Source organism: Spea bombifrons, chromosome 2 (assembly GCF_027358695.1).
Source record: "Spea bombifrons isolate aSpeBom1 chromosome 2, aSpeBom1.2.pri, whole genome shotgun sequence".
Classification (NCBI taxonomy): Eukaryota; Metazoa; Chordata; class Amphibia; order Anura; family Pelobatidae; genus Spea; species Spea bombifrons.
Window position 1 is genome coordinate 135,872,174 of NC_071088.1, and position 59,461 is coordinate 135,931,634.

The 59,461-nt window shown below is 41.4% G+C and overlaps 1 protein-coding gene across 2 annotated transcripts; it reads right to left on the reverse strand.

Annotated features, from left to right (window-relative positions):
- Nucleotides 1-2,324: 2,324 nt before the first annotated feature.
- On the reverse strand, nucleotides 2,325-44,435 carry SLCO2B1 (solute carrier organic anion transporter family member 2B1). Of its 2 annotated transcripts, none has more exons than XM_053456625.1 (15): nucleotides 44,226-44,435; nucleotides 35,570-35,700; nucleotides 33,547-33,684; nucleotides 31,470-31,632; nucleotides 31,130-31,351; nucleotides 27,864-27,962; nucleotides 25,383-25,513; nucleotides 21,249-21,333; nucleotides 20,226-20,390; nucleotides 10,044-10,242; nucleotides 8,767-8,926; nucleotides 6,799-6,968; nucleotides 6,489-6,553; nucleotides 4,122-4,242; nucleotides 2,325-3,032 (listed from the first exon to the last, which is right to left on the reverse strand). In XM_053456625.1, the coding sequence occupies exons 2-15, from the start codon at nucleotides 35,651-35,653 to the stop codon at nucleotides 2,885-2,887; spliced, it is 1,950 nt and encodes a 649-aa protein (XP_053312600.1). In that variant the 5' UTR covers nucleotides 35,654-35,700; nucleotides 44,226-44,435; the 3' UTR covers nucleotides 2,325-2,884. The 2 variants fall into 2 exon arrangements, with proteins under 2 accessions (XP_053312600.1, XP_053312599.1); XM_053456624.1 differs by lacking the exon at nucleotides 44,226-44,435 and adding an exon at nucleotides 38,276-38,348.
- Between the last annotated feature and the right edge of the window lie 15,026 nt (nucleotides 44,436-59,461).

Here is a 59,461-nt window from a genome sequence, read left to right on the forward strand (position 1 = left end):
TTTTGAGCCCGTACATGTACGGGCTTTGTCATTAAGGGGTTAAGTACAGTTAAAAATAAATGGCAAGACGCTTCTTTTAAGTTATGTCTTCTCCAAGCTATTGATACATTGTTCGTTTTTAACGCATGTATTATTAAAGGACTCTTAGTCTTGCTTGAAAGTAAGTTTTAACTTAATAGGATGACCTTGTTCTGTTACAGGGGTGTCCAACCTGTGGCCCTCCAGCTGCTGCAGGACTACATCTCCCATCCTCCTCAGCCAGCCCCTTAGCTGAAAGAGCATTGTGGGAGATTTAGTCCTGCAGCAGCTGGAGGGCCGCAGGTTGGAGACCCCTTATCTAGTACATTTGCCACTTTGCTTATCTCTGGGGTATCTACTCCTCTCTATCTACACCTTCTCTCTTGGGGGACTAGTCTTTTTTTGGACTCCAGTGCCACCTCTATCCTGATAAGTGAATCTTCTGATCTTTTGCCTCCTGACTCACTCACCTTTCCTATTTAAATGGCAGTTACTATAAAATGAACTTGCCTGGCCCTGCCGTCGCTTCGTTGAAACCTCCGATACGGGCAGCACCCGCTCCGGTCTGGATACTCCGATTTAGCTCAGCCTGTGCAGAGTATTTTAGCCTCTTGTCGGGTTTTTCTAAATAAAGCTTGACAAGGCATAAAGTCGCCAAAAGCGTGAATCGTTTTCACAGAGGCAAAGCAGATGAGCTCTTATATAGCCCTGTCTAGGAAGGTGAGATCTCGCATATTAATAACTACAGCCAAACACGGTGAAGAAATATGACAAACTATGTATGTGTGTGTGTGTGTGTGTATATATATATATATATATATATATATATATATATATATATATATATATATATATATATATATATATATATATATATATATATATATAACCAATTAATATCCCAGTTAGACAATTAAGTGGTTTTGTTAGCTGAAGCTATGAAAATATGATCACTCTGGATTTATATTCCCCAGAAAGATAGCGGGTTGGTCTCCATGTTTTCTTTTGATTGTGGAACCATTTCAGGGCTTATTTTACGGATAATGCTTGGCGTGATGGCTTTGGTCCTCAGTGGTAGAAGATACAGCTGGTAGAAGCTACGGTTACAACTGGTCTTCGCGTCCAATTACAAGAGAGTCTTGTAGAGGTCATATTGCAACCAAGAGTAGATCTAGAGTAGATCTACACACCAGCCACCTCCAACTATACAATCGATGATCGCTGTAGATGTTCTCCTTCTATAATAACAGATTGATCTTGTGTACAGGTAAATGGCTGCTTATTCCATTATTTGTAATCATGACGAAAAATCCACAAAAGAGATTACTGATTGGATACAGCTGGGCCTTTGACTTAAACAGAAATACAACCCTTGTCTTTTTAGAATGAGACATCTTCAATGTCCCACCACCATCCATCCAGCTGGTCCTCCATAGACCACTGTTGAATTCTAAAAAAAATGTATGTAGTATCTTGAAAATATACCATACCTCATCCCCTTCCCATTCTACCCTAAGTTAGAATGAACCAAACACTTTACTAGAGCAGATGGTTAACATAACATTTGGTGGCAGATAAGAACGATTCGGCGCATCTTGCCTGCCCATCGATATTTCACCTCTCCTCATGAGCGATGTAAACAGCTATATGTGTGTGATGTCCTTATAGAGCTTTTTGGGGGTGGAGGGTGGTGGTATCGTGACAATGCAACCTCAGTGTAACAAAAAATAGGTTGTTATAATTACGTAGCAAGACTACAGGTAGAAGACGGCATCAGATTCATCATCTCATCGTTTTATGAAAAGGTTCCATCACAAAAATTGTGCGTACGATCTGTATTTCAGAATTCTCTGCCAGTAAAATACCATAATACCTTACAGCTTTACATTTCATGTACAACGTAAACAAATTACCAGGACGAGAGTATGGAATATATATGGATATCCTGAAGCACAGTGTAATTAGAGCAGATATCGCATGATTTCATGGACAGAACGGTCCATCCACCAGTATTTTCTCTGACGTATTGGCCGACGTAATAACTGGATATCGGCAATTTAATATCTCAGTCAAATGAAATTGTAGACAAACATCTTCCGCGTAGCGCAATTATGCAAACGCAGAAGGCATTCAGGATGCCCTTTGAGGTCAGGGGAATTGCAGTACATTCCATGGTCTTTTTGCGACCGATATATTCCAAAACGTGATCCAATGGTGGGGAACACGGCTTCAGAGACTAATCTAATGCCAAAAGATAAGCAGCAATAAAGCCCATTACATGTAACATTTTAACAAATAGTATCTACTTTTATCCTGGAAAAAACATGTTATCAAGGTAGCAGCTCAAAGGATATGTTCGGCCTCTAACGTGATGCTCACATGACACAATTCACGAACAAAACGTTTGATCCTTTCGTTAAACCCATTGAAATGACAGAATTGGGATTTTCAGTAATATTATAGGAGGATCTTTTTTGGGGACAGGCGGCCAAGGGCGTCACTGGGTGCTTCTTGGACATCGGTGGTCAACTGGGCCAGTATGAAGTGAGCGGATATGTTTCGGGTTAAAAAGTAACCCCTGGTTTAATGTGGGCATGTTTAACTAAGTTATGTCTGTATTCTATAACGTTCAAGAGTTACGGCCTAAGCTTTCTCGCAGCTGGTGAATTTTAGATCGGTAAATCGGTCACTTTTGGTCCCAGACACCACAACTCCTTAACGTATCAAAAAAAAAGTAGTCTCTTCCATCAGCCTCCATCGATACGTGCCGTGAAAGCCCATCACGTGTTATCGCCCCGTGACCGTAACATGTAATATTGCATCTCCCCGTCTGAAGTCCCAGCATTCCGGCATCACGCTTCTCTTGTTATAGTTTTTCCACCAGCTTGTGTTCTTCTGGGCCTTCTGCCTCTCGTTTCTCCGGCTGCTTATTGTCCTTGTGACGTAGCACGCAATAAACGGCAATAAAAAATATCAGGGCTCCGATCTCAAAGAGGACCTGCAGCCCCATATACCTGAAGGGGAAAAAATAATAATTTCTAATGTTTGGGGCTTAAAGAATAATTAAAATCTAATACAAATGAATTAATTATAAAATGACAATGAATCTGTGCCTTTGATATGTACTTGTTACTAGGAAATACCGTAACTCCCTGATATTAATCTGCATTATAAAGGGCCAATCAGCTTCTAGTACACGAAGGGTTAAACTGGCCTTGCATAATGAAGAATTTACCCCACAAATATGTATTATACGGCCAGCTCCTTGTTGCAGGATAAGCTGATTCCGGTTGGCACTTAATAATCAGACGTGGGAACTCCTGATTCACAGGGTTTTTGCCCCAATCCCAGGGTCTGTGAGAGGGCAGATTCTCGGGGGTCACACAGTCTGGAGTTGACCCCTTCCTATTCTACGCCCCTATTATCGTATATGACTCAAAGTTGGTGCTTTTGCTACCAGTATGTTGAAGCTGATATCCCTGCTTGAATGCAGGTGACTCAATTAAGCGTATCTTTAATGACAAGCCAAAGCTTCCATGATCGGTATTTCAGCAATTTGGTTAAAGCTGTTTTAAAAAAAATATTACAGTATTTCTTTTCTTAAACATTTTTATGCTATGTTTTCAGGCAGCTCCATCTACATAAAACCCCTGATTCCTTATCATACTGCCTGTGCTAAACACTAGAACGGCTTGGTCTTAATCACCCAGGCAGACAACTCTGACTGATGAAAGTCAAGCCTATTTACATTGCTCAAAAACATGTAGAGAGACCGAGAGATAAAAAAAAAGTTATTTTAAATACTTTAGAAATCTTGTCTGAAACTTCGGAAATCAGAACAAGTTTGGACCTCACAGGTACCCCGAAAATCAGTGCCTGGGCTTAGTCTCCCCTACACCTCGGCTAACGCATGAATCTTGTAACAGAATGTTACTTTCGCTGTAAATGTATTATCATACATTGTTCTTTTAAATTAATTAAATTAATGCGTCTCGTGGGGTTCCCCGGGGGGTAGTTTAAGTGGAAAAAACATCATTTTATTCCCAGATTGTAACAGATGAACGCGTCAGTGTTTTGCAGCGAGAGTCTCGGACGGTGGTTACCTCTGTCGTAGAAGATTATTGTCGTAATATAGACAGGCGGCCTTCCTCCCGCACTTCTTACCCCAGAGAACACACGTGCTATCGATCATACTCCCGAACATCACTGGGCCCGGCAGCCACGCTGCAATGAGACATAAAATCAATTAATAGAAGACCACGATGACGTACTCTGGGAAGCCAACACTCAAAAACCCAAACTGCTCCCATCCGAGTATTTCTCATTGGGGAATTTCTGTTGATAAAGTGACAGATCCGCTTTTTTCTTTTTTGATTTTATTCTTGGTTTCCTAACACAAAATTGTGAATAGAATCTGATACAAAACATGTAACGCAGGGATTTTACGTGGCCCGAGGAGCTACGTCCTACATGTGCCATAAACCCTTTTTATATGCTATTATTTGGAAGCTGTAACTAAAAGCTCTCATTTTTCCGAGGCAGGACAGACTGACGGATTCGATGACCCGTCTAGTGTTTAAATGGTGTTAAGTGTTAACTGTCAGTCTGAAGACAATCCATCTGTTTACACTTAAAAAGTAAAAAAAAACAAAAAAAAACAAAACCCTACATCTGTCTTAAATTGATACTGTTTTCCAGATTTTCCAGGCTGTTATAGCCTACTTAATTATCTATGTATTTAGAATGTGATGTCATCAAAGTTCCTGTTGGTGTAATGCAGGGCTTGACAAATCCCAGTGGCCAGGTCGCCATGGCGCCTAGGTGTTTGTCAGCCTGTTACATTCACAAAAAATTGAGTAAGGGCAGACAGCACAGCCACTCCGACCCCGCCCCCGAGCCTGAGATCACTCCCACGGAGTGATCCTATAGGCTGAAAACGCGGTTGCGGGAAAACCAGCAATCGCGTTTTCAGCTGCCACAGGCAGCTTCAGGGAAGGGGGTGATGTGTTGATTGGGTCCCCACACAAGTGTGGGGACCTGACACAACATTCCCCTGCTGCCTGATCGCTCCACGAGAGCGACAGTGCAGCTTTAACCCCTTCAATGCCGTGGCATTTAGGGGTTAATTCCCGTTTTGTACGGGGCTCTGCTGCTGGTGGTCTGCCAGGCAGACCAGCAACAGCAAAAATGAGCCCCCACAAGCCCTTTGATGACTCCTGTAGGCATGGAAGCCTACAGCAGTCATCAAAGAGACCCCCCCCCCTGCAATGGCTGGTCTGTAGACCATAAATTGCGTCCCAGCTTCCAGAGGCAGCTTCAGGGACAGGGGGAGAGGGTTCTTTGGTCTCCCCATGAGTGTGGAGGCCAGCCCCAACCCTCCCCTGCTGCCATGAGAGCGACAGTGCAACGTTAACCCCTTCAATGCCACAATTGTGTATGACACATTTGTGGCATTGCAGGGGTTAACATTTGTCCCCACAAGCTTGTGGGGACTAAATATCAGGCAATGCTGTGCTCCAATGGAGTAAAAAAAAATAATAATAATAATATTTTTTTAAACAAAAAAACAGCACTGACCTGAAAGTCCAGGGTGTTTCCAGGTCAAACGCTGTGATTTTAGTAAGTGGGCTGATGATCAGATCACTCCTGACCAACTGTTAGTTTAAAAAAAAAAATCTTGCCTCCTAACTTTTTTAGCTGGCGCCGAGATTCACAACAAATTTGTCAAGCCCTGGTGTAATGGTCAGGCGTCCCAATATTTTTGTCCATATAGTGTGTGTATGTACACCGATCAGCCATAACATTGACCAAAATCCAAAGCAGTGGATTCCCTGGAAAGGGAAAACACATCGACAAGGTGCAGCTGGTGGGGTGGGTAGGCGCTGGGAGAGTCCCGTTTGGTGATATTGTATATAACATTATCACCACCTGACTAATATTATGTAGGTCCCCTTTTTGCCACCAAAACAGCCCTAAACCCTCGAGGCATGGACTCCACTAGACCTCTGAAGCTGTGCTGTGGTATCCGGCACCAAGACGTTAGCAGCAGATCCTTTAAGTCCTGTAAGCTGCGAGTTGCGGCCCCCATGGATGCGTCCGAGTGCCGCGTGTTCTCCAGGTAAGCGACGCACCCGGCCATCCACGTGATGTAAGAGAAAACGTGATTCATCAGACCGGCCACCTTCTTCCATTGCTCCATGGTCCGGTTCTTCTGCTCACGTGCCCATGGTAGGCGCTATCGGCAGCGGACGGGGTCAGCGTGGGCACCCTGACTTTGTATTTCTTTGAGATAGGTATCTCTGATAGAATCTTAACATTAACTGGCTGCTACGCAAGAGTTTCTGACATCCAGTGTCTTAACGAGCCTCAAAAAGACTACAACATCTACAGGAAAACATATGTTCGAAATGAAAAAAGGGCCAAAAACATCAATTATATTTCAAGGGCATCAACCGCCATGTCTTACTCACCAAGTATTCTGAGAAGCATAAACTGAATTCCAATTGCCAGGGACTTTTCTGTTGGATTTACGCTCCTTTAAGAAAAAATAAAAAAAATAAATAAAATCCTTAGGGAGGGCTATTATATAGAGGAATGTTGGCCCAGGGGCCATAGCGTATGAAACTGATGTGCCGCTTGGCAATTAAGTTTTCACAGAAAAAAATTTGGTTTTAAAAATCAGTTTTTAATCAATTTTTAATGCTTTTTTAGTAACCAAAGTGCTAAATTCCACAGGGTAGGTGGGACAGCACCTTTAGCCTCGCGTAACGTGAATATTACCTGAGTATTAGCATGAAGGACGGTGTCTGCGAGGTGCTGGCGAGAGCCCCAGCAAGACATGAAAGTACCATGAACGGCAGGAATAGATGGTAACACGCGGTCCCGCACGACCCCGGAGCGGCGGTACCATCCCCTCCGGGCGACGACACACAGCTGCACTTTGTGTAATTCTGCAACGAAAGCATGAAAAACAGTCAACATTTTCAAAAAAAAATCATAATTTTCAAAGAAAATGGAATGGCAAAAAACACTTATTTTATATTTCAAATATTTCACAAACCCGTGATCCAAATTAAAGTGAAAAATCATGCAAGAATGCTGTATAATACCGTCACAAATATATAGCAGATTTAATATTTTATTATTTATATATAATTTTATTGATCTGGCCCTGTATCAGCTGGAATTATAAATTGTCATTCTCCATCACTTGGCGCCACCCTTCGTTGAGGAGAAACTTACTGAGGCTGACCAATCAGAAGTAAAGTACGTTTTTTTTTTTCTTATTCGTATCTGATAAAATAATTTTTAATCAAAAATATTCCGTGGAACATCTCCTTTAAGCGAAATATAAGGTTTCGTTTCAACTCGACTCGACAAACATAACGTTTACTAAAGTACCGATTAACCTCGCAATATGTGAAACGCGTCGGCAAAAATATTACTGTATAATATTTAAATCCCACTCCGACCAAAAAGAAATAAAAAATTGATCTAAATTTGCATCTTTAGCACGATATCGAAATGACGCCTCTATTCCTGGCTAGCTTGTCAGTGGCCGAAGATCTCCGGAGAGCTTCACCGTATATTTAAAACACAAAAACGTTCTCCAAATGCAGCGTTAAGGACCGGAGTGTAATTAATCCTTTTTGCACATCTATCCTTTTTTTTTTTTTTTTTGTCCCCTGCGGTCTACATTATTTATAGCAAAATCTAATCTTTTCAGAAAATGTTGGAAACCAATTATTTCCAGTAATTGGAAACGTCTGTAGTCTGGAAAGGCTGGTTCTAAGTAATCTACTTTTACCTACTGCTCTTCGACTTAAATAAAGAGAGCGCCGGGAACGCCGTTGTTCCAGTTAAGAATGGCTGTCCAAGGAACATACATAGGATCTTTGTCGGGGGGGTGATATTAAAATGATTACAATTTTGAATTAGAATTAGAATTAAGGTACATTGTCTTCTATTTCAAAAGAAAATCACGTTGTCTCCTTAATATCTCTCCTTAAATTCTGCATACGCTTGACAGATCTGAGGCCCCTGATATGTATATAAAAATATGCTGGTTTATTCGAATTTCCAAATAATATTGATATTTAGAAATCATGGATGGATGATAGATGTATTTAGAAAAGGATCATACAGTCGTTGTGTCGGTACTTGGAAGAACCTTTAAAATTGGGCATAAATTTATAATATTTTTTTTTATTTTTTTTTTTAACTTTTATTTTATATGGTGTAGATATGTCCTATAAATATATTTGCACACGTCTGGACTTTATTAGCTCAACTGAGACTTTGTCATCTATTGATACAAGTTTTTTTTAAAAAATGGATATTGGGGATGGTTAACCCCTTAGCGAAAAAGTTTTTGCCGCAATCGGCGGCTTCGCAGCATCGTCGGAAGCCTCGCTTAAACATCTTAGGAAGCGCCTTGTCATTAAGGGGTTAAACTACTAAAAATTAACGCCTAATATATATATATATATATATATATATATATATATATATATATAACGATAATTCAAACAAAGGCATGGCAGTATGTGTTATAAAATATTTTAGTTTTTAATATATTTTAAAATGTCATCGGCTGGATTCAATTCCTAAGATAAATATATGAAAAGTAATTAAATAACAATCCTCACGTTCACTGCAATGCAAAAATCTAATAAAAAAAAACATATATGGATAAAACTTATACACGACGGGGAAGACGTTTTTGTAACGTCATTATTATTTACTTACCAGAACTTTATTCTCTTTGTAATCGAAATGCACCTGTTCGCAGCCAGCGTAGCACGGCGATATGTATTCGATTCCATCCGCCCCGCAAATTGGGTTGAAGGCGTTGTCTGAACAGCTACATCGGCTGCTGCATTCAGTGACGTTCTGCCATATCCCAGGACTGAAACGGGACAGAGCGAGATACGTGACCCCGGTTCCATGGACATCTTTTCTATCCAGACCCCCGCTATTTACTAATATACATGCCTGAGCACTCTCTGGGGTCTCCAGGTGAAATGCTCCTACCCCAGGTCTCCGGGTCATTTTCCGCGATCTCTGGGCAGGGGAGCATTTTTTGGCGATGCCCCCTCCTTGACCACTTCCCATTCTCCTTCTGCTTTTAACCCATTAATGGTTGTCTGAGGCTACTCTGGTCAACCTATGTACACTAGCCTCTTGCCCCCACCTCTTTGTACACTAACCTCTTGCCCCCACCTCTTTGTACACTAACCTCTTGCCCCCACCTCTTTGTACACTAGCCTCTTGCCCCCGCCTCTGTGTACACTAGCCTCTTGCCCCGCCTCTTTGTACACTAACCTCTTGCCCCCACCTCTTTGTACACTAACCTCTTGCCCCCCACCTCTATGTAAACTAGCCTCTTGCCCCGCCTCTTTGTACACTAGCCTCTTGCCCCCACCTCTGTGTACACTAGCCTCTTGCCCCCTCCTCTGTGTACACTAGCCTCTTGCCCCCCACCTCTGTGTACACTAGCCTCTTGCCCCCACCTCTATGTACACTAGTCTCTTGCCCCCACCTCTGTGTACACTAGTCTCTTGCCCCCACCTCTATGTACACTAGCCTCTTGCCCCCACCTCTATGTACACTAGCCTCTTGCCCCCTCACAAAGCCAGGTCTGCTTATATATTTGCTTACATTATGGAGTTAGGCATATAATATATAACTGGGTCACAGTGGTGCCCATCCAATGAAATTAGAAAGGAAGTGCACAGAAGGAGCAAAGAAAGGATCCAGTTGTGTTACAGAATGAAATCTAAAAAAAGTACGGGAAAAAATAGAAGGGAATAATAATAATAATGTCCCTATGTCAAGGATTTTGTTTTTCTTTCAAGCACCCACGTTTTCAGTCCTCAAATACCCCTAAAAGAGCATGCTTTCAGGATCTCCTGAGAGCTGCTGCAATTAGCCATCGGTCCTTGAGCCCAGAGAAGCCGAAAACCTGTGTTTTTCAAAAAGTGTGAGCTTAGGGTACAGGTGTAACCGAAAATAAAAATGCTTACCTCGCATGATGGGCATTGTGTGGACTTGCAAATTTTTGAGTCGAACATCCCAAGAAAATCAAAGGGAAGGCGATGGTAATGCACAACGCCAGGCCGACAACGCACATCGCTCCGCACTGCCGCGCGCTCAGGTGAAACCTCTTCATGACGATCCCACCCAACACGATCCCGGCCATCGCTCCGGGAATGTTAATGGAACCTGCGGAAAGATGAGAAAAAAACAAAACAACACCATTAGATGATTTTTATTCAATCTGAGACAATATATACTCCTGTTTAACACCCCAGTTAATGTGCTTTGCTGATTTATATTTAAATCTAAAAATATAAAGTCTTTAATAGCCTATCACAAATAATGTAGTCAGTTGATGAACCAGGTGGTTCTAATAACGGCCCTTCTACCCCAAAAGGTATTCTGTGTGACATCACCTGTATTCAAGCAGAATTATGTAGTGATAAAGCAGGGGGGAAGCACCAATTGGGATTCTATTTTGGTTTAATGGCTGAGATTAAAGCTCTGGTGTGCGCCCCAAAAGACCCCAACGACGGAGATGTCCTTGAACCGTTGCCGCTACTAACCTGTCCCTCAAACCCGTCATCAGACTGAACCTCCTGAAGGTGAGAACTGCCGTTATTTGCAAATTACTGTTTATTACGCTTCTGGCCTTGGAATGGATAGATAAAATTGCCTCTTTTTTGCGTTTTCCCACCTAAAGAAATCAATTCTACTGGAGCTGGACCTGGACAAGCACAACATTAATTCTGGGCAGACGACGTTCTGTCTACACAGAAGGTATTAGAAATAATTAGACTTGTGCATTCGTCTTCGGGCGAACATGAAAACGAGCACGAAGAGGCCGTTTTTTTGTTCGTTCCGAAGGAACGTAGAACAGAATACAGTGCCGGCAAACCGTAGGCGAAGACGAAGACTCACAATCACGAAGAATCGAAGATTCTTCGTGATCGTCTTCGTTTTTGCCGCGCAACCGCCAAAATTTCAAACAGGAGTGAGCTGATCCTCGTCTGTCCAATCAGCTCACTCTTGTGACGTAACGCTAAGGGTCTCGTCCAATGCCTGTGCTGCTGTTTTTTGAATTCTGAAGGCGCCTTTATAAGACCAGAGCTTGCCTGAGAGATCCATTCATTTTTCGCTGTGACTGCTTTGGCAACACTGCTGTGCTGCATCCGAGCGTTACAGAGAGAGATTGTTCTGTTCTGTGTGAGACTGGTAAGCCTTTCTCACAGTGTACTTCATCCTCACTTCAGTGCTACTTAATATAATTAATTTAATAATAATAATTTGATTAATTTAATTTTTTTAAAATTAATTTGTCATCAACTTTAGTGTAAGTGCTGTTGAGTTGACAGTGCACCCAGTGCCTCAGTGGCACTGGGGTGCCCTTGCCCTGGGCTGGCACTAGTGCCTATTGCCTGTCCTGCTTAAATAAATTAAATAGAATTTATAAATTACAATTTAATAGAATCTATAATTTAATAGTTCATTATAATATTATATATATATATATATTTGTCAGTCATATATATATATATACTATAGTATACTAGTGTAGAGTGTACTGTAGACATTCATCTACTAGTGTCTAATTTAAAATCAGTAATATTAATTAATATAATTAATAATTGAATTCATTATAAAATATATATATTTGTCAGTTATAGTTAGTAATAGTATACTAGTGTAGAGTGTACTGTAGACATTCAGAACATCTACTAGTGTCTAATCTAAAATCAGTAATATCAATAATTCTCTAATTCTTTCTTATCTTAATAGTTAATTAAATTAGCTATAAATAAAAGTAATAATATTAATTAATTACTACTAGCGTATAGTTCAGCTAATCTTATTAGTACTGGTGCTGCAGCTCTATAGTTTGTGCTTTGTTTTAGCAACAGTAAGAGACCAAGTCAATTTTTCTTAATTAATCTTTCATTTTATTTCATTTGTTTTGCTCACCTCAGTCCATCAGTGAAGTGAACTTGTTGGGCTAGTGAGTGCAGCCGCATAAGTGCTGTGTTTTTTTTTGATCAGCAAGCAGTGACGTTAACTGTTTTGCAAAGATTTTCTCATTTATTTTACATTTTATTTCAATTTTATTAAAAGTACCCTTAGTGTTTTGCTCACCTCAGTCCATCAGTGAAGTGAACTTGTTGGGCTAGTGAGTGCAGCAAGCAGTGAAGATAACTGTTTTGCTGTGACATTTTATTTTATTTCTAATTCTTTTCAAGAAAAATTGACTGTGACGAGCTGTACTAAGCAAAGCTTCAAGCTACTAGCTGTAGTACTAAAATAATTCTAATCTTCTTTAATCTTAATCTATAATATATTATAAATAATAATATTCTAATTCATAATCTATAATATAAGTAATTCTAATTCTAAATTCTAATTCATAATCTATATTCTTCTATCTATAATACATAATATATAAGTAAATTAGTTCTAATCTATTAATATTATATAACTTAATATTAATTAATAAATCATATACTGAATCTGATTTAACCTCACTTTAGCTTAGTGGGTTTGAGAGCGTCTGCCTAGAGGTAGACTTATAGTAAGGAAATATAGCTTTAGGCTAGCATAGTAGTAGGCTAAGCTCTTAGGCCCGTGTAAATTCAAATTAAAAATAAAATACTGCTAGTTATTAAATAGTTAATCTTGAGTTAATAATTTAAATAACTTTAGGATTTTGGCAGATTGCACACAGCACAGTGCAGTAGTGCATAGTTTTACTTTTTAAGCAGTAGCACTGAAGAGAACTTCCTCTAATTTTTTTGTCTTTAATTCGTTTTTCCTTTTTTTTATTTTTATTTTTTTATTTTTTTTTTATAGTTTTTTAAACACTACACTACACTACACTACACTACACTACACTACACACACAACACAACATTTGAAATGGATCCTCCTTTTGGGACTAAGGAGGGACAAGCTCCATCTACCACCACCACCACCACCACCACCAGCACCACCACCAGCACCACCACCAGTTCTAAGATGCAGCCTTTGCGTCAGTCTAGTCGGCCAAGTAGGCCAAGCTCTCGCTTATCATTTGGGGAAGCATTGCTTGAAGGATCATCAAGTAAAGGAAAGGCACCAAAAGCAGGCAGTAGTAGTGCGGCTAGGCCCACAAGCTCTATGGTTTTTTACGGAAAGCCTAAAGCACCAGAAGCACGTTCAAAGTTAAAGGGTAGCACAAGTAGTACCAGCCCAGTGACTAAAAAGAAGTGCCTTTTGCCCCAAGCAGCATCTTCCCCATCCACCAGCAGCATGCAAGGTACCAAGCAGAGCCAAATTAGCAGCAAGACTCAGAGGGGTCCCAAACCAAAGCGATCTCATTCCTTTGTAGGGAAAACCACCACCACCACCCCCACCTCTACCGCCTCTACCACCACTAGTGCTGCGCCTACTGTTCCCACTGGTACCGCCACGCCATGTCCTCCTAGTACCTCTAGCAAGCCACCAAGTCCTTACAAAATTTTTGTAAAGACAGTTAGAGAGAGGGCTACACATAGTGGAACTCCACCTAGCGAGGTAGCAGAGGAGCCTGAGACTGAGAGGCCAAGTGCAGAGTCTATTCTTCCTGCTCGCACTACTACTAGTCACGAGTCTCACGACGATATCAGTCTTAGCTCCAGCCTAGCAGGAATTCCATTCGATCTGGCTAATGAAGAGCTAGACTATGAGCCAGAGGAAGTAGAGGAGATGAGTGGTCAGGAATCAGATTCCTCAGGGAGCAGTGTCCAAATGACTAGTGCACAATTTTCCCCTGAGCCTCCACCTTCTCCGCTACGATCATCACCATCACCACCACCAGCAGCAGCAGCAAAACCTAGCAAATCTAAAGCAATTAGCAGTCCCACTATGGCCAGTACTGTTACCACCAGTCCCACCACCACTAGTTCTGCCTCTGTTCATCCACCCCGAGCAGTAAGAGCAGCACCCAAGGCACACTCCAAGGCTATGCGCGCCCCAATTTGGGAGCACTTTGAAAATGTTGAAGAAGGGCGCTATGGAAAGTGCAAACATTGTGGGAAGCTAATAAGCAGAGGGAAAGTGTCTGGCCATTTTACCAGTGCTAGCATGAAGCATCACCTCAGCACTCAACACAACGCTGTGCTATTGGGGAAAGATGCAGAGGTAAAACTTAGTGCAGGCAGCATAGCTGGTGGCCGTGGAAAAACCCCAACAGCTTCTTCTTCTGAGCCAATAGCAGCAGCAGCAGCAGCAGCAGCAACTAGTGCTGGCAGCCAGAGACCAAGGCAGGTTGGAGCACTGCATGCCCAGCCCACCCTGGAAGAATTTGGGGCATTCCACTCCAAGAGAACGATGCCCAAACAGCAGGCCAATAAAGTAACGCGACTTATTGGTCAGTTCATTGCTGTTGGAGGGGCATCCTTCTCCATGATTGAAGGGGAGCCTTTCAAACAATTGATGGCGGCTGTGGCTCCACAATACACAGTTCCGTCACGTTCCACTTTCAGCAGGAACATTGTCCCCTCGCTGTATCGGTCCTGTGTTGCAGCAGTGAAAGAGGAGCTTTCCAAGGCTGCTGGTCAGTGTGTTCATTTCACTACAGATTTGTGGAGTGCACCTAGCGCCCAGCATGCCTTTCTTTCTTTGACAGCACACTGGTGGCAGCCCGGTGTGTCTAAGGAAGTTGCTGCAGCAGGCTACCGATCATTCCTTCTCCATGCAGAAGTGATGGATGAAAAGCACACTTCCCAAAATATTCTGCATGCGATTAGGAAAATGTTTAGCCTTTGGGTGGGAGCAGAGGCGGGCACCAATGTTGAAGTTGGTTTTGTGGTAACTGACGGAGGTGCCAATATGGTGAAAGCGCTGCGAGATGGTCATATTGTTGGTGTGCGCTGTGCAGCCCACATCATCCATCTTGTAGTGAAGGCAGCAATGTCAGAAGGAACTAATGTGGCAGCAGTAGTTCTGTCCCGCTGCAGAAAGATCGCTGGGCACTTTCACCATAGTGTTAAGGCTAGCCAACTTTTGAGGGAAGAGCAAGAGAGGTCAGGTCTTCCCGTACACTGCCTACGTCAGGATGTCAGTACACGGTGGAACTCCACGTTAGACATGCTAGAGAGGATTTTGGAGCAGCAGAGGGCAATCCATAATCTTGCCTCAGAGCACAATATAGGGATTACCTCTCCATTGAATAGGGAGGATTGGACAGTGATCGCCCAGCTAGTGGCAGTCCTTAAACCATTCAGGGATGCCACAGAAAATTTAAGCTCAAACACTGCCAGTCTGGCCCAGGTAATCCCAGTGTTCTCCCATCTAGGCAGCAAGATGGATGTGTTCCTTGGAAACCGTGAGGCTGTTCAAGGTGGCACTCTACATCCTGACGTAGCAGCCATAGTCAGGAAGCTGAAGGATCTGCTAAAAGTACACCTTCGCAAGCGAATGGAAGAGAGTCCCGAAATGATGCTAGCGTGCCTTTGTGATCCAAGAATTAAGGGAAAGCTAGCTTTGAAATTCAATGTTCTCAGTAGCTACCGGGAGCAATTGGTCAACAAGGTGCGTGACTGGCAGCGTAAAATGGGAATGCTGTCCGAGGAGGGTGAGGTGCAGGAGGAGGAAGAGATGATGTGGTCTGCTACCCCTAGCAGCAGCATCAGCAGCAGTGCCACAAGCAGCACAACACAGCTGAGTGGAGCAGCTGCGTTTTGGGAAGAGGCACTTGGCAGTATAGTTGGACCATCTGACAGAGCTAGCAGCAGAAAGGAGAGTAGTGCTGCTGAAATGGTCAAACTTTACCTCTGTGAAGTTCCTTCTGCTCCTAATGTTGATCCTCTTAGCTACTGGGATGAAAAGAAGAGTGTGTGGCCTGCACTCTCATGGGTTGCGCAGCAGCTTCTATCATGTCCGCCAACCACTGTTCAAAGTGAGCGCGTGTTTTCTATGACTGGAAACATACTGAGTCCACAGCGCTCACGCATGGCACCTCATCTGATGGAGCAGATTGCCTTTCTTAAATTCAATCTGCCCAAATTGGGTTACCCAGCTCTTAGCTTGGAAAGTTAAATTTTTTCTCTCTAATGTTTAAGGTAGTTTCTCCCCCTGGTTGCACTTGCTGCGGTGTGGCAATGCCTGCTACCTCCGCTGGTGTAGCCAATTTACGCTAGGGCCTAGTGTCTGAGCTCTGTAAGTCCGCTCCCAAACGCCTAGGACTGACAGTCTTTGGATGCTTTGCCCTGGGGTGAAACAGGTGAGTGGGTCGTCAATTGCCCACTCATTCACCTTTTTCCGTTTCCAACGCTGCTGCTGGTGGTGGTGCCAGTATCTTTTGCCAGTTCGCTTCCTGGCTGAAATCATGCCTCAGATGTCCCTAATGGAAAGGGTAGTTTCTCCCCCCTGGTTGCACTTGCTGCGGTGTGGCAACGCCTGCTACCTCCGCCGGTGTAGCTAGCTTATGCTAGGGCCTTGTGTCTGAGTTCTGTAGGTCTGCTCCCAAACGCCAAGGACTGACAGTGCTTGGATGCTTTGCCCTGGGGTGAAACAGGTGAGCGGGTCGTCAATTGCCCACTCATTCGCCTTTCCCAATTCTGCTGCTGCTGGTGGTGGTGCCAGTGTCTCTCTTCAATGCCAGTTCGCTTCCTGGCTAGTGTCATGCCTCGAATGTCCCTGATGGTAAGGGTAGTTTCTCCCCCCTGGTTGCACTTGCTGCGGTGTGGCAACGCCTGCTACCTCCGCCGGTGTAGCCAGCTTACGCTAGGGCCTTGTGTCTGAGTTCTGTAGGTCTGCTCCCAAACGCCAAGGACTGACAGTGCTTGGATGCTTTGCCCTGGGGTGAAACAGGTGAGCGGGTCGTCAATTGCCCACTCATTTGCCTTTCCCAATTCTGCTGCTGCTGGTGGTGGTGCCAGTGTCTCTCTTCAATGCCAGTTCGCTTCCTGGCTAGTGTCATGCCTCGAATGTCCCTGATGGTAAGGGTAGTTTCTCCCCCCTGGTTGCACTTGCTGCGGTGTGGCAACGCCTGCTACCTCCGCCGGTGTAGCCAGCTTACGCTAGGGCCTTGTGTCTGAGCTCTGGAAGTCCGCTCCCAAACGCCAAGGACTGACAGTGTTTGGATGCTTTGCCCTGGGGTGAAACAGGTGAGTGGGTCGCCAATTGCCCACTCATTCGCCTTTTCAATGCTGCTGCTGGTGGTGGTGCCAGCATCTCTTCTCTGCCAGTTCGCTTCCTGGCTAGAGTCATGCCCAAAATGTCCCTAATTGTAAGGGTAGTTTCTCCCCCCTGGTTGCACTTGCTGCGGTGTGGCAACGCCTGCTACCTCCGCCGGTGTAGCCAGCTTACGCTAGGGCCTTGTGTCTGAGCTCTGGAAGTCCGCTCCCAAACGCCAAGGACTGACAGTGTTTGGATGCTTTGCCCTGGGGTGAAACAGGTGAGTGGGTCGCCAATTGCCCACTCATTCGCCTTTTCAATGCTGCTGCTGGTGGTGGTGCCAGCATCTCTTCTCTGCCAGTTCGCTTCCTGGCTAGAGTCATGCCCAAAATGTCCCTAATTGTAAGGGCAGTTTCTCCCCCCTGGCTGCCTCTGTCTGCGGTGTGGCAACGCCTGCTACCTCCGCCGGAGTGGCCAGCTTACGCTAGGGCCTTGTGTCTGAGCTCTGGAAGTCTGCTGCCAAACGTCTAAGACTGACAGTGTTTGGGTGCTTTGCCCTGGGGTGAAACAGGTGAGTGGGTCGCCAATTGCCCACTCATTCGCCTTTTCAATGCTGCTGCTGGTGGTGGTGCCAGCATCTCTTCTCTGCCAGTTCGCTTCCTGGCTAGAGTCATGCCCAAAATGTCCCTAATGGTAAGGGCAGTTTCTCCCCCCTGGCTGCCTCTGTTTGCGGTGTGGCAACGCCTGCTACCTCCGCCGGAGTGGCCAGCTTACGCTAGGGCCTTGTGTCTGAGCTCTGGAAGTCTGCTGCCAAACGTCTAAGACTGACAGTGTTTGGGTGCTTTGCCCTGGGGTGAAACAGGTGAGCGGGTCGCCAATTGCCCACTCATTTGCCTTTCCCATTTCCTTTTCCATTTCATTATTTTCCTTCTGATACACAACCAACCAAACATAACACACACAATAACACATATAACACATATAACACACAGTGACATCACACATAACACACATACACACACACTTACAATGCACAAAACACAAGGACGTTTTCCTTGTTATTTGCCCTGGCCTTCACTCACTAATAGCATTACATTAACACTATAACTCACACTTCACCCTATAACATTTTTCCATCCACATACCTGCCAACAGACCCAACTTTTTCAGGGACAGTCCTGCTTTTTTCCAGTCCTGTCCCATCTAATTTAGCTAAACTAGGTATGCAAAATGCAAATACACATAGGTAGTTATAGCTTGGTAGGTAACGCTACTATAAACATTTAATAAATATAATCAAGTACTAAATAATAAATCTAACTTTAAAATACATTTAAATAAACCCCTATTTTTTTTTTAAAAAAAAACATTAAAATTAAATTATTATTATTTAGACATAATCCATCTTTAACCAAACCAGTGCACTGCTACTAATCTTAAACATAACCGTACATTAACCCTAAGCTATTTTTTAGTTCTTGTCCAACATTTTTCCATCAGCATACCTGCCAACACACCCAAGATTTTGGTGGACAGTCCTGCTATTTTCCAGTCCTGTCCAATAAGTAAGTTGGGTTGTTGCAAAGTATGCCATTGTAAATAGGTAGCAAATGTTAGGCATGTAAAGTGGTCCAAAATCAATTTAAAAATGTAAAATATTCCCTATTCTTTTATTAAACATCTATGGACAGTACACCTCGGTATGTGTGTGCAACTCTATTGGTCGTTTCGGCAGGGGGCTCGCCTGCCATCAACGAATGAAGTGCATTCTGCAGTTCTGCAATTCACTCGTTGATGCCAGACCAGCCCCCTGCCGAAACGACCAATAGAGCTGCACACACGTACCTTCACGGCAGCTGCTGCTGCTGTGATGTGTTATTAACCCCGTATTAACCCCTGCTAGGCAACCAGGAGGAAAACGAAGATTAAACGAGCACGAAGAATGTCCACGAATATTCGCCCGAAGAGAAGACAGGAACGGGCGAATATTCGCGGAATACGAAGATTTTTTTTCCCCCGAAGACGAGCACGAAGACGAACACGAAGAGCCCCCTGGTGCCCAAGTCTAGAAATAATAGTGATTTTCGTTGAGTCTCGTTGTCCAGTACGAGCAGTCGTGTGTCTTGCTATAAATACACTGATTCCTCCTCGGTAATGCCTGTGCTAGATTAACCCTTTAGGTAGCATGTTGAGTGGGGTTGAAAACGTATGCTAAACGCAAGACTATGGTATCTGTGTCCCATGGACAGTGGAGACTTAAATAAAAAAGACCCAGGATTATAATATCCATGAGTTTTCCCAATACAAAATTTGTTGAAGGATCATTTATGACTCTATTTGTGCCATAAACACCATGTTACGTCGCCACACAAACTTTGCCTGGTGACAAACTATTTGCCCCTGAAGTTTTTTGTGGGGTCGGTTGAAGGTATATGTGATGCCCCAATTGCAATGTTTCAACGTGGAGAATATATACAAAAATGTGAGCTCTTAAGCGGTTCGATCGACCAGGAGTCCAACTAATCCTGTCCGCCGTCTCTGCACAATGGGACCACCAACCCAAAACCTCAGATGCCTTGACACTAAAGCGCGGTTGATATTCTTCTAGGTATGATGGGCAAGCAAGTCCACCTTTTGGACTCAACTTTTACTCTGAGACAGTCCATAGACTTTTCCAAACGAAATTTCAAACAAATACTGTAAGAGTCGCCCGGAAAGAAAACGCTGGGGGGGGTCAATGTTTCAGCTGTAGAAGACTCCAAGACAAGTGTGAACATCAACAAGCTCTTCATGAACTGATACCTCCAAGTTGCTATAAGTTCCTCAAAGCTTTGGCCATCAATGAACTTAAACCTAAACGTGGGACCTTGCACACCCTGAAAGTTTGAGATGAAGATGGCTTTCTGTAGAGCAAGTTCTTTGATTTTGGCCAGTGGACCATCATGTCTGTCTCCTCAACTTCAGTTTGTACATAAACTACTTTCCTATATCACAAAAACCCACATTCGGATTACGTATTATGACTTCGCAGCGGTGCTTACCGATGAGCAAATTGGCCAAGGAGGCAGTTATGGAGAATTGTCTCTCTAGGAATTTAGCCATGAATGTCGCCAGTCCGCATATCATAGCGGACAGATTCGCCTGAGCCAAAACCACAAGAATGTAGACGGGGTTCTTCAGCGTCCTGAGAAGAACTTTTGGAAACACTGGAAACGAAACAAAAATGGATCACGATTTTTGGCGCGTATCAATACCCACTGTGAATCGGCCAACATCTTCATAAAAGATCTCGACTATGGAATACCGAGTTGCTACTTTGTTTCAATGTAAATGGGACAATGTAACATAACTACAGCTCTAGTAACCTCTCCTTTAACTTAATTCATTTTTTTTGCAGGATTATGTTTTAACTTGGAGGAATTTTTTTTTTTTTTTTTTTTTTTTATAGCAAAGTCTTCATAGCAAAGGCTTCCGAAAATAAAAATACCATAATAGGTGCTATGTTATTGATCAGTTTGATCCTTTTTTTTACACCTCTGTTTCAGTAAAAGGATAGATGGACGGACGTGGTTAAATAAACCATCCAAGTGCTGTTAAAGCCTAAGGCTGTTTGCACATTTTTATTCACCGGGGATTTAATTCAAACACAACCTGTTTCCAAAGTGTCAAATCAAGATGTTCTTCACACATCAAGTGATCGCGGAATGGGAGCCAAGGACGTTTCTTGAAAGTTGAAGGAGCTGGGGGTGATGAGAATCCTTAAACTGTACTTTAGTGCTGACTATAGTATGCGTTAAAGAGGTTTATGGTTCCTCGAGGATAATGTTGGGTTGCTTTGTAAAAAGCCATAATTATTTAGAAGGTGCTACTGGATTTTGGAGGAAGCCCAAAATATTGGACTGGAAGCCAATCAAAGCTTTAGAAGAAAAAGACTCCTTGTTCTCACCAATAATGAACAGAAGGGCTTTAGCCAATAGCTTTGGCACACATACATGTTTAAGTGTTCTTCATAAATAGAACTTAATTACTTATAGCATATTTTTATATAATTAAGCCTATTTTACCTTTAATAAACTGTGACAACGTCAGGGACTCCTTCGAGTCATCAATCAGGCTGGGCTTGGCTTCTGGTGTAACCTCATTAGAGACCTGAAAAAAATATGGAAATGCCGAAAAACGATGATATTGAGATGATGTCCAACTAAATACAAATTAACTAAATACGAGACAATTTTTACCACAGTCTGCTGAAGCTTAAACGCTTTCAGAGCATCGTAAACAACCGGAAAGAGGGTGAAAAGGAGGAGAAAAAATACCAGAAGGTGTTAGAAACCAGGACAGAGATGGAAAGTCATCACTGATGGATAAAGAGGTCACCTTGTCAACACAAGGACACCCATCCTCGCCTAAGGATTGCAAGCTGTCACGGTAATGAGTAATGAGGTGGAAAAGAGTTTCAAGGTGGAGGTCATAAGGTCAACAGGAGAAAGTATGGACAATCCAGGATTAAGAAAGAACAGTTACACAGGTCTACGCAACAGATAATCGGGAATGAAAAAAATATATAATTAATATTAATTACTTTTAGATTTTAACAGTGCCATCAACTCTATTGGACAGAGTTCAGAGGAGGGAGCCTAAAATGGTGAAGGGTCTGCAGGACAGAAATAATCAGGAAAGGCTAAGCTTTATGGGATAGAAACCTTTAAATACATAAAGGGATTTAACGAAGTACAGGAGGGAAGTTTATTTTAAAGGCAAAATGTTACAAGACGGCATCATCTAAAAGTAGAGGGTCGGAAATTTTAGATGGAATGAAAGGAAGTTTTACTTTACTGAGAGGGTGGTAGGTAGGAGGAACGGACACCCAGCAAAAGTGGTAGAGGCCAATAGAGTGATGAATAAAATGTAAACATGCATGTATTTTAGAGCTCTGTAAATAGGTAAAGAGGACATATAAGTAGGGCATCACATAACAATTTGGAGTGACAGAAACGATAGGTAAGGAGGGTCCTGCTCACAGGATCTTAAAATCCAACTTGATAAAGACCTCATTGTGAGGTCGAAACGTTGTTGCTGTCTTCCTTTAATAAATCTGCCTGAGCTTGGGACCCTTGAGTGCCTGGAGCCTTTATTTATCTTAAAATCCATGAAGCATTTATTGACTTAAACCAAGACATCTACACATAAATGTATCCATGAATATAAACCGCATCATAAAATATGTATCTCTCGCTGATCTCCACTAGATGGCGGCATTTCACAGCGGTGCGCCGTACATCATTTATTGAGTAATAAATCACTGCAAGAGTTACTTTTTTTTTGTATCAATACATGTTTATTTAACTTTCTTTTACTTCAGTTACATTAAAGTATATTTGTTAAATCTATTAGTTCTGGTGATCTGAACAGTTTGGTAGACAAAACTATATAAACTTAAATATAGCTACAAATATTTGGAATTGTTCTAAATGTTTCCTTTTAACGAAAATAGGGTTTTCTATGGTTACAATGAAGCCTTTTCTGTACGTTCGTACCATAGAATGGAGGTGAGAGTTGGAAACTTCTGGCGCAGGGAGCAGGTGAAGTTGAGTGGCCCCCACCGGTCCCTTTTCCATTTCTGGCCATCACACAACACTCTCATCACACCTACCACATAAAACTCCCGACTCCCTCATATCTATCACACATTCGCCTCCCCGCCGCTGCCTGCTCCAGGTAGAATATAGGATCGCTCTCTGAGCGTTAAATCGCTTGCTTTGTTTTTTGTTACTGTTAAGGCCAGTAAAGGTTTAATCCGGCCAGGGTTTCTATGGGGGTCGGAGTCCAAGAGGATATGAATTCATCTGGCTGTGGGTATCAAACGTGTTTAGAAAGGGCTGAGTTAATAGCTTTAATGGCATTTTGGGACTTTTTTGGGACATTTAAAAAAGAAAAAAAAAAGAAAAGAAAAATAAACATTAAACACCCAGAGTGGGGAAAAAAAACTAATTTGCAAACGATCTTATACCATGAGACGTCTTTGTGTTTATGCGGCCCTTCTGCCCACAATGAAAACATTCCTGTATAAACATGTTTTTCCCGTTCTCTTGTCATTTTTTTTATGGTTTCGAGAATTGCCACATTTTAAATGAAATCACTTCCTGTGAATTTTCCTTTCTTTGCAAAAATCTAATTTTACCCGTAAAATAAGGAAGCGATGGACAGATGGGGCCTATGGCTTCCTCTTACATGTACGTAACGTGTGCCTAAACCGGCCATGTGCTGGAACCTGGATTGTAAATAAAGCTCCTCCAGTGGATCTGGTTTTCTGGAGTGGTTAGTGAACCTTGCGTGATGGAGGAGATTCTCCGGTACGATGACCCAGAACTCCCTCGCTCCTTGTAGGGGGTAGGAAGAGGCAAATCCAGGCATGAGAACCAAGTCTTATTGCCTATGGAGCCTTGGATAATCCTCAGAAGCTGTGAAAGGGAATAGCCAATAAATTCCCTCCCCAACCAGGAGATAGCGTAAACTATAAGCCCCTCTTTTCTCCCAACTGTCCCTTTTTAGAAGGACCATTCCCGTTTTGGATATCTTTGTCCCCCCGATGCCCCTCTTTTCTAGGAGCTCAGAATGTTTGCTGGGTATGAGGGTATCGCAGCGGGATGGTGGGGGACAGTTCCTGACAATTGAGACTGTGCAGTAGAAAACAGGTCTGTTGGGAGGTATGCTTAACCTTATTGTTAAATAAATATTACCGATATATTATCTCAATTGTTGTGTTCTACAAAGAAGGTCATTTTAGCTCAAAACAATCATAAATTCATGCAGTTTCTTTCAGTGGAAACAAATGTAGCTGCTTTGCGACCTTGGAATGTACAATAATGCAACAGTACGCCATCGTTCTGTGATCAGCAGCAGATTAAAGTGAACTTAAAAAAACAAAACAAAACAAAAAAAAAACTTTTTTAAAAAATGTAAAAATAGTTTAAAAACCTTTAAAATTAAATAAAATCAGTCATGAAATCATAAGGGGTGCCATCCAGTTTCAAGATAGATTAAAGACCTCAAAGGCATCTCCAGTCAAAGTGTAAAAAAAAGTAAATAAAAATAAAAAATAGGGGGAAAAAAGTTTCCAAACACCATGTGCCACTTCCACTAGAAATATGCATTGAAAATAACACCTTCTTTGCCCTCACTTCAAAGTTTAAAATTAGAAGTAATGTAGTATGTAAGGAAGCGTTTGGAATGGAGGTAGAGTTAGCTCCAGGCAGACTCTTGTGGGCAGTGAACTCCGTTGCTAACTGAAAGATGAAACCTACCCAGAGACCCCCGGAAGAAGCCCTTCACCCGGAGCAGGAAGCAGACGGGAATCGCCCCGCAGTTACCTATCGACGCGTTTCGCCGGTCATCCCTTTGATATGAGATAACATCCGTCCCGAGTCAAACGTTTGTCCTCTATCCTCGTGTCCTTAACTGCCCTAACGACAATAAGTCTTACGGACGAAGGCGATGGAATTAGAATTGTCTTTAATGGGTTATTTATCTGCTGAGTTTAGCTGCACCAGCGAAGACAAAAAGCCCTGATATTTGAGTTACTGAGTGATTTATTCCCCATTTACTAAGATTATTACGCATGCCATTGTTTGTCACGCTGCAGTCACTTCCCGTGTATTCGGTTTAAAAGAGACACTTTTATTTACCCCAGTTGCCCCAGTTGCTTTTGCAGCTCCTATCCACCTACCTTGTGTATGGAAAAGCTCATCCAGTAGGGCCCCGCCCTAACCCACCCCCCTGAACTCAGACCCTGCCCCTTACGGCCTCTGGCCACACCTCCCAACAAAGGGATGCATTATTTAAAGACAGACTTAATTGCGTCACCTACATTCAAGCAGGGATATCAGCCATAGCATACTGGTAGCAAAAGCACCAATTGTGAGTCTTATATATGATCACAGCGGGGGGGGGGGGCGGGTTACGGAACGGAATAGGAAGGAGTCATCTCCAGACTGTGAGACCCTATGATATAATATGACCCTATAAAGAATATGCCCCTTCACCCTGAGATTGGGGCAAGAAACCAGGGACTCTGGGGCAAACCATCAAAGTTGCCAAGGTATGGTAATATGGCTGCCCCCAAGAGGAAACATACAAAGGTGAATTAAAATAATCGGATTAGCTTGTTTTTATGGGGTAAGTTTATGGGGTATTCTTACCTCTTTAGGCATCTCTTTAGGGAAGAAGAAATATGGTACGGATGCTATAGCCACGACACTAGCCGCTACTATAAAACCAAGCCACCAAGCGCCTATCCATCGAGGATCTTTAGGAGTCAGAAGGATTTCATCTGTAAATAGAGTGAAAATGTAAATATACAGATTGATTATCACGGAAACATAGCGGAAAAGCTGTAGCTGTAGCCAAGCGAGCTGCACATACCTGCCCATTAATAAATAGGCACCAATTCCTGAGGCCACCGGTGATTTTAGTGGTTTTGTCCAGTCCTAGCAGAGAAGGGCTCAGAAGGGCAACTGACCCGTGACTTGCTCTTTTTTTTTTTAAAAGATTTTTCTACACAACAACTTTCTTTTCCTGTTTTGTTTTTTTACCTGCATTTCCACATACAGCCACTAGGGGAACAAAGTTCTTTAGGCATTTACAACATGGCTGGATCATTCCTGTGCTCTTTATGAGCCTTCCGTGTTCTCTTTGGTTAATAAATATTGGTCAGGGCTGAATATGGACCTGAAGTGTTTTTAGCTGCCAAAATGTGTTTCGGGCTGCTATATTAACCAGAGATTTTCTTAGGGTAGCCTGACGTGCTGAAAATCTGCACCCCTAAATCAGTCTACCTCCATTATACCAGTGAACATGTCTGAGAAACAAGCTGGATGGATACCGTTCTCACACCTCCAGACATGTCACATGATCAATAAGGGGCACTTCTGTTTTATGGCGTGGTTGGAGGTACAGCTGAACATGCCTGAACATTCCAGGTGCCCATAGAGTCCATGGGGACATGATCTGGTGTGCGGCCAGAGACGGAGAATTCGTTTACCAGAACCATGCAATCCATTTAAGTAGATTGCTGGTATATCCTGGCACTCCACTCGACAATAGGTCACCAGGTGGATGCTGCATTTATTTACATATTTTTTAATTAGAAATGCATTTTCTACAGGATACATTACTGTGACTTTTAGGGTTGTAGAACATTGTGATCCACCAAACATTCTGAGCTTCTAGAAAATAGACCTCGGGGGGGTCATCTGTATACAATAATAATACAGATAAAAGCTAAATGCATTTCACATCAGTTTAAAGTTGAAAGCACCCTAGTTTGGGTCTATTCACTAAGAAATCAAATTCTCAACGGAAATAGTTTACTCTAAGGTTTTTGTTAAAAAAAAAAAAAAAAAAAAGCATTTCACAAGTGTATAGGATATAAAAAGAAAATAAATATATTCCTGTGCACTAGTGACCCCAAGTGTATGGAGGATGAATAGCATCCTCTTGACTAATAGAGATCATAGACAGATGGTTTGGGTGAAGAGTGTAGGCATTCATCACGCTCCCTCCTCTTGGTTAATAGGGGGTCTAGGTGAAGATAGAAGATATTTTTTTTCTCATCCTCCTGGGGTGAACACTGTCCCAGATCCTAAGTCATTGCTTAATGCATCCGTCACTTGCTTGCTTTTTTCAACATCAACTCCACTCTCCAACTGAGTGTGTGTGAGTACTGGTAATTTATGCAAGAGCCACGTGAGTTTGCAATATTAAATTTCTCAAGTTAAAATCAATACAGCGAGGGGGATTTAAACATGTGTGGGGTAGACATACGGCTCCTGAATCTAAGACGAGACCAACGACTGATTAAGGTCTGAGTCTTTACAGCGGGAGAAACGGGCAGACTAGACGACTGGATGGTTCTGATCTACTGGCAGAATCTGTTTGCTGATGAAACTTATTCTCATGATTGTTGTATACGGACAGCGACCGCTTTTTCTCAGAAGTTTTCTTTTAAGGTACCATTTAATCAATCATTTTTATTGTTGGCACATTAGTCTGCTCACTACAATATGTTTCGCAAGCAATTGAGTTTAAGTTGCGTTGCTGCAATCATTTACAGTCATGCATTACAGGGGAAAGCCAAACACGCTGAGATGACAACATATGCTGAGTGATGACAGGAGGTTTCTGGGTAAGCAGAAGGTAGTGAAGCCTTCCAGAGCCTGGCTTCATTTAACAGACATCCGATATTAGGAATATCAGCAAAATCCTGCTTTGCTTGGCTAAAAAGCTGCATGTATTACATAGCATACTTCAGCAATAGAACGGAAAAGCGACCCGCATTTAAAGTGACAGTACAGACAGCGCCAGCCGACTCCGGAAAACACAAGAGAATACTCGTTCGTAAAGTAAACTAAATATATTCATTCCAGTCCTTGGACTGGATCAAAAGCAACAAGGAAAAAGGCATTAGGACACTTAAGGTCTCTGCGTGCTGTTGCTTTTTATTTAATCCACGGACTAGAATAAATCCTATTTTTACTTTACGGATGAGAATCTTTGTGTTGGCTGGTGCGTGTGTTTGGTTTGTGTTGGATCGTGGAGGGTTACACTGACCGAGGGTTACACTGACCGGCTACATGTTGTGTGGGGTTCAGAGCCAGCGTTCCTGTGGCTTTGGCGTTTACCTGCAGGAACCTTGTCAATGTCAACATAATATCGCAACATCGCAGATCCGAGAATGAAAGCCACGCCAGGTCCCATCACGGTTACGGCAAACAAGATCCCTGCAAAGAAAAAAAATATATATATAAATGTTTATAATTAAAAAAAGCAACATTTTCTAAAAAAAAAAAATGAAGCTATCAATGCCGTATTTGTTTCTGTAACAATCGTCTTCCCTTTATGTTGTACTAATTGATGCCAAAGTAAATGTTATTGTGTGTGGTTAGTTCCTCACTTTTCTAACAAAGTTCCTCTGTAGCTCAGTGTTAAAGATTTCTCCAAAATCTTAATAACCTTTTGTATTGGGTACCAACTCAAGTTTTTTTTTTTAATGCAAATAGGCCAGTTCAGAGATCTATATTAAAGCGTAGATCGAGTTATTTTGTTGAGAGTGCAGTGTGGAACCGTATTAACCTTACAGAAAGCAAGGCAATCATATTACCATAGATGAACTAACATGAGCAGCATGTCGCAACAGATAACAAGTGTTTCTAGAGCTCCATCTAGTGTTCAAAGCGCTACTTACACTTTAACATACATATATCGAATGCTTTTCCATTACTGCTACACTTTGTAGGGCGTTCCCGATTACCATTTAATATCTTTATAACTAACAGCTGCATTCGTTACATCATTCCTAATACCATTTGGATGTCTAAACCCTTGCTAGAAAAAATTATTTAATTGGAAGACTTTACGGAAAGGAGAGTATTTTTTTCAGGAGATGCTTAGTTGTAACGTGACACAAATACAGGCAGCGATAGACCGCTGTCCTATAAACGTCAGACTTCTCAAGTTTCCATGTTTTTTTTTTATGTGATTTAAATTGTTTTAATGTTTAAAAGATCTGTTGAGGATTATTTACTTTTTACCCTGTTGGGTGTAATTAATGTTTTTTCTTTAAATTCTTCTCCATGTCAAGTACTTATTGGTCGATAGAATTAAAACTATTTTATACAGTTGCAGATTGAGATTTTTTTTTTATCAGACATCATTACGAATGATGAGCTTCCTTGATGGAAATATTGTAATTAAGGTTAGGGGGGAAAAGTTAGGATCGGGCTTTAAAAAAGGTGAAAAGCTGTGCTAAACCCGCAGCTCTTCTTGTGGAGTACCTTCAGGTGAAGGCAGAGCTGACCTTGCATGGGGCAGGGCTACGGACCCACAAGGTTGGGCTACCGTTCTGTGGGACAGGGCTAGCTCAGGGCTGTCTTGAGAGATGACAGTAGAGTGTCTGGGAGTGGGTGAGGAGTGGTTGTAGTCTGCAGCAGGAGCGTTAGTTCACTAGAATATAATTTTCAGGAACTGTATCTTTCCTCCGTGCCAGCTGCCTTGATTATTTCATCATTACATAGTAATTACATAATAATTCAGGTTAAAAAAAATAAATAAAAAAAGATGTCTACAATGATCGCTGGAAATATTATTCCTTGTGACCACATTCACAACACTTGAAGTTGCGCAAGCATGCGCGAGATGCGGACAGACAGCTGAGCCAGCAGGCAAGTCAATCAGACAATATAATGCAAGAGGTTACTAGAGAGTATATTATAAAGTAACAGTTTAACAAGAATCAGATGTGATGGTCATCTCTGTGCGATGAGCTACCGTATGCTTAAAGAGCACCGATTAGTCTTAATTTAGAATTTAGAACTTGGTCCGATCCCTGTAATATATATATATATATATATATATATATATATACCGTATTTGATCGATTATAAGACGACCCTGATTATAAGACGACCCCCCAAAATCTGAATATTAACTTAGGAAAAAAAGAAAAAGCCTGAATATAAGACGACCCTAAAGGAAAAAAGTTTTACCAGTAAATGTTAATTCATGTAAACTATTTTTTTTAATAAAAGCTATGATTGAGAAAAATATTTTTTTTTTGTTTTTATTTCTTGTATTTTCCAACCTGTCCCCCAGTTACGCACATCTGCCCCCAGGCTTGCCACACCAATATGGCACTGTGGCCCATGATATGCCTTTTAACCCTCTATATGCCACTGTGCCCCATGGTATGCCTTTTGACCCCCTATGTGCCACTCTGCCTCCAGAAATGCCTTATACCCCTATATCCCATTCTGGCATTTAGGGGGTTAAAATGCATATTATGGGGCAGAGTGGCATATAGGGAGGTATAAGGCATTCCAGGAGGCAGAGTGGCATTAAGGGAGTTAAAAGGCATTATATAGAGCACTCTGCCTCCAGAAATGCCTTATACCCCTATATGCCACTCTGGCATTTAGGGGGTTAAAAGGCATATTATGGGGCAGAGTGGCATATAGGGAGGTATAAGGCATTTCAGGAGGCAGAGTGCTCTATTAAATGCCCCCTTAACGCCACTCTGCCTCCTGAAATGCCTTATACCTCCCTATATGCCACTCTGCCCCATAATATACCTTTTAACCCCCTAAGTGCCAGAGTGGCATATAGGGGTGTAAGGCATTCCAGAAATGCCCTACACACACACACACACACACACACACACACACACACACACTTACTTACTCACCGGTGCTTCCAATTTCCTGCTGTATTGCCGGGGCAGCGGGTTGACGTCTCATTCCGCGGCAGCCGGAAGGAGGTGGAGTTGGCAGCGGGGGTTTGTATGCGTCCGTCGCAAATACCTTCCCCGGCTGTCAGAGATCAGGAACTCTGGAACTCTGAACTCTGACAGTCGGGGAAGGTATTTGCGACGGACGCATACAAACCCCCGCTGCCAACTTCACCTCCGGAAGCACCGGTAAGTGTGTGGGGGGGGGGCGACGACAGGAGGATCCAGGTCCCCTGCAGCGGTGCGGGGGATCTGGATCTTAGTCTCCTAATCAGACCTCTATTTGAGGTCTGATTAGAAGACGACCCCGATTATAAGACGAGGGGTATTTTTCAGAGCATTTGCTCTGAAAAAAACCTCGTCTTATAATCGAGCAAATACGGTATATAATGAAAATATAATTCTCTTATATTTCAGACCATACAGTAAATGAAATCAAATATTTTCAAAACAATTGAACTGACGACAACCCAAAAGTTCTCTCCCTTCTTACAAAGGCTGCTTGAGCCAATCAAAATCAATCAGCAACTCAACAATCGGGCAGAGATAACTTAATTGGGAGGAAATTAAGATGGCTACCATTATACACACACACGGAAAGCTATTATTATTATGTATGTTTAGTGTTGATGTGACGCTTCCCGTTAAGTAATAATTATAGCTCACCTATATAGAGCGGAGAGTTTCTCTTGCTGGCATAGTCATCGATGTACGAAATGCCGAACGGTTGGATCGGGACACCCCCTATCCCCAGCAGAATCTGCCCCAGGAACAGTATGGAGAGAACATTCCAGTCTTCCTGCCCGGCGTTCACCATGCACTGCTCGTTAGTAAGGCTTTGGCTCGATCCGTTGGGCTGACAGATGTCTGTGTTGTTGGTGTAAACATCTGGAACCGAGAGAAGGAACATCATGTTTTAACCCGTTAAAGGAACATCATGTTTTACCCCGTTAAAGCACCGGGAATGTTTATTTATTTATTTTTTTTACACCCAAAACACACTTACTTGCGACGGATTTGTCGTACTCGTAGGGTCCCATGATAAAATGAGGCAGACACATGAGAAATCCGGCGGCGCTGACAATCAGAGCGCCGACGCCGATGAAGCGCGGCCTGTGGACACGACTTCCGAAATAACTGACAAACACGATGAGCACCGTGTTCCCGATCTGCGAACCAAAGAGATCAGCTTAGGTCCTTCTGTGTTGGGTGACCGCGCAACTACTTGAGCGTCCTCCCCATTGGTTTTTAATCGTTTAAGTAGCTCTACCACGTGTCGCAAGTATGACTACTCCATACAAGCTCACCATAAGCAAATGCATGGTCAAAGCAGCCAAGCACTGGTGGGAAAGCTCTCCATCGCTGGTGGGAAAGCTCTATATCACTGGTGGAAAAGCTCTCCATCGCTGGTGGAAAAGCTCTCCAAAACTGGTGGGAAAGCTCCCCATCGCTGGTGGGAAAGCTCTCCCAGCTCCCCTGCTTAATTCAAAGGGAGCACAAAGTGTGCCTGTATGTCAGACCACTTGGACATGTTGAGTAGCCATGAGTGTCCGTCCGTGCGTGCGCACTGCGGAGTGGAACATTGGTGTGATCGAAAATGTCGCCTTTTGGGCAAATAGCTGGGATGGTGGATGGACAGACCAAAGAGAGAAGATTTTTATGATTCTCTCTATTTTGGTTTAATAAGGAGGTAATTTCTAAGTTAACACTCAACCATCAATATGCGCTAAACTAGGGCCAGGGCAAACGGGGGAGCGTCTGGTGTAAATGGCTATATTTGGCGCACTGAGCATTAGAATAGAGCGCTTTACCCCAGAACTCTCCTGGTTTTGTCTCGGTAAGCATTAGTCTGATCGCGCATGTTCCATTAATAGATTTTTTTCCTTTTTCCTACTTCTCTTTTCCTTTTGTAAGTCACCCTAAGGAGTGATTCGTATTTTCTACCAACGTGGGGGGAAAAAAAAAACACGCATCCAGAGAGCTTAATAAAAAAAGCCGTGAATATTTTTTATGATAAATATTGTCAAGTTTGTTCTTATTTATTCTATAATCTTGGGAACCCAACGCGTGACTCTAGCCACGGATAAATAACCCTTCCAGAGTGTAAAAAAAAAAAATTCAGACAACGAAAGAATTTCAACAAAGTTCCTTTTTTTTTTTTTTTTTTTTTTTTTTTAAGGACATTTTACCCCAAATATTAGACAAAACAATTCTACTTCTTGACAAACTAAAAGCAAAGTCTCTCTGTAGCTTGAGTAAATGGTTAACCCATGATAAAGAGACAGAAATCAAACTTTATAAAAATCTATGTGTTTGGTACCTATTGTTAATAAAAACATGAAATATGAGATTTCTTTTTCTTCAAATAAGGCCATATAATATAAAATGTCAATAGAAGCATCAAATATGATCCGGGCGAGTATGTGGGTCCCCGCGGCACGATGCCTGGCACTGTCCTCGGCCTAGTATTTTGTTATTGATGGCCCTGTGTCAAACCCGTGGCTTTCGGGACTCTCTTTCTGAATTAGGCTCCGACGGCCCAGCTCGGCGGGGAAGCTGTTCGTGCGACCAGAGAGCGAAGCTGCAATTTAAACAATTCTATAGAGCCAGAAATGCTTCAGGGCCAACAAAACGCCTCGTTCACCTCTTATATTTCATGAACACATCATATAACTATGTATCACCAATTAGAGCGATGACACCCATGGTAAATATACAGTGAGCAGGGCCCTCTTTACACTTGGTTTCTAGGCATAACTGCTACAAGGACATACAACCCCTTGCAGGTAGAACCAAAGTGGTTCTTCTTACTTCCCATGAACGAAACCCCCCAAAAAATAAGTAGACCACCAGATTCCACCATCGTCATGAGGAGTGAAAGATTTAGGAATTTACCTGAGAAAATCCCTAAACGTTGGGCTGATGACGTGTCATGAAGACCAGATCTTGAACCAGTGACCTAGACGCCTACCCCATGTGCCGAATGGGGTACCTCATCATGGTTTCCACCACAGGCTTTAGCAAATAGTATTCATATGGACATGTGATGGGAAGGCCACGCAGACTAGGATATAACCCAATACCTCATTAAAAGAAGCGAGGATCCCAGAGGTCTGGCTGGAAAGTCCAAAACGCTTCTCGATTGTTGAGATGGAGCTTTTAAGATAACCAGACAGGAGGAGCTGCGAAAGCTGGAGAAGTCCGTGGCAGACTACAAACACCTAGGCGAAAAATTAGATGGAAAAAAAATTAATATTTTGCTCTAGAGTTGCAGACATTAATAAATATTATGGGTCAGAATATAAAAACATGGCGCATCAAACATAACTTGAAAATCAGGACTGTCCAGGACTGTTGGGAGGTATGGTAGTACCCAACAGCCTAACTTCCATAGGAAGCTGGAAAGATCCCATCTATTTAGAATGTTTTTCATTGATTTTATAGTATATGTAGCTTTTACTGCCAGTTTATTTTATTTTATTTGTTTTAAATTATTTTATTTTTTTTGCAGATACAATTTTTTTTTTTATGGCGCATTTATTTTTATTGTTTGTGTATATTTCTGTGTGTAAAATTAACTTTTTTTTTTACGTACAACTACAAACTACTCTATTTTGTGACCACATGATATCAATTCTTACTATCTGTATTTCTGAATGCGATAGTAAACACGCATTTTACCCGTCACCTGGTTACACAATTGCGATCTATTATATTTTTTTCATTCGCATGTACGCACCCAACGTTACAAGCCGACGCTGTTATTTAACGGTGAACTTTATCACATGCGACGATGTTTACCCGCGTTTCAACATTCTTTAAATATTCCGGATTTGTGCTGTTCATGTGAACACCTTACGGCATATTTATAAAGGTTCTCACCAAACCAAAAAACCACAGAATACAGTGCAGTGGTGTGTTTAGCGCTCTGTGTAGTTACACGTGTGTTCAATTCAGCAGAGCAGGTGGAACGGCACCTTTAATATGGAATGACAGCTTTGCGAAAAGGTCTATGGCTCTGAATTATATTAATTTATATTTACGTTCTGAAATGTTGAGCTCGGTAAGATGGCCATTGTGTTGACCCAGAGTCTCCGGGTGAAGCTCTGCTTCTCTGGGTCTCCGGGTCACTTTCTTCATTCTCCACTAAACGATGTCTGGGGCTAGCTCCAAAGCCACTTTTTCTAAAGAGTGCCATGTACCCCCTCTCTCTAGGAAATTCCCAGCTCCTTTTCTCCTTACCCTCCTTGTTATTATTGTACATTGCCAGTTTTAATGTTAATTTTTTATCCACATCTATTGTCATAATCTTACCGTATCAGCTGGCACACAATAAATATAACGAGAAAACATGACATTTGTCCTTGTTATCTCTCTCCTATTGTTTAGTTGCTGATTGTAGTATGTTGGTTCAGCCTTTGAAAGGGTGGCATATGGAGAACTGTTTTTAATAGCAGGGATAAAAGGGGCCCGGGGACTAGAAATTGATCAGATTGCCACTTTTAGCCACAGCCCAGATTTTCCTTGTAGACGTCATAAATTATTCAACACCAAGATAGATACCTTAATGGTTCCCCTGACATGCATGTGAATTTTGCACATATGGCACACATTATTACACTGTGACACATCTGTAAGGGATGACTCAGATTCGCTACTTGCCATATAACTGGGATTTATCCAGGGACGGTTTACTGGTTACGCCCCGTAGCGCCAGTATAAGCATTAAAGGACCGACCATTAAAATAATCAATAATAAATACTATGATCTCCCATTGGCCAGCCGTTTAACAGGTTTCATACTTATGCTAGTGACAGGGCGCCGTTGAGTTCGAGCAGGACCATGCGCATGTTTGGACACACGTAGACATCTCTGGCCTTCCAGAATGGTTGGGGTATCCGAATGCGAATGTCAGGGGGGGCTGTTGGGATGTACGTATCTGAGTAGCATTTCCTACTAAAAGAAACAATGAAATGATACACCTTTGCCTGCAAGATAAGGAGCAAGGGGACTGGGGGGGCACTGAAAACCTTGTGTTGCGGAATAGCAGAAAGTATCCCCGAGTAAAAGGTTTCCCAAGGTGACGTTTCGATTAGTTTTTTTACCTTGATGTTATAGAATGGATTTCTGCATCGTGTGGTCCCACGCGTTTCGCCCGCATGATTCGTTTGCGTACTGGTGGCCGTCATCTTGTGGATCCTGTTTGCACACCAGATAAAGGAAGGGGAAATATTATCTGTAAAAGAAAGTCATTTATTAATGGATGGATACATCAATTATTTAACTTTTTTTTTTTTTTTTGATCGAAGACACAGGTGACGTCCCCAATTTTCTTCTTCTGGGGTCACCCTACCCAAAGGGTTATGTGGCTTCTTCCTTCCTACCCTGGCCAAAGGATCTTAATAATCTTAGTAATGGTCACGGCTCTGAAGAGGGGAGTTGACAGCCGAAAAGTCCATCACCCCCCCCCCACCCCGCCTTTAGCTTTTGTAAGGGTGGGTTAGGAGAGGACAGAGATTGATTAGATTATGATGGCTCTGCCACAGGCTGCCACCTATCACCGATTCCGTAAGATACAAATTAACCCTAAATACCCCCCAAAACTAGATAAATTATCTTACGTGACAGACACAAAAAATCTATAGATTTAACTAATAAATGTAGTTATACTCAAAGCCATGATGGTGACCGTCCATCCTTAATGATTAAAAAGAATGAAGCGATAATAAGTAAAAATAGATTTAATGCAAAGAAATAGACCATTTTTAGGGGTTTATATTGGAAATGTTGGCAATTAATGTTGCAGTTAAGAAAATGACTGCCTCAATATCAACAACCTTATTATTTTTTAAAAAAAAATTAAAAAAAAAACATAATCTAGCTTGTTTACAGATTGGTGTAGAGATCATTTGAGAACAGGGTCTGATTATTAATTACGTGACAATTACTGCAAAATTTCCTAATTTAAGTTTTAAATAAAGCAAGTTTATTATGTTTAAAATTCCTCAACATATAAGTATACAAAATACTGTTCTTTAAGGCACAGGAAATCTAAAGATCTTTTTCTCCTTGAGCATAACCCCCCAGCCCCCCCAACACACACACACACATGCTGTATACAGTGATGTCGGTCGGTGACAAAAATCCAGTTTTATCTCATTTTGTCCCAATAATCTCCCTTTATCTGCAGATCTGGAGCCGCCGTTGCTGTCAGTCATGTGATATTTTGGGTGAGTTTCCCGGCTCAATCACCACACTGAGCTGATGCTTTATGGCAATGCTAATGAAGTCCGTCCCTCCATAGACTTTTATTAGTCAGTGAGTCCAGCTGGATGATTAAGACTGAGCCATTCTATTGTTTCCCACAGGACGTATGATAAGGAATCAGGGATGTTTGTCTAGTAGATTGGGGATCAGATAACCAAGCAAAAACTCTTACCAATGGTTAATATGCAGCTGCCTGAAAATATTGTATTATGGGGCAAAAACCCAAACGGTTTTCTTTAAAAAAAAATAATAAAAAAAAATAAATAAATAAATAAATAAAATAATAATAATAATAAAAAAAAATATATATATATATATAATAAAAAATAGTAGTGATAGCACTTATTTAACTAGACATATTCCGCAGTTATTTCAGATTCTGGACTAATGCTTTTCAGGGAAGGAGGAACACGGTGCGCTGTGACAGACGCGTGTATTTATTTTGGGAATGGCTAATGCTTTCACCCAATTGTTCTTTTTGAAGCAATAGATTGTAATGAGACTCGGAAACAATGGGGGTAAGTGAACACTTTGAAGATCGTAAAGCGGGAGTTCCCGGCTAACTTTGTTTTGACCAGAACTGCTGCCGATTAAAGTACAATCCCTAAGAATGTTTTATAATTGTAAAAAAAAAGGCTGACTTTGATAAGGATGAGATAAAGCTGTATAATGTTTTACCAAGTTCTATAAAATTCCGTGTATTCTGCTGCCAAAAAAAACAGTGTTTTGATTCTAACCCAAAAGTTTTTTATTTTTTTTTTTTGTTTTTTGCTGATTAAAGTGACATTTTTTGTTTAAGAGAGCAATTTTTTTTTTTTATTTTTTTTTATAGTTTTCAGTATAAAAGGAAAATGAAGCCATAAGGACTTTTTATAACTTTGTTATACGAGAAATACGTCGAATAAAATGTGGAATTACACCGGGGTCCAGAGGAACGTATTACTTTTAAACACAGGAATTGGGGAAAAATTAAGGAAAAAACCCCCAAAAGCTTTAAACTTAGTCCTTACCGAGCCGGCTAGAAGCCTTGGGGGATGCATTCATTCACAAAGGAATTTATGGGAGAATTTAATGTCTACCTGTCCGGTCCAGTCAGCTTAGATGGAATGGAAGGGAGTGTTACTTTACAAAGAGGGTGGTAGATAAGTGATGCAGCCACCCAGCAGAGGTGGTAGAGGCTAATACAATGAGGGAATTTAAACATGCATGGGATAGACATACGGCTCCTGAATCTAAGACGAGACCAACGACTGATTAAGGTCTGAGTCTTTACAGCGGGAGAAACGGGCAGACTCTGTGCCGCTGGCTATTTATACGATGGTTGGTCCTCTCTGCTAAGTTGAGCGACATATATAAAAAAAACTTTTTTTCCCCTAAAGCAGATGTTAAAGGCATGTTGAAATATATAAACCTTGTGTTGTCTGAGTCATACCCACGATGGACTTTGACCGTATGAAGGCTGTGTGAGTATTGTGCGTCCCAATCGCCTGGCACCCATAGAGTTAATGAGGTTGGCGATATAGGTGGATAAATCGAATTCTTACCCTTTAACGCTCGTGTCTTCTTCAGCTTTGCATCTCCAAGGGAAGGCACACAGGTGTAAGCCGCGCACGCACGGCTCCGGCGGCTTTAAAACGCTCCTGGACTCTGTTCTATGGTTTTATTTGAGGTTTTGTAACCTTTAGACGCAAACCGGAACGACAGCATTCATCCCAACAAAGCCACCCGAGGCTAGAGGACGGTATAAGCGGGGCAGGCTCACCACAGTCCACGCACGGTCAGGACTCCAAATTGTTTATAGGATTTTGGGATGCAAATATTGTACATTTTATTGCATAGAATGAAGAATCAAATTAAATAAACTATAGGTGGCTAAACCGGCCTGATCCAGACCCCCCGTTCAGCACGATGATCCCTTTGGAAGCCAAGGTCACTCGGACTCGCCCCAACAATGTCCGTACGGATCAAGATCGCTGTGTATACAGAACCCCAATGGTTGAAAATATTACCCAAAATATGATGATATTGCGTGTGTTCCGGAAGCTCGGCAGGGTTCCCAGACTGTTAGAATAACCATTAGTATGTATGTAGATCCGCTAGCTGGATACGTATATCTGATCATTGGCTTCACCATCCAGGACCCGATCTGCCACCGGACTGGGAGTAAGGATAAGTGTTGGGTGCTACCAGCCAGAGGTCCACTGGGCATGTGGCCAACTGGCCAGTCTAGGCCTGGTTACTCTATACAATGGGTATTTGTGTGATAAGTTGAAATACTGGGCACTCTGATAACATATACAGTAGAACGGGTCTAATAGTTACTTTTATTTCGTAAACCTCTTCTGTATCTTTGGAGATAACACAAGATGCTGGGTGACTTCTGCGGGCCGTTTTGAAGAGCTCTCCTCAATGCTTAGATCTAGATGTCTGTCTCCCGGGAACAGATCGTGGAATATATGAATTCTATACGAAATCCATACTCGTGGCTTGTGCCTGATGATAGTTGCAGAAATTACTAGCAAAAGGTTTCATTAGGAACATTTTCTGGTTCTTCGTCTGGTTGTTGTTGGCCCCTCTATAGACCTATGGGTACCGTGAACCACAGGGGATACAGGGACCTACGTTATGCCCCTTCTTGGAATTGCTTCACTGTAGAACTGTAGCTAAGTCCTGAAGACTGTCTTCAGCAAAAGCGGGATAGTGGGGCAGCTACCCAGAAAATCGGGACTGTTGGGAGGTATTAGGTTGGCAACATTTAGACTGGGGGGGTGGGGGGTTTGTCAAATCAAACCAATTGGCTCAGTAATAAAGCAGATCAAAATACATCTGTCAAAGAACATGCTCTGTGTTATAGTTCCTGTCCTATAGACATTATAGAGAATCCATGCAGTGATCCAGTCATCGAAGAACCGCCACCCAAAGCCCTTCTTACTGTACACAGCGTGGTGGCTCCTCTAGAATCGCCTTCCAGCAGAGGCTCAAAAATCTTTTGATAAGACCAGTCAGGGTGGGGGGGGGCTCTATTGCTCTCCTGCCCTTCTTGCCAGCCCCTTCCTGATAACAATCATCGAAAATCTGTTACTATTAGTTATCTGTTCTATGAAATATCACAACTTTTGCCCGTGTTCTATTAAAATACCGTGTGTTTTACATCAAAGTGACAGATCTGTTACTTTCACTGACAGAATGTGGTGTTAGGCGAGTCCGTCGCAGCTCCGCATGGGTTGACCTCTGTCCTCAGCGCCTCGGGCTGCCACGTTTGTTTCACAAAAGTAATTAATATAGCTTTTTAGTTGTGTATCACGCTAAATAAAGAAACACGGAGCTGTTCTGGAGTCTAAAGATGGAAAAATGGTATTATAACATGTATGTGACTAATCTATGTGTAATATGTGCCTAGTCTATGTGTGTAATATGCGCCTGGTCTGTGTGTAATATGTGCCTGGTCTGTGTGTAATATGTGCCTGGTCTGTGTGTAATATGTGCCTGGTCTGTGTAATATGCGGGTAGTCTGTGTGTAATATGCGGGTAGTCTGTGTGTAATATGTGCCTAGTCTGTGTGTAATATGCGGCTAGTCTGTGTGTAATATGCGGCTAGTCTGTGTGTAATATGCATCTAGTCTGTGTGTAATATTTGCCTAGTCTGTGTGTAATATGCGGCTACTCTGTGTGTAATATGTGCCTGGTCTGCGTGTAATATGTGCCTAGTCTGTGTGTAATATGTAGATATATATCCTTTATAGTACATCAATTATTATTTTTAATAACAAAAAAGTGTTGGTACTAAGTAATTACGGTCGTTAAGGTGGCACTGTTCAGAGCTTTAAGACAGAATGACTTAATATATAAATATCTGCTTATAAGAACAATAAAATATGCTGAGAAATACAAAAACCCATGTCCTCAAAAACCTTTCACATAAAAAACTGAACAAAATAAGAGGAACCCCCGAGTAAAGGAACGTAACAAACACTGCAACACTCATACAGCACGACATAAATATAAAATTAGAAGATCAGAGCCTTAGATGTAATGTAAGGAAGTTTTACTACGCTGAGGGGGTAGTGGATAAGGAGAGCAGCCTCCCAGCAGAAGTGGTAGAGATTATAAATGTATGTTATATATATATTAACAGCACATAATGATGTTCCTCTGTCGGGTTAAACATCCATCATACTGTTCAGATGACATCTTTGTCCTACTCTGGGTTCTTTATTCACAATAAATGGTTGTGGTATCACGACGGGTAATTCTTCCTAGGAAGTTTAAGACAAACTCACTTACCCCTGAAGCTTTCGCGGGTGGAATCTGGTTTGGCCGGGTAACATTCCGTCCCGACTCTTTTGTAATGATGATTCTGTGGTTTTTTTTTGTTGTTTCGCGTCACCTCTCACCCTTTTTGTCATGCCGAGCTCTAAATAGAGATTGTCTATCTATCAGACTTACACAAAACAAAAGGACAGCCCCGCTAAGTGGTGCGATCAATCGTTTGCACACAATGACACGTTACTGTCTGTGGACGCTGTAGATAAGATACAAGCAACTTCCAGTTAAATCGGCCCTTTTAGGGGTTAATGAGCTGACATGTTTAAGAAAGCTTACGCAATTAAAGGGACAGTGACACTTTTTTTTCTGATCAGCTGGCGCAATATGTAAAAATCAATTAAAAATCAATTAAAAATGTACTCTCATACACAGACATATTTATCTTTGGACCCCCCAACCGCCCCCTCTTTTTCTTGTATTCTCCCTATTAAGGGCACCTGGGAGACTATATGGACCCTATATCATTTCCCGTAGCCCACCCTAGCCTCAGTGGGCTGGTTTGGGAGATCTCCCTTGTAGTCATCTAAATAGACATTGAAGAGCTTGCAAACGTCGTGGGTTATATCATCAGAAGATATTCTTCTGGGACGGGCTCATGTGCTGACCAGCCTGGGTGGGTCTAGTTTATGTGTTTTTTGTTAGAATTGTCATCAGCTGACCACATTCATATTTTGAGGTTAGCTGTGTGTTCGGATAATAGTAAACCAAGGCTTTTGATGAAAGGGTGGTGGATATATGGAGCAGGCTCCCGGCAGATGTGGCAGAGTTTAATACAGTGAGGGACTTTAAACATAAGACGAGGCCAAGGACTGATCAGGGTCTGAGTGTTTATAGCAAGATAAACAGGCAGACCTTATGGGCCAAATGGGTCTGAACTGCCATCAGATTCTATTTCTATGACCTGTTTGGGGAAGACAACAAGTGCAGCCAATTGTTACCGATAAAGAAGGCAAGTTGCCATCATATATATTCAAGCCTAGATCTACTGTAGTCCTCCTGCAGGGTGGCCCACGTGATGCCATTAACAAGAGATCTGGGATCTGCACCCCTCCGCACCGCTGCATTCTACAGAGCGCTGGGAAATTGTCAAATTCCAGTGCGCCGCACTCTGCAGCCACTAGAGGGAGCCAGTCATAGATGAGCAGAGAGCTTTACTCCCCCCTACTGTGCACCGCCCTGGAGGAGCCGGCGAGTACAGGGTCTGTTTTCAGAGGTGCTCTCTCTGGTCAGGCCTAGAATGTCTACTGTAAGAAATCCAGAACTCTGAACAGAACCGGTCTCCATGAAATAACACCCAATGCCATAAGCCTGTTTTTTAAACCCCCCAACTCCATGTCAATACTTACATGTATAATGCCAACGTATGTATACATAGGGCATTTCTGGAGCCCCCTAACCCCTAATCAAGGTGCCCCAGGACTTGTCCCTGACTTTAGAAGACATCAAAGAGGCAAATGAAATACTTAGTGGATAGACTTTCTTGGAGACGCTATAAAGACCAATTGGTTGGGGAGCGATTAGTAGAGCTTGGTAAAGCATTCCCTCAGATGGAAACGACGTATATAAGTAGGTTAAGGTTTGTTTTCGAACGCCGTGCTTTTAATTGGCGATTGGATTAAGTGCTAATTCCCACAACACCTCTTCTATCGCTTTGGGAGTTATTTGGCTGAATGGCATCTCGTGATAACCAGACTGTGAATGCTTAACAAAATATACAGAGGCCCACGGCACTTAAACAGTTAACCAAAGTGTCCCAGCTGATGTGCCCCAGTTTTAGTTGCCTGTTATTGGCCATAAAGGCTGACCTTATATTTTCCAAGATTCTGGATTTAGCGTATATATGTGTAAGTGTGTGTGTGTGTATATATATCCGTGCATGAATGTACGTGTCACTGCTTAATGATGAAAAGTCAAGGTTTTCATGGAGACACAGGTAGAATTTGTAGGATGGGCTATTAAAGGGGTTAATATTTCAAGAATCTCAGGGTCCGCTCATTGAGACAGGTCCCAGGTACGGTTATATATTATGGGACAGTCGCTTTACCTTGCTGATTGTTGTTGGAGAGAACTTGAAGACGGGGAATTACTCCACTCATCCTACCAGTGCCACCCAAGTGTCCATTTGGCATACGTGGCAAACGCGACTGCAAACGACTGGCCGCATGCTTCGTGAGCAGAAAAAAGTAGCGGGTAGCCACACATATCCTGCTGTTGGCTGCATTGACAATATGGTAAACTCAGATTCAGAGTTGCCTGAAAAGCTTTACCCATGAAAATCGGGACAGTCGGCACCTATTCTAAATACTTGCTCTATATGTACCTGCACTTTAATACAATATTTGTGTGGTCCCTTTAAATGTTTAAGGGGTCTCCCTTGTGAATGCTAGAATCCCCCCATATGCATTTTCCCCTCCCCCCAGCTATTTACCATGCATATGATGTATTGCACATCATTTACTCACCTCCAGTCAACTTTCTAGCCACTGATTGGTTGGACCAAGCAGCCAATCAGTGGCAAATAGTGTCCGACTATGGAGGAGGAGGGCAGGTTCAGGGCTGCAGCTTGTACCGCTTGTATTTAATTCTTCTGCCCGTTTACGTATTTGAATAACAAAACTTTATTGTCCATCACTGTCACCATCGATCTCCATGTACACTGTCAGACCTCCACTTCCGACAGTGAGCCGCGTAAATTGCCTGCGCCCATACTGTCGGAAGGAGGGAACGGCCAGCAGAAACGGATAATAATGTAACTAATGCTGATTTCCTAAATACAACTTTAAAGATATGTGTTATTGAGATATTTGCTTCTATGGATCTTTGTTCTCCCTCTTTGAACAAAGAGTTAAAGTTAGTAATTCTCTAAATAGTTAAAAACAAAGTATGTATTTTCACATATTTGACAAAATTTCATTTGTCAGCCACATTATTGGGGCTTTTAGGGCTGTAGAACCCTGCGATCCCCTCATACCCAGCAAACATTCTGAGCTCCGAGGAAAGAGGGGCATCAGGTGAGGAAAAAGAGACATCAGGAGAGGAAAGAAGGCATCAAGAGAGGAAAGAGGGGCAGAGGGGTTTGGGCACCGAAGAGGGGGATCAGCCCTTCTACAGATGGACACTTGGGAGGTCTCGTATCACAAATATATGAAATAAAAGTGATTTACTTACCTATGCTCGTTTAGAACCGCACAAGGCTGCCCTGATCAGAGATCTCCGGACCTGGTCATTAAGATCTCTTTAAATCCCCCGGCTGTCATCCTCCCCCCATACACATGGAGAGCACCTCTTCCTGTAACAGAACACACTGACATCAGCTCGTCCCGCACGGACAGGCGTATAATGCACATATATAACATGCTGGAGCAAGCCGCTGATTTTAACCATTAAATACCAGTTTTCCCACATTTCAGTCCTGTGCACTAAATAAACCATTGACATGTAATGTGATCTTCCTATTCTCAGGACCTGCGTGATTATTCCTCCCCATTTCGCTACATTCTGCCCCATTTAAAGTTGAAGATTGTTGTTGAATGGTCCAGCTCTTATGTTGGGAGGAGGGGGTTATCGTAAGGACAGAAAACTGATCAGATAATGCAAATTATGCCCAATTTGCCACAGATCAAATAGTACAGGGGTGTCCAACCTGCGGCCCTCCAGCTGCTCCAGGACTACATCTCCCATACTCCTCAGCCAGCCCCTTAGCTGAAAGAGCATTGTGGGAGATATAGTCCTGCAGCATCTGGAGGGCCGCTGGTTGGACACCGCTGAAATAGTACCTTGTGAATTAATTGTATCTCCAAAAACCCTAAGTTTAGGTAACTTTGGCCAATATTTTTTTTAATGAAGGAATAATAACTATAATCTCTACTTATATTAACCACGAATAGGTTTAATTTATACCACTTTTCGGTTTTCGGTCAATTCGCTGTTTTCATGTAAAACAAGGACATTTCTGGCTGTAACATAATTACAAAAGGGTTTCTAACCATCAATTAGCCTTTTTAAACTTAAAAATTGGGACACAGGAGTGATGGGAGTGATAAAGGGTCATTGGGACACAGGAGTGATGGGAGTGATTAAGGGCCATTGGGACACAGGAGTGATGGGAGTGATAAAGGGCCATTGGGACACAGGAGTGATGGGAGTGATAAAGGGCCATTGGGACACGGGAGTGATGGGAGTGATAAAGGGCCATTGGGACACGGGAGTGATGGGAGTGATAAAGGGCCATTGGGACACAGGAGTGATGGGAGTGATAAAGGGCCGTTGGAACACGGGAGTGATGGAAGTGATAAAGGGCCATTGGGACACAGGAGTGATGGGAGTGATAAAGGGCCATTGGGACACAGGAGTGATGGAAGTGATAAAGGGCCATTGGAGCACAGGAGTGATGGGAGTGGTAAAGCCCATTGGAACACATGAGTGATGGGAGTGATAAAGGGTCTCTGTACGCCTATGAAGAGATTCCATTAAAAATCAGCCGTTTCCAGCTACAATAGTCATTTAGAACATTAACCCCGTCTGTGCTGGATTCCTGATCCATTTTGTGTTATTTTAATGGACAAAATTAGCTTTTCTTTCAAAACCAATGAGATTTCTAAGTCACCCAAAACTTTTGGATGGAAGTATTTTATTTAGAAGCAAAATGTAAAATGGGCGGTCAGTGGGGGTAGGAGGAGGAAATGGGCGGAGAGTAGGGCGTGTCTAAGTAGGGAGAACCATCCTTCCTCCAAAGCCTCCACGCGTAATCTGGAGAGTTCCTAGATGCGGTCTGGTAAGGAGCCATATGCCTATCCCATGCATGTTTAAATTCCCTTAATGTATTAGCCACTACCACTTCTGCTGGGAGTCAGTTCCCTTTATGTGCCACTCTTTTAGTAAAATACAATTCAACTATCCAATAAAGGTAGAATCTTTATCAAATGTGAATAGTTAATACAGCTAACAGAAAAAAAATTCTAAATGCCAATTTTCAGAATGGGAAATCGTTTCCGTTTCATAAAAAAATATAGGTGGACCTTTAACAGGAAAGTTGCATTTCCTGTAACCGCAGCTGCAACCGCTGCTTATTGTTCGGCAGACTAAACAAATCTCTCCTCGACCTCGTGCCGATATCTGGGTTGTAAACATAGTGTCGGCACGCTATAATCTGCCTGCTGAGATATTATTTTTGTCCTTTTTGTATTTTTCTTTTATTGTGTTCAGAAAAATTAAAAAAAATATAATTTTTTTTCCCCCTGTATTATTTTTCCTGAATCCCTTTATCCTCTTGAATTATACGGTGTTATTATAAATGGGAAGTGAACCGTAAGAAAAGTCTTTAATGAAGAAGGCTCGTCCATTGCACAACTCCAAATTCCACAATTCTACAAAAATAAATTAAAAAGCCAATGGCAGGATATCGCATTCCAAAAGTGCAGATATGTGTCTCCGTTAGTGAATAAGTGTTTTACTTAAATAGCCTGGTTCAAACCTTTAACGGTCTTTAATTCCTAAATATACATTGCTTTTGCAGGCAATGGGGAACATTGGCCAACAGTGGGGAACATGGGCCTACAGTGGGGAACATGGGCCTACAGTGGGGAACATGGGCCTACAGTGGGGAACATGGGCCTACAGTGGGGAACATGGGCCTACAGTGGGGAACATGGGCCAACAGTGGGGAACATGGGCCTACAGTGGGGAACATGGGCCTACAGTGGGGAACATGGGCCTACAGTGGGGAACATGGGCCTACAGTGGGGAACATGGGCCTACAGTGGGGAACATGGGCCAACAGTGGGGAACATGGGCCTACAGTGGGGAACATGGGCCTACAGTGGGGAACATGGGCCTACAGTGGGGAACATGGGCCTACAGTGGGGAACATGGGCCCACAGTGGGGAACATGGGCCAAAAGTGGGGAACATGGACCAACAGTGGGGAACATGGACCAACAGTGGGGAACATGGGCCAACAGTGGGGAACATGGACCAACAGTGGGGAACATGGGCCAACAGTGGGGAACATGGGCCAACAGTAGGGATCATGGGCCAGTTGGGAAGAGCACCAAATAAAAGCAGTAGCGGGAAATGGAACTACTGAAACTTCATCATGTGCTTTCGGAAGATATGAGAAAATCAATGCTATTTGTCTAGAAAGACAAATTTAGAAAAGACAAAAACACTACAAAGCTTTAAAATTTGGACTTAGGATCCAGGTTGCCCTCCCCGAGAGATCGTGACAAAAGACCTGGGAAGAGATCAACTCTCTAGGGCTGCAATGGGCCAACGTTTCAACTACATTTATAACTAGGCCTATAAATCAGAATTAATAATATTTTAGAGCTTCTTGATCCAAGGAGAAATCTGACTTTTGGAGTCAAGAAGGAATCCCCCCCCCCCCGATGGCAGAACTCGAAGTAGCTTAATTAGGGTTTTTTTGCCTTGTTTTTGATCAAGAATAGGAAGTTTAGGTAGAAGGGTTGAACTTGATGGACTTAGCCCTAATTATTCCTGATGCCTCTTTCTTCCTCTGATGTCCCTCGGAAGGTTTGCTGGGTATGAGGGTATCTCAGGGTTCTACAGCCCTAAAAGTCCTAATGAGAAAAGGTCCCAAACGAAGCATGTTTGCTTACTCTCCTAACGGGCTATGGAAGGTAGGCAGAGCATGACATAAAACCATGCCGCGTTCTCCAAGAACTGCTTCTCCAAGACCACCCATAAGTCCAAGTGGAAGTATTTTTAATATCTATCAAGTTATGATAATTGTGAACGTTCGTAAAAGTTGACTAGATGGCCCAAATGGCTTTTATGTAGCACCAAGTTTTTGTTCTTAGTCATTCCCAATAGTCTTACACAGGGCAGATGTCTTCAATAAGTCGCATGGTTCATAGAAAAAAACATTAGCTCATGGAAAAGGAAAGAAAAAGTAACAGATGCAGGATTTAGACCTCATAATAAATGACATATTTATTTTGGAAACTGCCTGTTCCTTCTTAGTTATGAGCCATGATTAGTCACAATTCTACATTAAATTAAAGAGAAACTCCCACCAAAAAAATGTTCTCAAAAATATAATTTCTTTAAAAATAAAAAACAGGTCTCATTTTTGCCCTGACTTCTTATCACACTACTGATAAAATAAAAGAATGTCTCGGTCTTAATCACCGGCACAGGCACTCTGACTACTAAGTCTAGGGAGTAATGGACTTCATTAGTATTACCATAAAGAATCAGATCACTGCGGTGACTTTCCTAGGTCGCAAGGAAAGACGTGAATGTGTCTCCAATACAATCCTTGCTACATTTTCCCTAAAAAAAAGAAAAAAAAATTTTTTTTAAATTACCATTTTGAAAATCAGCTCTTGTGTTATCTGGTGGAATTTTTTTTTTTTTTTTTTTAAATTACAGGTAATTTTTTTGGGTTTTTTTTAGATTGTATTGAATGATAATGCTGGATAGTATTAAAAGGTAAATTGTTTTCTAAACAACCTTTTTAAAAAAAGTATTTAGAGTTAGGAGGGATTGGAAGGGATTTTTAAAAATTATTTCTTTTGTTTGATGTTTGAACCCCTTCATCCCAAAGCGTGTAGATGAAAGTTGAGGCGTTGTGCGTTGGGTCAATATCTCCTCATATAGAGTTTTATTTTATTCTCTCGTTCCACTTGGCTTGGTATTGGGAATGAGTTGGGGAGACATGGATAGAAAATAAGTAGACCTCCCTCTCATCACACTCGGGGTGGAAGAAGGACAATCAGTGACCAGCCCCCAGTTAATGAGATTGCAGGAATCCCTATTATAGGATTTACTTAACTATCCTTCTAAGGGTAATTTTAGTTTTTTTTAGAGGAGTTTTTTGCCAGGTGCAGTCGAGGATATGCAAGTTTTAGGCAACTTGGCACAAACTCCTGCTTTACAACTTGTAACCCATCGGCTTCTATTTACCAAAAATAGCTCCATATAATTACTTTAAAAAAATTAATTTTTAAATAATACTTTTCATTAAAAATTATGGTTTTTAACATACCTATTAAAAATTACATGTTAAAAGGTTACAATTTGGCTAAAACATTGATAATGATAAATAACGATAACTTAACTTCTAATTCTTGTATCCAGAATTCTAAAACAATATAAAGGGGAAAAAAAAAAGATGTTGGCTTTCAGCTAGTTTTCCCAACATGGAACCAGCTATATCTTCACTTTCTAATGTTTTTATTAAAAAAAAAAAAAAGGAACGTGATGGCAACAGAGCATCAGGAGACAATAACTGGAGAAAACCGTATTCTTTTTATATATAGTTCTTGGAAATCCAAATTGAATCCAGACCGGAAGCTTGGATCCAGGACACACAACCTCAGGACGTTTTCTGTAAGCGTTAAAGCGATTGCGCGGAGAGGTACTCACGGTTATCGGATCTCTTCGCAGCCTCACCGAGCTCGGATCACGGCTTTTTAACTCCATTCCATTTAAACGGAAGTGAAAGTAAACTTTCCCTCTCTCTCTGGGAGGAGTTCTCAAAGTTTACTGAAATCATATAATTATGAGGCATGGTCAGGTCTGGGTGTTAACGCTAGAATGTTAGAAGCTGACCCCCTTTCATTGAGTTTATTTTTTGAGCGTGCGCGGTTCTGCTTTTAGACCGACTCGCAAATGAAAGGCCAGGGGGATAAAGGCTGGACTGTGATTTTAAAGACATGTTGTGTTTGCCGCTGCCAGGAAAAAGTCGACAGTGTGCACTGCGTGTGATTCATGTTTCCATTAAAAGTAACTAAAACCATGTTTGAGTTGGACACAAATAATAAAAGGGATCTCCCACCAGTTGTTTTATCACTAGTATCGGATTAAAATAAATTTTTGCAAATTATTGCGCAGGTTTCTTTTCTTTTTTTTTTAAATAACGCTAGTTTTTGCCCCAAAATAAAATATTTTCAGGCAGCTGCATACCAGCTATTTGTATGAGTTCTCGCTCTGTTATCTGAACCCCAATCTACTAGACAAACACCCCGACTCCTTATCATACCGCTCGTGGGAAATCGTAGAATGGCTTGGTCAGCTGGACACTGAGTAATGAAAGTCACCAAGGTCAGATTGAGGCGCTTTGGCCCCTGGAGGAATTTTACGGGAAGGGCCCCTTCTCTGGATATCCTGCTTTTAGATACCTGCTTTTTTCCCCTTTATCTCTGCTTTTTGCCTATCACAGTCTTTTTTCCTTCTGTACTATTCTTTCCTCCTTCTTTGACAATTATATTCTATTCTGGACCCCTACATACATCTCACGTACGTATACACACATATACAAGCGCACGGACATATACACACATATACAAGGCACATACATATACACACACATATACAAGGCACATACATATACAAGTGCACGTACATATACACACATATACAAGTGCACGTACATATACACACATATACAAGTGCACGTACATATACACACATATACAAGTGCACGTACATATACACACATATACAAGAGCACATAGATATACACACACATACAAGCGCACATACATATACACACATATACAAGCGCACATACATATACACACACATATACAAGGCACATACATATACACACACATACAAACACACATACATATGCACACATATACACACGTACATATACACACATATACAAGTGCACGTACATATACACACATATACAAGTGCACGTACATATACACACATATACAGGAGCACATAGATATACACACACATACAAGCGCACATACATATACACACATATACAAGCGCACATACATATACACACACATATACAAGGCACATACATATACACACACATACAAACACACCTACATATGCACACATATACACACGTACATATACACACATATACAAGTGCACGTACATATACACACATATACAAGCGCACGTACATATACACACACATATACAAGTGCACATAGATACACACACATATACAAGCGCACGTACGTATACACACATATACAAGTGCACGTACATATACACACACATATACAAGCGCACGTACGTATACACACATATACAAGCGCACGTACATATACACACATATACAAGCACACGTACGTATACACACACATATACAAGTGCACATACGAATACACACATATACAAGCGCACATACGAATACACACACATATACAAGCGCACGTACGTATACACACATATACAAGCACACATACATATACACACACATATACAAGTGCACATACGAATACACACATATACAAGCGCACATACGAATACACACACATATACAAGCGCACGTACATATACACACATATACAAGCGCACATACATATACACAATTCCCCCCCCAGTTTGTGTGAGAAGCTCCCCGTTCACAGAGAGATCCTGCGATTGGGGTAAAAAACCCTGAAGCTCTGGGGCAAATCTGACCATTGCAATTCACAAAACTGCGATTTTAAATTCCAGCGAGTGATTTATTAATCATAAAGCTGTAATTAGTGTGGAATTTTATTATAACAGCTCCATCTAGTGAGTTTAAATAGTAAGAAACCCACGGGGTGCTCTACGTGGAGGATAATCTGCTTCCTTTGTGACATACACCATATTTCCATCTCATTTATTTAGGAAACGTAATATTTCGCTGGGCGTTGAAGCAGTAATGCTTGACCTACTAAGCATGTGTAGAATCAGATTGTTAAAACGTGTTTATTTTTCCTTTAAATAAGCTGTTAACATTCTGTCCCACATAATGACCAGGTTTTTTTCCCTTTTACATACAAATTAACCTATTTTATTTTTTGCTGTGCTGCGAGAGCTGCCAACTTGCTGCCACGTCTCGTATTAAATTGCTGCCTTTCCATAACATTTTTGTAAAAATAGCTTTACAGAGAGTCATCTGTATACAATGTCTATCGCAAACCTGAAGTACAAGAAAGCGCTCTGTATTCATGTTCTTCTTTTTTGGGCCAAGCATGGAGTTGGCCTTGAGCCTCGATGGAGCCCACATGAGACCTCCAAGTTTTATGGAGGTCCATCCAAATTTCGTCTATTAACTCTCGATAAGGTCAAAAGTAATGTTTTCCACAAGGGAAACTGGGCTGTTACCAAGCTTTTTAGGACCCTTCATGTTGACTGTAGACCAGAGGTTTTGGTTTCCAGGCCTCTGTTCACACCATGCTTGGTCTGATTCTGATCCTCTGTCGTGACTTAGGGACCCTCATTTACAATACAGGGTTTCTTGGCATTGCAGTCTAGCTCTGCAAAATGAATGATCGACATGATATAAATGGTATGAAACTCATGAAACTTTGAAAAAAATTCTTTAATAAGACCCGACGTTTATATGGAAAGAAGGAATTAGTTGAGTATAGTATTAAATTCCCACCCCCCGTATAGCATTAAATTCTATAATACGCAATATTACTTTTGCCAGAAACTTTTTATTTTGTATTTAAGTGAGCGCCTCGATAAAACAAACGGATAGCGATACTAATTTCCACTTGCAGCCGTTTCCTGGATTTATACTCTGCTGATTTGTGCAGAAAAGTAGTAAGTTATTGGCCGAGCTCAGCATTATTTCTTTTTTACGGTGCAGTAAGTTGTAAGAGAGAGGATGAGTCCATCGCTTACAAAACAGTTCAGCGGCACTTTCACGCATATCTTTTTTTCCCCAAATAAAAAATGTCTATTTTGATATATTACATGTATACACAAAACAATGCATTGCAGGCACTCATAAAATAAAAAGAATACATTTACAGTTGCCTGTCATACATACCTGAAAACTTTTTTAAATGAGATGACCGAGATAAAATATTAACCCTTTAGTAGCCCATTGTGATGATTCTATGTAGGATCTCACCAAATGTGTTAACCTAATGTGGCTCTAATACCAGCCCTCCATGGAAATCTTGATTTGTCATTATTTAAAGATACATGTAATTTAGTCACCTGTTTTCAAGCAGGGGTTGTTAACCATAACATACTGGTAGCAAAACACCAATCGGGAGTCTTATAAATGATCACAGCAGGGGAGAATAGGAAGGAGTCAACGCCAGACTGTGTGACCCTGAGAATCTGCCCCTTCACCCTGAGACTCAGGGTCAGACCCTGAGAGTTCCCAGGTGTGGTCACATGCCCATTGCCATTCGATTTCACATGTCATTCTGATAAACCTGACTTTAATTGCCTTCAGATTTACTTTAACCCCTTTGCGACTGCAAAGATGGTCCTACAGGACCCATGACGTACCTGGTATGTCATTGGCTAAAATTGATCCCACGTCACCGGGATCGCAGGGGCCGCGCTGTTGCTGACTGCTCCATGACCACAGCAGTTGGTCTACAACAGATCCCCTACTTCTATAGCCAATCACAAGCACAGATACCATCAGTTGACAATCACGTGTACCATCAGTTGACAAAGGCAGTGCTTATAATCACTTTCTTTGTCTTTCTTCTCTGCCTCTCTTTTCTACTGACTGCGATCATGAGCTGGAGAGAGACAGAACAGTAAGAAATAGTGGGTCTGAAGCCACAGGCATAAAAAAAGCAACCTTTTTTTGTTATCTTTTTTTAAAATATATATATAATTTGCGTGGTTAGACCAAATGAGAAAGACAGAAATAAAGGTTGAAGAAACACAAAGCAAAAAAAAAAAAAGCATAAAAATGGCTCTGTTCCTGCAGCATAAAATAACCCTAGTACTTAAGAGGTTAAACCTTATCCCCCATATCCCCATTTTAGTAATCAAGTGATAAAGAGAAGTGCCCTACGATGAGTCCCGTTTGGAAGAGTCTCAAACCTTAGCTCACGTCTGCCGTCGAAGGGGAAAAGTCTCAATCCGGATTGTAGACTGATCTTGCCGGCCATGGCAGGCTAGAACTAAAGACAGCAATTGTTCCCTGCACAAGGAGTTAACAACCCCCCCCCCCCGATGTAATGTTTTGACCTTTGTGAGCTTCTTCAGTGATGTGCTTTTGGGATCTTTCTATACTATTAGTAAGGAGGTCCACATCGTGATTAATCTCTTTTCTCTAACTCTTAGAAAAAAGGCCCCTAGAGTCTTCTCTAACGGCAAAACACTAGTTTCGATGAGATGGACAATGCCAAAATACCTTGCCCTATGGTCTCTCGTGACATTATTCTGAATATGAATGTGTCAAACGGGAGATCGCAACAGTATTTTGACAAAACAGTATAAATTCCCATTATACGAATGCCCGTTGGGGATTCCCGTCAAGACGAACTCATCCATCATCTAACTCTTGTCCAGCTCTCTACAACCTTCATCCACCCTTTTTCCATCTCAATGACCTCTCGTAATTCCCATCCCCATTTTTTGTCCTTGCAATCTTCACATACTCATTTAATCTACGCGCAAAGAATATGCCGAAAAAATACTCACAAATAAAGTAAACAAAGCTAAAAAAAAATTGCTAAAATATTTCAATAAAGAAAGGCAAGCGACAGGAGAGCTGGTCTGTGGATATCCACCCAACGTTTCGGCTCAAGGTCGTTCTCAAGGGTGAGCATTCATGGGTTGTTATGCCGTTAAAGCTTTAGTGATGTTGATAGAGGGAACCCCAAAATGAGAGAGCACTTTTAACCAGAGACCCACTATCTTCTGCGCTCCTCTCTCCCCTAGATGTATTTCTCGCTCTTTTCCCCGTATCTTTAGTTTCAAATGAATCTATATAAAAAAAAAACACGTGATTTGCTATGGCTGTGAGTCACTTGGGCATGTCCAAAAACCCAGCGGGGTGTCACCCCTCTCATCATCCGAATTCTAACACGTTATTTCATGGACAATACATTTTACTCTGCTCTAGAACATGCCATACAGTACAGGAGATGACATCATACCTCGGCGCTCCACATTGAGTAGTCGGACCTAGAACAAGGACAACTCCCAGGGTAAGTACGCCTCTGATATACAGGTGGCCTAAATGGCCAATTTGTGACTTAATCTTATATAATTGGTTGCAAAATCTCATCTGCGGCATGCAAGGTTTCAATAAGTATCTTTAATAATTGGTCATTCTTTTTGTTTACCAGCAAACAGTCCATAATTAATCCCAACGGGACATTCTAATCCCAGTGCGACGTCTGTCCCTCTATTAATAATTAGCATCAAGAGAGAGAAAATATTTACTGTTTTAGTTAAATCCGGTTTGTGCAAACAAAGATAATTAGATTCACATTACCCCAGAAACGCTCGTTATTCTGGCAAGCTTTATTCTCCTTGCAGAACTAAAGCGTTTCGTGCGAGGACATGTTACACGCGCGTCACAAGCGGATGCTAAAAGGTCTGGATTACGTGCAAATTCTTGTGTCGTTGTTAGAATAAGTGTTTTAATTAGAGAATAATTTGATTTATTTGTGTACTATTACATTTGCTCAAAAAAAAAAAAAAAAATCTTGCGCAATTAATTTACTGTTTTTTCAAAAAACATAGTCGCTATGACATCACTGGCGTCGAGACTTGAGGGATTTGAGACAAAAAAATACAAGGGAAAAAACTAAAATAACAAAAACTATAAAACATTCTCCGATACCCTTTACCTCTACCATTAGAAGCAAAAAACGTAACAAAAAAAACTTTCTCTACCACCCTTTAAACCAGAGGCATTAAAAAATGGAAGGTAGTATATAAGTGATGTATGTGTCTCTCTAGAACATAAAAACTTTTATATTTAGATATTACTGTCATCAGGGGATGTCGCCAAACATAAACTGGGCCGTCGTTCAGCAGCGGCGCCTACTGTGTAGAAGAAATCCTAAGCAAAATTGCCCAAAAAAAACTTTTTTGTATTTTAGTACAGATTGTTTTTACATAATAACACTGATCATTATTACATTGTATCTGTTGCTATGGTTTCCAAAGATATCCCTACATCTCCTGGAAAAAAAAATATGATTTGCGTTTCAATGAAACATGGAAAAAAAGGAATCTTGAGTAAACCGACGCAAAGTAAAAAATGGCAAAAAAAAATAATAACGACAATAAAGTGTCTTCGGGCATGAAAAGCCCTCGGTAGTGAAGGGGTTAATCGCCCCTGTCTCTTTAATTCATCAGTCCGTATTAAACTAATTGGGCCGTGCTTGTGAAGACTATTAACGCTTCTAACACTTAATAATAATACACGGAGGTTGATTCGTCTGTTTTTCGTAACCTCGAGGGGTCGTTTTTCTTTAACCCCTTAAGGACAATGGGCGGTCCCTAAACCCATTGAAAACGATGCATTTTGAGCCCATACATGTACGGGCTTTGTCGTTAAGGGGTTAATGAATGGAACGATTGTAACGAGCTGCTTGAAATTCTTATTAATCAGAGTTCAAACGTTATTAGAAAGTCGCTCGGCCGCGTCTTGTTGCTCTGTGGTTATTCAATCAGCGGAATGACGCCCGCTCGATGGAACGATATATCGTAACATCTGATCTGAAATGAACGAAATGAGGCTGATAATCACGTGTAGAACACGACGGAACAATCCAATAGAAACCTGATTTCTGCTCATTTCCAATTAAAAGTTTTTTTTTTTATTACCGTACATTTATACAGAAGACCGTTTACTGTCGGTATATCATTAGGAAATTTATATATCGGATTTATAAAACTAGATAAAATTTTGCATTAAAAAAAGAGAAAAAAAGTTTGGATTCTACTTTGTGTTTTTATTTTATGTAGAAATCATATAGAATCATTTAAAAAGCAAATTAAAGAGAAAATAAAATGATATATTTTGGAAAGCTAGATCTATGTGCTCGGATATATTTATATCATTTACTTTTCTTAAATCCTATACGGTTCTGCTCACTAAATAAATGAATAAAATGGTTAAAATAATCGATAAATATTAGAAATCCGTCTTGTATATCGTAGGAGCCGCCTTTTCACATGATCCGCATAAATATTCCTGCTCCTGTGCCAGCAGCGTAGGAAATAATGCCCTTGGCTCGCATCTTAGCGATATTGGCCGAGGTATAACTCATCTCCTCGATCTCCCGTATCCTGTGCATAAAATAGATATAGTAACGTATGAAAGCATAATAAATATATTAACAAGGTCATTTGCATACCACGCAAGAAATATGATCTAACAAACATAATGAGCTCTCTTACCACTCGTTAATAATCTCACGGCAGTACAGAAAGAGTCTGCTCTGCTATATTATTGGGTATTACTCAGACAGGTAGACTGCAATACACGTTAATGGCCGGGGAGATACTTTCCAGCCGCCGTCGTCGTCGTCCTTGGGTAATGTCTTGGCGTCCTCCACACTGGTTTTCTGCAACCATCTGCACTTTCTGTTTAACGGATGTGAGCAAAGTTAGTAATATTTGCATAACGTCATAACGTTACCCGCACCCCTAGAATTTTGGTTCTTTTAGACTATTTTGGCCAGATGCTAATTACCTTCTTTGCCCGTATAACCTTTTTCTTCTTTGTCTGTGAATCTTTGAATTTGCCTGTAGCTGTCTTCAGCTTATTCTTGACCTCCCATGACCTTTGCCTTGTGTTTAAACAATATTATCTTCTGCCTGCCCTGATTCTTGGTCCGTGTTTCATTTCTATTATCTTCTGCCTGCCCTGATCATTCGCCTTGTTTTTTTACCTCTATTATCTTCTGCCTGCCCTGATCATTTGCCTTGTTTTTTTACTTCTATTATCTTCTGCCTGCCCTGATTCTTGGCCCCGTGTTTCATTTCTATTATCTTCTGCCTGCCCTGATCATTTGCCTTGTTTTTTTTACTTCTATTATCTTCTGCCTGCCCTGATTCTTTGCCCCATGTTTCATTTCTATTATCTTCTGCCTGCCCTGATTCTTTGCCCCATGTTTCATTTCTATTATCTTCTGCCTGCCCTGATCATTTGCCTTGTTTTTTTTACTTCTATTATCTTCTGCCTGCCCTGATTCTTTGCCCCATGTTTCATTTCTATTATCTTCTGCCTGCCCTGATCATTTGCCTTGTTTTTTTTACTTCTATTATCTTCTGCCTGCCCTGATTCTTTTCCCCGTGTTTCATTTCTATTATCTTCTGCCTGCCCTGATCATTTGCCTTGTTTTTTACTTCTATTATCTTCTGCCTGCCCTGATCATTTGCCTTGTTTTTGTTTTTTACTTCTATTATCTTCTGCCTGCCCTGATCATTTGCCTTGTTTTTTACTTCTATTATCTTCTGCCCGCCCTTCTTCTTTGCCCCGTGTTTCATTTATATCATATTCTGCCTGCCCTGATCATTTGCTTTATGTTTCACTTCTCTTAGAAAACAATTACTTTATATTGATTGATAAATTGATCCACCTAAATAGATTTAAGACGTAAAAACGTCAAACTCCTTATAGATGTCCCAGCCGTAAGATGCTGTCAAATATGATATCAGAAGTCTACTTCCATACACACGTAAATTAAGTAATGGCGCTTTAACTTAACGATAGTAAATATTGTTTTCTGTTCCCCACATGGGCCTGTCACATTGATGGCCATGACATTTTTTAAGCTTATACCTACAGATGTGTCAATCAATCTCAAATTATCGTTTTTGGGGTAATATATGAAAAATAACACACAACTGTCGCCTTTTAAACATTGAATTTAATTCAGAACTTTGATTTTATGTTGTATACGTATTTCTTTTGGCGTGGTATTCAATAACAATATATATTTAATAAAAAAAATAGTCCTTTCCATAGTAGCAAAAACAAGCAGTAAGTATGTTTATATAGGCATGATGACACTGGGCGTCCCTTCCTCCACCCTGTTGGGATCTATAGAACTGTCCACAGCTACAGAGTTGAACATTGGGTTGTTTTCCAAGGTGGCAATATGAATACGAGAAGGAAGAGTAGGTGCTTTCCTAATGATATTTTGAATGCAAACAACAATATAATAATCTTATAACTTCTGGCATTAGAACAATAACCTTGACTTCAGTAAATTATATACCATGGAATGTTGCCATTGAGATTTATTATCCATGCGGGAAAATAAATGGTACAAGTTAAATGTAGAAAAAATAAATACATTTTTAATGTTTAGTGTAAGGTTAACTGAAAGTTGAATTTACAAATACCAAGGTGGAAACTTTTAGATTTCCTCTAAAATAAATAAATAATAATAATAAAAAAAACAGGAGTAAATAATTGGGACCTAGCCATAATAAATAATTAAAATAACATTACAAAATATCTTATACTATTCTCCTAGTTATATTACAATATTATTATTATTATTATAAAACATCAGATGATCTGAAATTTGAAATGGCAGAAAAAAAGCAAAAAATCCATCTGTTGTTCAAATGATCTTCGAATGATGAATGCGTTTTAGAAAAATACAAAATAAAAATAGGTAATTTTGGAAATAAGATGTTTTTTTTTATTAATTAAATAGACATCTTTTGCAGAAATTCTATTTACCTTTTTAGTTTATA

Bases quoted from the DNA above. Each gene is read 5' to 3' on its own strand.
- SLCO2B1 (XM_053456625.1), bottom strand. From the start codon at position 35,653: ATGACGGCCACCAGTACGCAAACGAATCATGCGGGCGAAACGCGTGGG. The intron at 8,927-10,043 runs GTAAGCATTTTT...GTCCCGTTTCAG, and splicing joins CACAATGCCCATCATGCGAG to TCCTGGGATATGGCAGAACG. The intron at 3,033-4,121 runs GTAACCACCGTC...TTTCCCCTTCAG, and splicing joins AATAATCTTCTACGACAGAG to GTATATGGGGCTGCAGGTCC.